The following is a 58,075-nucleotide window of genomic DNA, read 5'->3' on the forward strand; positions in this document are numbered from 1 at the left end:
CGTATTGCTTCAGATGGAGGGAACACCAGTTTCTCCCCACTTCCAGTTCTATACGTGAGCAGCCTGTAGGTCAGCCCACTAAGAACGAGAAAAGCTAAGTATGTTTTTAAAGGATGTCTGAAGGCGTCAGAGGTACTGAGGCGTCCGCAACCGAAGTGTCCAAGATTCCAAACGAAAGGGAAACCCAGTGAGGGAGCGGGAGACTGAGAGGGCCGCTCCTTCCCTCGGGGCATCTGACTCTGGGAAGAAAATGCAGTAAAAAGTCAAGCAGAGAGCACCGGCTAACAGAGCTCTGGACAGTTCCATGGGGCTGGGAAGACAAAAATTTGAGTGCAGGCCTGACAAGTCAGCCAGGATTTTAGGGACCAAGCTTCCCAAGGAAAGGAATGCACAGAAAATGAGCCCAACACTCTGTAGAAACTGGCTGAGCAGCTGAACTGCAATAACCTCATGGTGCTCAGGAGACAAAAACTGGGCTTCAGGACCTGCCAAGAAGGAGGGGCCCTGGGAAGCACCCCAGGCTTCCAGATGGAGGCCCTGGAAGGCTCCACCCGGGGTGTGGGGTGGGGGGGGAAGGTGGGTGAAGGCAGCTGAGACTGAGGCTTACAAGGACTCCCAGCCTCCAGTCACTCATTCCCCGACTGAACTGAGAGCCTGTCCGTACTCTGGGTCTATGTCACAGGAAACTCTGAAGGAAGACAGCATCAGCCAGAACCTCTACGGTTTTTCATATATAATACCCAGCACTCAACTAAAATAACAAAAACGATGTCACAACAAATAGGACCAAGAGATAAAAAGAGCAGAAATAGAAACAGATGCAGAGGGGATCCATATACTCCAGTTATCAGATGCAAACTTCACTTGTTCAAAAATATATACCAGACGTTTATGCATATGAATACGTGACTTCCATGTGCAGATTCATTTCTCCTGGTTTACAAAGGGTGACAGAGGGCGTTGTTGAAACTTAGGATCTGTAGCGTATTCATGAGAAGCACGGGTGATAACCTCAATTTGTGCCTGCCATCTGAAGTGTGTTGAGAGGGATGTCAGTCCTGTGAGATCTATATGACCTCATGCAATCTCAGTGCAGACACTGTCTCAGCTGAGTTGAATTGTGGGATACCCAGCTGGTGTCCCAGGAATTACTTGCGAGAAAAATACCCACACATTGGTGACCAAGTGTCAAAAGCATTCCACATGAGGGTGTTGTGGTGAGCATTTTTAAGTATGAAGTATTTGGTGATCCCTGAGTTTAAGGCACAACCAAGAAGCTTTGCTAAATTCAGTACATCTGTAATGCTCTGACGGGTGTGGAGTTCCTGATTATTGGTGAGACGTGATCCACGAGGATAGGTTTTTCACATTCATGGCATTTGTGAGGATTCTTTCCAGAATGAATTCATCTTCTAAAGGCCTGACTATACTAAATACATTTATCTGGCTTCTATCCAGCATACATTTTCTCATGAAGCCTAAGCTATCAAGCCATGCTAAAAGCATCACCAACTTCATTATATTTTCAAGGGCTCTCACTAGTATGGATCCTCTGATGCTAAGTTAGGCTAGAAGGCGCACTGAAGAATCTGCCACACTCATTACATTTGTACGGTTTCTGTCCGGTATGAACGCCCCGTTGATCGGCAAGGTATGAATTTCGGCTAAAGGCTCTGCCACATACATTTATATAATTTCTTTCCTGTCTGAATTTTCTGATGTCTACTGACGTTTGAGCTGTCATTAAATTTGTAACTCCTCTTTCCAGCATGAATATTCCAAGCTGGGAGTTTTGACCAAAGATTTTACCACAGGCGCTATCATTAAAGGTTTGCCACACGTTACATTTGTACCATGACTCTGTGAATTTTCTGATGATGTACAAGCTGTGAATTTCGAACAAAGAATTTATCACATACATCACATTTATACAATTTCTCTCTTGTACGGATTATCTGATGTCCAGTGAGGAGTGAGTCCTTAAGAAAGGTTTTCCTACACTCATTACATTTGTAAGGTCTTTCGATGTGGTCTTGTGTCATCACTGAAGGAGGCATGAAATCATTGCCATACGTATTTGAAACGTTGGTTTGGACACTAGGAGGAATTCTTTGAAGTGCAGTAAATGAGGAACTACTGCTGATAGACCTCTCAACTTCATTACATTCAGATATTATCCCATCAGTAAGAAATATCTGCAGTTTATCCAACATGTTAAATCCAAGCCTATTTCCAATGGGCTTGATTCCTGCATCCCTTCTACCATGTTGATCTCTTCCATCAGTGAGATTTCCATTATGGGTCACAGGCATTCCTTTGTAATTTCTTTCATCATCTATCTAATGACACTCAAAATCATGCATATTTTCCTGGATTTCCTTGAGGTGAAAATGATTATAGGAACAGTTCTGTCATTATTACCAGTTTAAAGAGTTGGGAGGAAGATTAACATGATTTTTCTGTCAGTGCCCTTCCAACCTGCAGCTTTATCAAGCTGAACGTTCCATCGCTGACTTGCACCTAGTTATGGAAACGCGTTCTTCGCAGAATCCCAGTTCAGGGAGTTCAAGCTGGCCCATCATAGATGCCTCTCCATCTCTACAGGCAGAGGGTTAAAAGCAGGAGAACTGGAAGGTTTCCACAGGACGGAAGTCCAAGGAAAAGAGTGAAAATTGGGGAGTGAGGAGAGAAAACCCACAGTGTCCTCTGCAAGGCTGTGAGCGGTGGCCTGTGAACACGGGCAGCCCACGCTGGTCACCTGTCCTGTCATCAAGGAAGGCTGCCCTCGTAGTGAGCAGCTATTGGATGCCTGCTGTGTGCCTGGAGCTCTGTTCCCCTTGCAGAACAGCTAAACCCACGGAAGGTGTCCTTAGGGGTGGATGGTGGAGCGGGCACTTGTGTCCGGTGGGGCACTGACCCCCGAGGCTGGGCACCCCTCTCCTGGGGGGAGCAGCAGCAGGCTGGCCTCTGCTGACCACGTGGGCTGGGAGTCCCGAGCCTGCTCTCCTGAGGATGTGGTGGGCTGAGTGCTGGGAGGGATGGGTCTCCAGGTTCCCGAGCCAGTGACCATGGGCTTTGGCTGCACATGTCCACACCAGGTACCAGGGCCCCATCAGCGCACACTCATGAGGCCCTCACCTCTGGGGATTCGACCTCTTTTCCACCCTGCTTCATTATCCAGGACACTCACTATTTGATTGCATGTCTTTTGAATGAATGTGACCTACAGTTGAGAAACACTGTGATGACATTTTGATCACTGGGAACATGAATTAAAAGAATGATATTTACATACCAATTAACACTAAACAGACTATTGTCTCATAATTGAGAAGAAAAAAATATATTATACTATAGGTGTATTCTGAATACTTACTGTAAATAAATAAATGCAAAAGAACAGATGGCATGGGATAAAGAAGATGTGGCACATATATACAATGGAATATTACTCAGCCATAAAAAGAAACGAAACTGAGTTATCTGTAGTGAGGTGGATGAACCTAGAGTCTGTCATACAGAGTGAAGTCAGTCAGGAAGAGAAAAGCAAATACCATATGCTAACACATGTATATGGAATCTAAAAAAGCGGTACTGATGACCCTAGTGGCAGGGCAGGAATAAAGATGCAGACGTAGAGAATGGCCCTGAGGACACGGGGGGGAAGGGGAAGCTGGGGCGAAGTGAGAGTGGCATTGCCTTATATCCACTCCCAGTGTAAAATGGGTGGCTAGTGGGCAGCAGCCGCACGGCACAGGGAGATCCGCTCGGTGCGTTGTGACCGCCTGGAGGGCTGGGATAGGGAGCGTGGGAGGGAGACGCAAGAGGGAGGGGACATATATATATACGTATAGCTGATTCACTTTGTTATACAGCAGAAACTACACAACACTGTAAAGCAGTTATACTCCAATAAAGATGTTAAAGAAAAAAAAGAACAGATGACATAAATTGTAATGCTAAATAAGCCAAAACAAGCTTATCCAATCCAACTAATTGGCTGTTTAGAATTGTAAAACAAATATAGAGAAATAAAGAATTTGATAAAACAATTTTTTTTTTTTTTTTTTTTTGCGGTACGCGGGCCTCTCACTGTTGTGGCCTCTTCCGTTGCGGAGCACAGGCTCGGGACGCGCAGGCTCAGCGGCCATGGCTCACGGGCCCAGCCGCTCCGCGGCATGTGGGATCTTCCCGGACCGGGGCATGAACCCATGTCCCCTGCATCGGCAGGCGGACTCTCAACCACTGCGCCACCAGGGAAGCCCTGATAAAACAATTTTTAAGAAAACAATATAGTTTTCTAAGTATCTGCCGTAAAACTACGTACCCATAAAGAAAAGGCATTTTATAACTTTTAACAAGTAGTATGTGTCAGTTGTTTTGCATAAGACACGCTGAAAGACCATCATCTGTAAACTCCACTTATAAATTAATACATAAAATATTAACTTTCTCCAGTTCTCTAACAGCCAGTAAGTACAGCAATCCCTACCTATGCAGTACCCTTAATTATCTAGCTTAATGGTTACCAAAATATATGGAATAAACAGCACATTCTATATTCATTAACTGGGATCAGATACAATGTTGTTGAGAACGAAGTACAAATGAAAAGCAAACACGATATAATATAGACAGAGGTGTATCATGAAAACCATGACAGAATACTAACAAACCTTTTTTCTAAAAAAGTAACTTTTGAGTATTTACTACAAAACATGCAATATTCTAAGCCATCTAACAGCACTAAATTGTTTTAAAAGGCTTGAGGTAAATTAACACAATTTTTCAAATCAGGGTAGGAGATGCACAGGTTTATTATGTACATTAACCCAACTGACACACAAAGTGGTGCAAGAACCAGTACCTACAGACTGAGAAAACTTCAATGTGACCGGCCATCAGCCAAAACTTAAACAGGACAGATTACAAAATAATACAACGAGTACCAGGAGTTTAGACAGAAAACATCAAGGGAGATGCAAGAAGTGAGCTGTGTAACTAAGCTATTCAGCCATCTCTCCTGGAAGTGGTTTCTGAGTCATCACAGCTGCCCGGCTGTCTGGATAAAGAGGGGTCATTTCTATAATGTGAGTAACGTGGAAGGTGAAGGCATGGGTGAAAAAGTGCTCTGGAAATGGGGGTGACCAACAGAAATTAAATATGCACATAAATAACTTTCCATTCACATCGAGGTTCCATTTGAGGAGTGATCAGGAATGAAAAAGGACCTGAGCAGAGCACAGGGTGTGACTGCATATCTGTGTGAAAATAAGTGTACGATGGCAACTAAAATACTAATTTTAAAAGAAAAGAAGAATTGGTTTAGGAATTAACATAATACCATCCCATTTTTAACTATGGAAATTATACTGTGGATATGAAACAGAAACGAAAAAGATCTAAAAAGGGAGACAGTGTGATGTTGTAGGGAGAAAGCAGGATTACAAATGTGCTCTATAATGTGTCCTACTGATTATACCACAAGTTCCACTGTCATGTTTATATCCAAGAAAAACATACAGGGCTTCCCTGGTGGCGCAGTGGTTGAGAGTCCGCCTGGCGATGAAGGGGACACAGGTTCGTGCCCCGGTCCGGGAAGATCCCACATGCCGCGGAGCGGCTGGGCCCGTGAGCCATGGCCGCTGAGCCTGCACGTCCGGAGCCTAAGCTCCGCAACGGGAGAGGCCACAACAGTGAGAGGCCTGCGTACCACAAAAAAAAAACCATACAGGATTTTGGCACAGTGGTTAAGAATACGCCTGCCAATGCAGAGGGCACGGGTTCCATCCCTGGTCCAGAAAGATCCCACATGCCGCGGAGCCACAACTACTGAGCCCGCGTGCCTAGAGCCCATGCTCCGCAACAAGAGAAGCCACCGCAATGAGAAGCCCACGCACCGCAACGAACAATAACCCCCGCTTGCCGCAACTGGAGAAAACCCGTGTGCAGCAACAAAGACCCAATGAAGCAAAACAAAACAAAAAAAACCCATTAATATTCCAGGAGATTGTGCAAGAATGTTCTTGGCAGAAACCAGAAGAAAAAACCAAAAACGGGTGATCATAGGCGATGGATAAGTTTCTTCTGTATCCAAACAGAGATACAAAAAAGTCAAATCAATAGTAAAGAAGAGTAAGAGACCATGATTTTGAAACTGAGTCCCCCTAAATCTGAGTTCTTCTGTCGAGTTTGATTAACCTGTCTGTCCAACATTTTCCCATTCTTATCCAATATCTGTTCCCCTCAAGATTGATGAATGTCAAAGAAAAGGCAGGACTGATATCAAAGGGAACCTGGGGGGCCTTCCAGGTTACAAAACCTTTCTGTGTCCCCAGTTTCCTGTTTATAGAAGAAGGCTTTAGTTTCCTAGACCTTCCCTGAGATCCAAAGAGCAGATTCAAGCAGTTATCAATTAGGGGAAGGAGGGAATGCAGAAACAAAGGAAAAGCAAGCCAAACACGTATCTTTTCCACGATTGGTAGCTTAAACTAATACCTTGACTTATAACCCCAAACTGTGGCTTCAACAAGTTGCCCCAAGAAGCCTTAAAAATTGATGACACCCAGAGGGTCAACTGAGAACTGGAATTCTTAACGCATCACATTTGGCTCTAGGTAAATAATAAAACGTCACAACTATTGCTTTTACTCTCTTCCTGAAAGAAGTTAAAGAACCACAAGACCGTGATTTAGAAACTTGTTTTGCAGGCACGTACAGAATAATCACAAAGTCACAATGTGTGCCAAAGAGTCTCCACAGTTGAGATCTTATAGGAAAGCTGGGATCACAGACACTCCCCTCCCCTCCCTCCTTTTGCCTTTAAAATCTTATACACAGGTATAAGAGTATGCTGAAAACTGTCCTTCCATACAGTCTTTCTTCAGAGCTTTCACCAGCCTCAATGGTGAAAGAATGGAAGCTTTTCCTCGAAGATCAGGAACAAGACAAGCATACCTGCTATTTCTAAAAACATATAATTGGAAGTCCTACCAAGAACACATAGGCATAAAATGTGATAATAGATATCCCAATAGCAACAGGAAGCAAAATCATCTCTGTACACAGGTAACATGATCTAATAGGGAGAAAACCCTGAAGATTCTGAAATTAAAAAAAAAAAAACCCTTCTAGAAATAATGAAAGAGTCCAAAAACCTTATAAGATTTAAAATCATCATGCAAAATTCAATTGGGTTTCTAAAAATTAAAAATGATCAAAACAGAAATTGAGAAAACAATTCCATTTATAAGAGAATCAAAAAATATTTAGACATGACATTATAAAAGAAGGGAGGGCTTCCCTGGTGGCACAGTGGTTGAGAGTCCGCCTGCCGATGCAGGGGACACGGGTTTGTGCCCCGGTCCGGGAGGATCCCATATGCCGCGGAGCGGCTGGGCCCGTGAGCCGTGGTCGCTGAGCCTGCGCGTCCGGAGCGTGTGCTCCCCAACGGGAGAGGCCACAACAGTGAGAGGCCCGCGTACAGCAAAAAAAAAAAAAAAAAAAAAAAGAAGGGAAAGGTTTGTACACTGCAAACTATAGACTGCTGAAAATTTTACAGAAGACAAAAATAAATGGAGATATAACCCATGTTCATGGATTGAAAGTCAATATTGTCAAGATGTCAATACTACCCAAAGTGATGAACAGATTCAAATCATTCATTCCCTAGTGAAATCCCAATAGGGTTTTCCTGAAAAAACAAATAAATTCATTCTGTGATTCCTATGGAATGTCAAGAGACAATGAATAGTAAAAACAAGTTTGAAAAGGTCAGAGGTCTCACACTTCCTTGTTTCGAAATTTATTCCAAACCTACACTAATCGAAACAGTGTGGTACTGTCATAAAGGCAGACAGAGACTTTAGGAAAAAACTCTTCTGGGATAGCAGCCAAGATGGCGAAGTAGAAGGATCCTAAACTCACCCCTTCTCACGAGCACACCAAGATCACAACTAACTGCAGTACAACCATTGATGAAAGACTGGAACCTACCAGGAAAGCTCTTTAACAAGTAAAGACATAAAGAAGGAACCACAATGAGATGGATAGGAAGGGCGGACTTATGATATACTCAAACCCCGTATCCCCTGCGTGCGTGACCCAAAAACTAGAGAATAATTATATTACAGAGGTTCTCACACAGGAGTGAGAGCTGTGAGCCCCCACATCACACCCCCTAGCCCAGAGGTCCAGCACTGGGATGAGAAGCCCCCAGAACATTTACCTTTGAAGGCCGGTGGGGCTTGACTGCAGGAGCTCAGAGTAATGGGGAAAATAGAGATTTCACTCTTAACAGACACACACAATATCTCACATACACAGAGATGAAGGCCAAAAGCAATAATCTGATCGAAGCCTGGGCAAGAACTGCCCCTGCCTGCTGATCCCGGAGGATCTCCTGGGAAGGTGGGGGGAGGCGTCTGCTCACCCTGGGGACATAGACAAGGACGGCAGTAACATCGGTGAGCATTCATCTGCATGAGCTCTCCTGGAGGCTGACTTCTTGGCACCAAGACCTCGCCCCACCCAAGAACATATAGGTCTGGCGCTGGGGCGCCTCAGGCAAAACAACAAACTGGCAGTGGATACAGCCCCACCAATCAGCCAATGGGCAGCCTAAAGGCTTCCTGAGCCCACTGCCCCCTCTCTACATGCCCTCAGACATACCCTGGCCTGCCAAAGGGCCAAGACCCAGGTCCAACCAACAGTGGGCAGGGAGAAGCCTCTAGACCAGCCTCACCCACCAGGGTGCAGACACCAGAAGCAAGAAAACGACAGTCCCACAGCCTGCAAACTGAATCCACAAATACAGGCCAGACACTACCCCGGGACCAGCTGGCCTCTGACCTTGGGTGATGAGAAGGAGGCATAAGACACCTCCTACAGAGGGCCACTTTTCCAACGCTGAGAAATGTGACTAACCTACCACATACATAAAAATATACAGAGCAATTTAGACAAAATGAGGTACCCGAGGAATATGTTTCAGGCGGAGGAATAAGACAAAAACCCCAGAAGAAGTAAGTGACGTGGAGATAGGAAATCTGGCCGAAAAAATGTTCAGAGTGATGATCAAAAAGAACTCGGGAGAATGGATGCACAGCCTGAGAAATGAGAAGTATTTAACAAAGACTTTGAAAATATAAACAACAACTGAACAGAATTGGAGAATACAGTAACTGAAATGAAAAATACACTAGAAAACATCAATAACAGACTAAATGAGGCAGAAGAATGGATCAGTGAGCTGGAAGACAGAGTAGTGGAAATCACCACTGCTGAAGAGAAAAAAATAAAAGAAGAAGGACATTTGAAGAGACTTCTGGGACAATAAGTGCACTAATATTTGTATTACACAAGTCCCAGAAGGAAGAAGAGAGGAAGGGCCTTAGAAAATATTTGCAGAGATAATAGCTGAAAACCACCCTAAGCTGGGAAAGGAAACAGTCACCCAAGTTCAGGAAGTGCTGAGAGTCCCATATCCATATAAAGACTCATAGAAAGCACAAACCAAAAATCTATCATAGATACAAATTCAAAATGCACATGAAAATATGCTCAGCATCATGTGCTTTCCCACGTTGTACAGCTCCCTGGAGCACCTCCTTATTTCCCAGGTGGAATGCTGCCCAATGTAGCAATCATTCAATAAAGCCAATTAGATCTTTACATTTATTTAAATTTGATTCAATTTTTGCACATTAATGGAAGTCAGTCTGAAATGCACTGCTATGGGATTTGCATTATAGCCATCTGAATATTCTGGAATAGAGTGTAGAGAGTACAAATTATGAGTATGTAACCCCCCAAATTGTATGTTGTTTCATTCCATATTGGAAAGAAATTGTTATAGATTCTTTCAAACCTGAGAGCTTAAAGGTGCGTTCTTACCTGCTGTCATAAAGCACTGAGACGAGATAAAACTGTGTTGATGGAATAAACATGATTCATCCAGGGTTATGACAAAAGTGATTATATTTTATTAATTAGAACAGGAGACCCATGATACATTCAGAATGTCATTCTATGAATACAACAGTAGCAAATGATAATGGCAGCAGTTAAATGTGAATCATACACAAACACATATTATTCTGGTTCTGATTAAATCTGATGCTCAAAATAATTGCTCTCTCTTCCATTTTTCTTTAATCATACATACAACAGTTATTGCCATCCAATGGAGAAAGTGACCAACTTTTCCTGTGCACTGTTCCTACCACATAGTCAGGCCCTAATAACCTGTCACTCTCCTGCCATGAAAAGCCCAGTGCCTTAATGTCTTGCCTGCTCTTGTCCAAGTCAGTTGGTGGAGCACTGTGTCCTGCAACCCACTGTGAACAGAAGGGCGCCCTGGACATAACGAGCATGACGATTCATGTCCTAGTTTTACACTGTTCTCTGCCCCTCCCTGACACTAATTCACACACTATTGAATTTGATAATTCAGGATTCATGTTTTTCCAGGGAACGTGGATGTGCATGAACCACACCTAATGAAGTTGGGCCCCTCATGTCATTGATTCTTCCCAGAGACCATCAACAAAGGCCTGTAATGAAGAGATAAGATTATCTACCAAGGCCAAGCTCTTATGGCTCACCACACAACAGGCCAGTAAACTGAGAGACTAGTTGTTGGGGCAAGCAACAGTGGCTTTATTCAGAAAGCTAGCAGACCCAGAAGGTGGTGGACTACTGTCCCAAAGAATCGTCTTCCCTGAGTTAGAATTCGGGCTTCTTTCATACTAAAAGAGGAGGGAGTAAAGTCCTGGTTCCAATCAGATTCTTGAGGGGATGTTTTAATTTCTTCTTTCTTGAAGCCATTCACAGGGGAGCCTGGACAGGAGGTTTCCCATGAGGTAAACAAAGGTATTTTAGTTTAATGCACATTACACGGGAATCAGGTTTCCCAAAGATAGCCCATTATGTATAATTTAAGCTTATGGGCAACATCCCTTTAGTGATTCACTTGTAGCAAAAGCAATAGAATACAAATGTTAAAGTAAAAGGAAAAGGTCCAATACAGAGACAGACTTGTTCTTCCCTGTTACTTCAAACTTTAGGTTGAAAAGCATAAATAGTAAGTAGCCTTTTCAAGAAAACTCAAATAATTAAATTTTAATATACTAAAGATAATCGGTTATTTTCACATGTCCTTTTCCTCTCATATACACACCATGCCAGAAGTTTTAACGTGTTGTGACTTGTAACGATTCTGCAGTATGTAATATCTCAGGTTAACCTCAGAGAACTAAAGATTTATTCCTAGTATGCCTTCTCTGATGGTCTGTTGTAAGAATGGCTCAAAAAATTCACCAAATTCATTATATTTGTAAGGACTGTCCCAAATATTAGTTCTTTGGTAAACCCCAAGGATGTACTGTTTCATGAAGTTTTTCCGTATATACTTTGTAACCTGTAAGAATTCTGTCATTACACTAAAGGTGTAGATACTTGTTGTAAAAATTTACAACATTCATTACATCGGAAAGCTTGCTCGCCAGCATAAATCCTCTGTATTTCAGTTTTGATCTTCAAGTACAGTCCTCAGGACACATATTGCTTTGTGTGGTTTCTCTCAAAAATGTGTACTCTGAAGCTTAGTGCACTGTGAGGCCTGGAGAAAGCCTCTATTCATACATTTCCATAGCTTCTCTTCAATATGGACTTTCTGCAATTGCCAAGTACTTAAATTCAAGGTAAAGGTTTTGCCTCAACCAGTGCATTTGGGAGGTATGGTGCCAGTATGTTCTTATCTTGTGACTTCTGGGTAAGATCCTTGCCACATACATTACATTTCTGTGGGGTTTACTCAGGATAAATATTCTGATATCTAGCGATGAGTGAGCAATAGTTTAACTTTTGACATATTTGTTGCATTTTAAAACATGAAGTATTTGGTGATCACTGAGTTTAAGGCACAATCTAAAAGCATTCAAAATTTAGTACATTTGTAATGTTCTGAAAAGTGCGGACTACCTGAATATTGGTGAGATGTGAGCTGTGAGAATAGGTTTTTCACATTCATGGCACTGGTGAGGAATCTTCCTAGACTGAATTCATTTTCTAAAGGCCTGAATATACTAAATACATTTATCTGGTTTCTATCCAGTATGAATTTTCTCATGAAGCCTAAGATGTGAGGGCCTCCTAAAGCACTGCCACCTTCGTTGTATTTTTTTTTAAGATTTATTTATTATTTATTTATTTTTGGTATGTTGGGTCTTAGTTGCAGCACGCAGGATCCTCGTTGAGGCATGCAGGATCTTTCACTGTAGTGCACAGGCTTCTCTCTAGTTGTGGCGTGTGGGTTTTCTCTTCTCTAGTTGTAGCGCACAGGCTCCAGGGTGCATGGGCTCTGTAGTTGTGGCGTGTGGGTTCCAGAGCGCATGGGCTCTGTAGTTTGCGGCACGTGGGCTCTAGTTGAGACACGCAAGCTCAGTAGCTGTGGCGCGCAGGCTTAGTAGTGCCGCGGCACGTGGGATCTTAGTTCTCCAACCAGGGATCGAACCCATGTCCCCTGCCTTGTAAGGCAGATTCTTTACCACTGGACCACCAAGGAAGTCCCCTTCATTATATTTTTAAGTGCTCTAACCAGTATGGATCCTCTGATGGTAAGTTTGGCTTGAAAGCACACTGAAGGCTTTGCCACACTCACTATATTTGTAAGGTTTCTCTCTAGTATGAATTCTCTGATGGTAAGTGAGGCTCAATGCACAAAAGCTTTGCCACACTGATATTTGTATGATTTCTCCATAGTATAAATTCTCTGAACAACGGTTAGGTGTGAATTTTGAAGGCCTTCACACATATATCACACTTACATAGTTTCTCTCAGGTATGGGTTTTCTGATGTGTAGCGAGGGTTGAGACCTGAGTAAAGGCTTTCCCACACTCAAAACATTTGAAAGGTTTCTCTATATGTACTCTACGATGACTTGTAAGGTGTGAATTTCGACTGAAGAACTTGCCACACTCATTACATTTGAAAGGTTTCTCTCCGGTATGAATTCTCCAATGAAGTCGAAGATGTGATTTTTGACTAAAGACCTTTCCACACTCATCACATTTGTAAGGTTTCTCACCAGTATGAATTCTCTGATGACTTAAAAGGACTGCCTTCTCACTAAAGGCCTTGCCACACTCACTGCATTTGTAAGGTTTCTCTCCAGTATGAAATCTCTTATGACTTATGAAATGTGAATGGTGACTAAAGAGCTTCCCACACTCATTACATTTATAAGGTTTCTCTCCAGTATGAATCCTCCGATGACCAGCAAGATGTGCATTTCGGCTAAAGACTTTGCCACAAATATCACATCTATATAATTTCTTTCCTGTATGAATTCTCTGATGTCTACTGAGGTTTGAGCTGTCAGTAAAGGTTTTACCACACTCATTACACTGGTAACTTCTCTTTCCAGCATGAATATTCCGATGACGTACAAGATATGAATTTTGACCAAAGATTTTACCACATACATCACATTTATATAAGTTTGCTCCTGGGTGGATTATCTGATGTCTGGCAAGGGTGGAGCCATTGTTAAAGGTTTTGCCACACTCATTACATTTGTAACATTTCTCTCCAGGATGAGTTTTCCGATGACATGCAAGCTGTGAACTTCGACCAAAGAATTTGTCACATATGTCACATTTATGTAATTTCTCTCCTGTGTGGATGGTCTGATGTTTAATGAGGTGTGAGCCCTTAAGAAAGGCTTTCCCACACTCATTACATTTGCAAGGTCTTTCCCTGTGTGCTTTAAGGTTTTGTGTCATCACTGAAGGATGCACAGAATCATTCCCATATATGTTAGAAACATTGGTTTGGACACTAGGAGGGATTTTCTGAAGTGGTGAAAATGAGAAACTATTGTTGATAGACCTCTCAACTACATCACATTCAGAAATTATCCCATCAGTCTGAAATATCTGCAGTTTATCCTGAAAGTTTAATCCAAGCCTATTTCCACAGGGCTTGATTCCTACACCCCCTCTACCATGTTGATCTCTTCCCTCAGTGAGATTTTTGTTGCAGATTACAGGCATCCCTTTGTAATTTCTTTCATCATCTCTCCACTGACACTCAAAGTCATACATATTTTTCTGAATTTCCCAGAGGTGAAAATGTTTGATTTTACAGCTTTCAGGTCTTCCCAACATCGGTGTTTGGAATACTCCTCCTTTATCACTGTTCATTTTGGGTTGTAATTGCTTGATCACATGTATAGGGGAGATATCTACAAGATATAAAGAACCATAGGTATCCCATTCACAATAATTCAAAGATATATGTCTCATGTTGAATATATGATATTACAACAAATGTAATACTTATACCAAAGGTAGGTATGAAATGCCCCAACCATGACCTTAAATTTTTGGACACACTAAAGGAATAGAATTCTTTACTTAAGAAAGCGTGATAACATAATTCCAAATATACTTTAAGGTAGCCTGGTTTTAAACACCATATGACAAAAACACTCACACTGGACAAACTTAGGTCGGCTCTTTCTATTATCAACTCTAAGAACAGACCAACCAACAGCAAACATCCTGCTGTCTCATGACTGAGGAGAAAAATATACTATTGATGTATTCTGCATGCTTACTGTACATAAATAAATTTTTAAAAATAGGCAATGTAGGGCTTCCCTGGTGGTGCAGTGGTTGAGAGTCCGCCTGCCGATGCAGGAGACGCGGGTTCGTGCCCCGGTCCGGGAAGATCCCACATGCCGCGGAGCGGCTGGGCCCGTGAGCCATGGTCACTGAGCCTGCGCATCCAGAGCCTGTGCTCCGCAACGGGAGAGACCACAACAGTGACAGGCCCGTGTACCACAAAAAAAAAAAAAAAGAAAAGAAGACAATGTATTGTACCGGGAAATAATCCAAAACAAAACTTATCCAATTAATAAGATAATTGGCTGTTTAGAACTGTAAAACAAATATAACAGAGAAAATGAAGAATTTGATAAAACAATTTTTAAGAAACAATATATTTTTCTAAATCTTTGCTATAGAAATGTGTACCCAAAAAGAAAAGGCATTTTACATTAACAAGTAGTACCTGTCAGTTGTATTGCATAATACATGCTAAAAGACCATCATCTGTAAATGACATTTATAAATTAAGACATAAAATATTCTCCAGTTATCTAATGGCCAGTAACAGAACAATCCCTACCTATGCAGTATCCTTAATTATCTGGTTTAATGGCTCCAAAATACTAGAAACAAAAAGTGAGCACTTTGTATATTTACTGCCTAGGGTCAGACACGATGCTGTTGGAAAAAAATGCAAATGAAAACTATATAAGATATAATGCAGATGAAGTCATATCATAAAGAACATGAATTTTATTAGCAGAAATCAGAAGGAAAAACCAGGAAAAAGCCACCTAAAGACGAATGACTTTCTTCTGTACATACATGCAGTTACAAAGAAACTGAATCAACCCTCCAGTAGAATAGGGGACCATAATTTTCAAAAGTTAAGTTGCCTTAAATCTGAGTTCTCCTGCTAAGTCTGATTAACCTCTCTATCGAAAATTTTATTCTGTTTCTTCTTCCACACATGTTCATCTCAAGATTGAGGAGTACCAAAGAAAAGGGGGGATTGAAACTGAACAGGAATCTGCAGGGCCTTCCTGGTTACAAAAGCCTTTCTGAGTCTCCCATTTCCTGTTTGTAAAAAAAAAAAAAAAAAAGGCTTTAGTCTCCTAGACCATTCCTGAGTTCAAAAAGTCAGATTCAAGCAGTTTCTAATTAGGGGATTGAGAGAATACAGAAACAAAGGAAAAGCAAGTCCAATTTAATCACTTCCATGATTGGTAGCTTAAATTGGTACTTTGATTTATGAACCCAAACTGTGGCTTCAACCAGTTACCCCAAGAGGACTTAAAAATTGATGACACCACAGGGTCAACTGAGAATTGAAATTCTTAACCAGTCAAATTTGGCTCTAAGTAAATAATAAAATGCCTGAACTATTGCTTTTCCTGTCTCCTAGAAGGAAGTTATGGGATCACAAGACTCTGATTTAGGAACTGTTTTGCTGGAACATACAGAATAATCAGAAAGGAAGCCACAACTTGATTCTCAAAAGTCTGCAGCTGAGATCTTATGGGAAAGCTGGGATTACAGACACTCCCCTCCCCTCTCTCCCTTACCCTTTAAAAATCTTACACCCTGGCCAGCCAGGAAGATGGATGTGAGACAAGGCCAGGTCTCCCAAGTTTCTGGCTGGCACCTCCTCAACTAATACACATTTCTCTGCTTCTAACTCCAATGAGGAATGGGCATATGAATTTGGATTCAACATCATGTGTGATGTATGTTCTTTATTAGGAAAAGGTAGAAGACTATGCTGAAAAATATCCTGCAATGGAGCAGTTACACAGAGCTCTCATCATACTCCATGGTGAAAGAATGACAGCTTTTCCTTTAAGATCAGGAACAAGACAAGGATACCTGCTCGCAATATTTCTAAAAGCATATTACTGGAAGTCCCGGGAAGAACACAGAGGCAGAAAATTGGGTAACAGATATCCCAATAGCAAAAGGGAGTGAAATCATCTCTGTATACAACTGACATGATCTAATATGTAGAAAACCATGAATATTCTGCAGAAAAAAGCTGCTAAAATTTTCAGAGCTCTAAAAAATGAGAAGCTATAAAATCAACATGCAAAATTCAGTTGGGTTCATAAACATTAAAAATGAACAACCAAAAAAGAAAATGAGAAAAATATTCCAGTTACAAGACAATGAAAAAAAAAAAAGTTAGATGCAACGTTATACAAGAAGGTAAAGATATATATATTATATTGCAAACTAAAGACTGCTGAAAATTTTAGAGAAGACAAAAATAAATGCAAAGACACCCCAAATTCATAGATTGGAAGTCAATATTGTCATGATGTCAATACTACCCGAAGTGATCATTATATTCAAATCATTCCCTAGTGAAATCCCAGTAGTGTTCTCCTGAAGAAAGAGATAAATCCATCCTGTGATTCATATGGAGTCTCAGGAGAAAGCAAATAGCAAAAACGATCTTGAAAAGAACAAACTTGTTGTATCACACTTCTTTATTTCAAAACTTATCCCACAGATAAACTAATCAAAACAGTGTGGTACTGGCATACAGACAGACTGCTGGAATAGAACAGAGACTTCCAAAAAAACCTCTTGTGGGATAGCGGCTAAGATGGCAGAGAAGGACCCTAAGTTCCCCCACCTTTCACAAGCACACCAAAATCACAACTGACTGAAGAGCAACCACTGAACTAGAACCTACCAGAAAAGATCTTCAACAGCTAATGAAGGAACCACAACTGGATAGATGAAGTGGCGATTGGCCATATAATCACATCGCACGCCCCCTGGGTGGGCAGCCCACCGACTGGAGAATAATTATAGTACAGAGGGTCTCCCACAGAAGTGAGAGTTCTGAGCTCCACGTGAGGCAGCTCCGCCCAGGGGTCCAGCCCAGGAAGCAGAGTCCTCAGAGCAACTGGCTTAGAAGGCCAGCGGGACTTGAGTGTAGCTCCACAGGACTGGGGGAAATGGAGGCTTCACTCTTAAAGGGCGCACAAAAGAACTCACATGCACCGGGACGAAGGGCCAAAGCAGTAATATCACAGGAGCATGGACCAGAGCTACCTGCTGGTCTTAGAGGATCTCCAGGGGAGGCGGGAGGCAACTGTAGCATGGTCAGGAGACATAGACACTGGTGGTGGACGTATCAGGGAGCATTCATCTGCATGAGCTCTCCTGGAGGCTGACGTCTTGGCACCAAGACCTGGCCCCATCCAAAACCCTGCAGGCTCCAGTGCTGTGACCCCCTCCCCAGACCAAACAACACAATGGGCAGGGGCACAGTCCCACCCATTAGCAGACAGGCTGTCTAAAGACTTCTTGAGCCCCCAGCTACTTCCCATGCCCCTAGACACCAGAGGGCCCTACCCACCAGAGGCAAAGACCCAGCCACACCCACCAGTGAGCAGGCACCTGCCCCTCCCACAGGGAAGTCTGCACAAGCCTCTACACCAGCTTCACTCACCAGGGGGCAGACACTAGAAGCAAGAAAACTATAGTCTCTGCAGCCTATAGACCAAGTCTGCAAACGCAGGCCACATACTACCTGGGGACCAGACAGCCCCTGGTCCATAGGTGACGAAAGGGGAGTGCACTGCCTGAAGGCATAGGATGTCTCCTACAGAGGGCCACTTCTCCAAGGTTGAGAAATGTAACTAACCTACCACATACATAAAATACAAATGCAATTTAGACAAAACGAGGTGATACAGGAATATGTTTCAGACAAAGGAACAGAACAGAAGCCCAGAAGGAGAACCAAGTGTCATGGAGACAGGCAAACGACTCAAGAGGGAGCTCAGAGTAATAATCGTAAAGATGATCAAAGAATTCGGTAGGAGAACGGATGCACAATGCGAGAAATGATAAGTGTTTAACAAAGACTGAGAATGTCTAAATAACAATGAAACAGAATTGAAGAAGAAAATAACTGAAATGAAAAATACGAGGAATTAATAATAGACGAAATGAGGCAGAGTAATGGACCAGTGAGCTGGAAAACAGAGTAGGGGAAACCACTGCCACCCAAGGGACAAAAAGAAAAGAATAAAAAGAAATGAGACCAGTTTAAGACACCTCTGGGACAAGAGCAAGTATGCTAATATTTGCAATACAGGGTTCCCAGAAGAAGAGAGAAAGGGCTGAGAAAATATTTGAAGAGATATTAGCTGAAAACTTCTCTAACCTGGGAAAGGAAACACCAAGACACATTCTGATTAAAACAGCAAAAATTAAAGGTAAAGAGAGAAAATTACAAGCAACAAGGGAAGCAATAAAAAACATACAAGAGAACTCCCATAAGGCTATCACATGATTTTTCGTCAGAAACTGCAAGCCAGAAGGCACTGGTACAATATACTTAAAGTGATCAAAGAGAAAAACCTGCAACCAAGAGTAGTCAACCCAGCAAAGTTCTCCTTCAGATCGATGGAGAAATCAAAAGATTTATAGACAAGAAAAAGCTAAAAGAATTCAACACCACCAAACCAAATTTACAACAAATGCTAAAGGAACTTCTCTAGTGGGAAAAGACCACAAGACTTTCTTGACTACAAATAAGAAAATCACAAAATGGAAAAGCTCACTGGTAAAGGCAAACATACAATAAAGGTAGAAAATCATCCACACACAAAGCTAGTAGGTAGGTTAAAAAACAAAAGTAGTAAAACCATCTGTATCCACAATGAGCAGTTAAGGGATATACAAAACAACTGGATGTAAAATATAATACCCAAAACAGTAATCATGCGGAGAGGAGAGTACAAATGCAGGGTATCTAAAATGCATTTGAGATTAGCAACTTAAAACAAGCACATAAACATACGTACTAGTATACAAAAACCTCATGGTAAATGAGAAACAAAAATCTCTAATATATATACGTACAAAAAAGAAAAAGAAATCCAACCATAACACTAATGATACTCATCAAACCACAAGAAAAGAGAACAAAAGAAAGGGGGACAAAAAGACCTACAAAAACAAATCCAAAACAATTAACGAAATGGCAATAGAAACATACATGTCAATAATTATCTTAAATGTAAATGAACTAAATGCTGCAGCCAAAAGATACAGACTGGATGAATGGATACAAACATAGGACCTGTACATACGCTGCCTTCAGGAGACTCACTTCAGATGCAGAGACATATACAGACTGAAAGTGAAGGGATGGTAAAAAGTATTCCATGCAAGTGTAAATAAAAAGGAAGATTGAGAAGCAACACTTATATCAGACAAAATAGACTTGAAAAAGAAAAAAGACTGTTAAAAGAGACAAAGGCGACCACAAGAAAATGATCACAGGATCAATCTATAAAGAAGACATAACAATTCGAAATATATATCCACCCCAGCTAAGGAGCACCTCAATATATAAGGCAAATGTTAACAGACATAAAAGGAGAAATGGACAGCAACACAATAATAGTGGGGGACTTTAACACCCACTTATATCAATGGGCAGATCATCCAGACAGAAAATCCATCAGGAAACACAGGCCTTAAATGACACATTAGAGCAGATGGACTTAATTGATATAGAGCATTCCACCTGAAAGCAGCAGAATACACATTCTTTTCAAGTGCATATCGGTCATTCTACAAGACAGACTACATGCTGGGTCACAAAGCAATCCTTGGTAAATGTAAGAAAACTGGAATCATATCAAGCATCTTTTCCGACCACAATGCTATTAGGCTAGAAATCAACTAAAAAAAAAAAAAAAACTGACAAAACAAAAAAAATAAAATCTGCAGAAAACACAAAGATGTGGAAGCTAAAGAATATGCTACTACACAACCAGTGGATCACTGAAGAAATCAAAGAGGAAATTAAAAAAAAAACAAAACCCTAGAGACAAATGAAAATAAAAACAGTATGACCCAAAACCTATCGGACACAGTAAAAACAGTTCTAAGAGTGAAGTTTATAGCAAAACAAGCTAAACTTAGGATTCAAGAACAATCTCAAATAAACAATCTCAAATAAACAACCTAACTTTATGCCTAAAGGAACTAGAAAAAGAACAAAACCCCAAAGAAAGATATAAAGATCAGAGCAGAAATAAATGAAATAGAGAACAAAAACAAAAAAAGAAAAGATCTATGAAACTAAAACCTGGTTCTTTGAAAAGATAAAGAGCACTGATAGAGAAGTCTCGGAAAATAGCAGAGGAATAAGATGTGGAGATCACCCTCTTCCCCACAGATGCATCAAAAACACATCTACATGTGGAACAACTCCTACAGAACACCTACTGAACACTGGCAGAAGACCTCAGACTTCCAAAAAAGGCAAGAAAATCTCCATGTAACTGGGTAGGGCAAAAGAAAAAAGGAAGAAAAACAAATAGACAAAGGAATCAGGACAGGACTGACGCCTCTGCAAGGGCACTGTGAAGGAGGAAATGTTTCTGCACACTAGGAGGCACCCTCACTGGCAGAGACAAGGGGGAGCTTTGGAGACTCAGAGGAGAACGCAGCAACATGGGTGCGGAGAGCAAAGCAGAGAAAATCCCGCACAGAGGATTGGTGTCAACCAGCACTCCCCAGCCTGAGATGCTTGCCTGCCTGCTGGGGCGAGTGGGGGCTGGGTTCTGAGGCTCTGGCTTCAGAGGTCAGACCCCAGGGAGAGAGGATTGGGGGTTAGCTGTGAGAAGACAGCCTGAGGGAGTCCGGAAAGAAACCTGGGCCTGCCAGATAGACAAGGGACCATTGCTGCAGGGTGCACGAGGAGAGGGGCACACCCGCCCTAGGAGCTTCTTTCTCCACGCTCTCACAGACAGCAGGGCACAGCCTACACAAGCTCTAGGGCCGGGTGAGAGCTGTGCCTGCTACTTGGACCCCAGAGGTGGGCGTGACGGCCACTGTTGCCACCGCTGCCACCATGGGTCCTGTGAGCAAGCTCGGGTCACTGCCCACACCTTCCCGGGAGCCAGTGCAGCCTGCCACTGCCAACGGCACAGCGATCTGAGGCCAACTTCCTGGGGAGAGCGAACGGCACACCTCAGGCTGTTGCAAATTCCCACTGGTCTCTGCCACCAAAGGCACTGCCCACACATCCTAATTGTGAATGCTGTGTCCCTCCCCGTCCCTGACCCGGGTGAGCAAGTGAGCCCTAGTCAGCCACTGCTTTGGTTCCCTCTTGCCTGGGTGGGGAAGAGACTCCTGAGGGTGGCCCCAGTGCAGAGGCAGAGCCACAACTAAAGCTGAACTCGTGGGGCCAGTGCAACCACAGAAGAGAAGGGGAAGTTCTCCATGCAGCCACGGGAGCAGGAGATCAAATCCCTCAATCGGCTCGATAAACCCCCCATCTGTGCAGTGTCTGAAGAGACAACGAGTGTTCCCACAGTTGAGGCCGTGGACTTTGGGGGCAAGTACTCGTAGGAGTTGGGTCAGGTCAGAGCATAAGCTGGCCCCACAGTGCCCACAGCAGGTGCAGAGACCGACCGAGAGTTCAATTTCTGCTTTTGATTTGTTTTTAGTTTTTTGTTTTGGTAGTTTAGTTTTTAGTGTTTGTTTTCATTTTGGGGTTCGTTTATTTGTTTGGTTGCTCTCTTCTTTTTTGTTATCTCTCTCTCTCTTTTGTGTGTGTGTGTGTGTGTGTGTTTCTTTGTTTTTGTTTGGTTTGTTTTTAACATTTGTCTTGGGGTTTTGTTTGTTCATTTTCTTTTTTGTTTGTTTTCGTTTGTGTGTTTCTTTGTGTGTGTCTGTTTTCTTTCTTTCTTTTTTTTTTTCCTTTTCTTCCACACTGTGCAGCTTGCAGGGTCCTGGTGCTCCGGACAGGGGTCGGGCCTGACCCTCTGAGGTGGGACAGCCTAGTCCAGGATGCTGGATGACCGGAGAACTCTCAGCCTCAGGGAATATAATTGGCAAAAGCTCTTCCACAGGTCTCCATCTCAACACCAAGACCTGGCTCCACCCAACGGCAAGCAAACTCCAGTGCTGGACGCCTCATGCCAAACAACTAGCAAGACAGAAACACAACCCCACCCATTAGCAGACAGGCTGCCGAAAGTCATACTAAGCTCAGAAACACCACAAAAAGAGCCACCAGATGTGGCCCTACCCATCAGAGGGACAAGATCCAGCTGCACCCACCAGAACGGAGGCACCAGTCCCCCCCACCAGGAAGCCTACACAAGCCACTGGACCAACCTCACCCACTGCGGGCAGACACCAGAAGTAAGAGGAACTACGACCCTGCAGCCTGCGGATAGGAGACCCCAAACACAGTAAATTAAACAAAATGAGAAGACAGAGAAATATACTGCAGATGAAGGAGCAAGGTAAAACCCCACAAGACCAAACAAATGAAGAGGAAAGAGGCAGTCTACCTGAAAAAGAATTCAGAGTAATGATAGTAAAGATGATATAAAATCTCAGCAACAGGGTGTCCCTGGTGGCACAAGTGGTTGGGAGTCCGCCTGTCAATGCAGGGGACATGGGTTCGAGGCCTGGTCCCGGAGGATCCCACATGCCACAGAGCAACTGAGCCCACGCGCCACAACTACTGAGCCTGTGCTCTAGAGCCCACGAGCCACAACTACTGAGCCCACACGCCGCATCTACTGAAGCCCACGCGCTCTAGAGCCCGTGCTCTGCAACAAGAGAAGCCACCACAGTGAGAAGCCCATGCACCACAACGAAGAGTAGCCCCACTCACTGCAACTAGAGAAAAGCCTGGGCACAGCAACAAAGACACAACACAGCCAAAACTAACAAATATAAATAAATTTATATAAAAAAATAAAATCTCAGAAATAGAATAAAACACAAGAAATGTTTAACAAGGAAATAGAAGAACTAAAGAACAAACCAATAGTGATGAGCAACACAACAACTGAAATTAAAAATACTCTAGAAGGAATCAACAGCAGAATAACTGAGGCAGAAGAACGGATAAGTGACCTGGAAGACAGAATGGTGGAAATAACTGCCAGGGAGCAGAATAAAGAAAAAAGAATGAAAAGAATTGAGGACAGTCTCAGAAATCTCTGGGACAATATTAAACACACCAACATTCGAATTATAGGTGTCTCAGGAGAAAAAGAGCAAGAGGAAGGGTCTGAGAAAATATTTGAAGAGATTATAGGCGAAAACTTCCCTGAACATGGGAAAGGAGATCGCCAATCAAGTCCAGGAAGTGCAGAGAGTCCCATACAGAATAAACCAAAGGATAAACACGCCAAAACACATATTAATCAAAGTAACAAAAATTAAAAACAAAGAAAAAATATTAAAAGCAACAAGGGAAAAGCAACAAATAACATACAAGGGAATCCCCATAAGATTATCAGATGATCTTTCAGCAGAAACTGCAGGCCAGAAGGGAGTGGCAGGATATATTTAAAGTGATGAAAGGGAAAGACCTACAACCAAGATTATCCTACTCAGCAAGGATCTCATTCAGATTTAACGGAGAAATCAAAAGCTTTACAGATAAGCAAAGGCTAAGAGAATTCAGCACCACCAAACCAGCTCTACAGCAAATGCTAAAGGAACTTCTCTAAGCAGAAAACACAAAAGAAGAAAAAGACCTACAAAAACAAACCCAAAACAATTAAGAAAATGGTAATAGGAACATACATATCAATAATTACCCTAAATGTGAATGGGTTAAATGCTCCAACCAAAAGACAGACTGGCTGAATGGATACAAAAACAAAACCTGTATATATGCTGTCTACAAAAGACCCACTTCAGACCTAGGGACACATACAGGCTGAAAGTGAGGGGATGGAAAAAGATGTTCCATACAAATGGGAATCAAAAGAAAGCTGGAGTAACAATACTGATATCAGATAAAATAGACTTTAAAATAAAGACTGTTACAAGAGATAAGGACACTACATAATGATCAAGGGATCAATCCAAGGAAACATACAATTGTAAATATTTATGCACCCAACATAAGAGCACCTCAATACATAAGGCAAATGCTAACAGCCACAAAAGGGGAAATCGACAGTAACACAATAGTGGGGGACTTTAACACCCCACTTACACCAATGGACAGATCATCCAGACAGATCATCCAGACAAGGAAACACAAACTTTAAATGGCACAATAGACCAGATAGATTTAACTGATATTTATAGAACATTCCACCTGACAGCAGAAGGATACACTTTCTTCTCAAGTGCATATGGAACATTCTCCAGGATAGATCACATCTTGGGTAACAAATCAAGCCCTGGTAAATTTAAGAAAACTGAAATCAAATCAAACATCTTTTCCAACCACAACACTATGAGATTAGAAATCAATTACAGGGGAAAAAAACTATAGTATAAAACACATGAAGGCTAAACATTACGCTACTAAATAACCAAGAGATCAGTAAAGAAATCAAAGAGAAAATAAAAAAATACCTAGAGACAAATAACAATGAAAACATGATGATCCAAAACATATGGGATGCAGCAAAAGCAGTTCTAAGAGGGAAGTTTACAGCAATACAATCCTACCTGAAGAAACAAGAAAAATCTCAAATAAACAATCTAAACTAACAGCTAAAGGAACCAGAGAAAGATGAACAAAAAAACCCCAAAGTTAGTAGAAAGAAATCAATCATAAAGATAAAAGAAATAAATGAAACAGAAGCAACAGCAAAGATCAATAAAACTAAAAGCTGGTTCTTTGAGACAATAAACAAAATTGATGAACCTTTAACCAGGCTCATCAAGAAAAAGAGGGAGAGGACTCAAATCAATAAAATTAGAAATGAAAAAGGAAAAGTTACAAAGGACACTGCAGAAATACAAAGGATCATAAGAGACTACTATAAGCAACTACAGGCCAATAAAATGGACAACCTGGAAGAAATGGACAAATTCATAAAAAGGTATAACCTTCCAAGACTGAACCAGGAAGAAACAGAGAATATGAACAGACCAATCACAAGTAATGAAATTGATACTGTGATTAAAAATCTTCCAACAAACAAAAGTCCAGGACCAGATGGCTTCACAGGTGAAGTCTACCAAACACTTAGAGAAGAGCTAACACCCATCCTCAAACTCTTCCAAAAAACTGAAGAGAAAGGAACTCTTCCAAACTCATTCTATGAGGCCACCATCACCCTGATACCCACATCAGACAAAGATATCACGAAAAAAGAAAATTACAGACCAATATTAGTGATGAATATAGACACAAAAATCTTCAACAAGCTACTAGCAAACAGAATCCAACAACACATTAAAAGAATCATACACCACAATCAAGTGGGATTTACCCCAGGGATGCAAGGATTCTTCAATGTACACAAATCAACCAATGAGATACACCATATTAACAAATTAAATGAAAACCATATGATCATTTGAATAGATGCAGAAAAAGCTTTTAACGAAATTCCACACCCATTTATGATAAAAAACTCTCCAGAAAGTGGGCACAGAGGGAACCTACCTCAACATAATAAAGGCCATGTATGACAAACACACAGCTAACATCATTCTCAATGGTGAAAAACTGAAAGCATTTCCTCGAAGATCAGGAACAAGACAAGGAGGTCCACTCTCACAACTACTATTCAACACAGTTTTGGAATTCCTAGCCACAGAAATCAGAAAAGAAAAAGAAACAAAAGGAATATAAAATTGGAAAAGAAGAAGTAAAATTGTTTGCAGATGAGACGATACTATACATAGAAAATCCTAAAGATGACACCAGAAAACTACTAGAGCTAATCAGTGAATCTGGTAAAGTTGTAGGTTACAAAATTAATGCACAGGGCTTCCCTGGTGGCGCAGTGGTTGAGAGTCTGCCTGCCGATGCAGGGGACACGGGTTTGTGCCCCGGTCCGGGAAGATCCCACATGCCGTGGAGTGGCTAGGCCCATGAGCCATGGCCACTGAGCCTAGGCGTCCGGAGCCTGTGCTCCGCAACGGGAGAGGCCACAACAGTGAGAGGCCCACGAACCGGAAAAAAAAAAAAAAAATTAATGCACAGAATTCTCTTGCACTCCTATACATGAACGAGAGACCAGAAAGAGAAATTAAGGAAACAATACCATTCACCACTGCAACAAAAAAAGAATAAAATACCTAAGAATAAACCTACCTAAGGAGGTAAAAGACCTGTACTCAGAAAACTATAAAACACAGATGAATGAAATCAAAGACGACACAAACAGATGGAGAGATATACCATGTTCTTGGATTTGAAGAATCAATACTGTGAAAATGACTATACTACCCAAAGCAATCTACAGATTCAATGCAATTCTTATCAAATTACCATTGGCATTTTTCATAGAACTAGAACAAAAATATCTTAAAATCTGTATAGAGACACAAAAGACCCCAAGTAGCCAAAGCAATCTTGAGAAAAAAAAAAGAGCTGGAGGAATCAGGCTCCCTGACTTCAGACTATACTACAAAGTCACAGGCATCAGAACAGTTTGGTACTGGCCCAAAAGCACACACATACATCTATGAAACAGAATAGAGAGTCCCACAATAAACCCATGTACATATGGGCAATTAATCTACAACAGAAGCAAGAATATACAATGGTGACAGTACCTTCAGTAAGTGGTGCTGGGAAAACTGGCAGCTACATGTAGAAGAATGAAATTAGAAAACTCCCTAACACCATACACACAAAAAAACTTAAAATGGATTAAAGACCTAAATGTAAGACCACACACTATAAAACTCTTAGAGGAAAACATAGAAAGAACACTCTTTGACATAAATCACAGCAAGATCTTTTCTGACCCACCTTCTAGAGTAATGGAAATAAAAACAAAAATAAACAAATGGGACCTAATGAAACTGAAAAGCTTCAGCACAACAAAGGAAACCATAAGCAACAAAGGAAACCATAAACAAGACAAAAAACAACCCTCAGAATGGGAGAAAATAATTGCAAACAAATTACTGGACAAAAGATTAATCTCCAAAATATACAAACAGTTCATGCAGCTCAATATCAAAAAAACAAACAACCCAATCAAAATATGGGCAGAAGACCTAGACAGACATTTCTCCAAAGAAGACAAACAGATGGCCAAGAGGCACATGAAAACATGCTCAACATCACTAATTATTAGAGAAATGCAAATCAAGACTACAATGAGGTATGACCTCACACAAGTCAGAATGGCCATCATCAAAAAATTTACAAACAACAAATGCTAGAGAGGGTGTGGAGACAAGGGAACCCTCCTTCACTGTTGGTGGGAGTGTGAATTGGTACAGCAACTATGGAGAACAGTATGTAGGTTCCTTAAAAAACTAAAAGTAGAACTACCATATGACCCAGCAATCCCACTACTGGGCATATACCCAGAGAAAACCATAACTCAAAGACACATTCACCCCAATGTTCACTGCAGCACTATTTAGAATAGACAGGTCCTGGAAGCAACCTAAATGCCTATCAGCAGACCAACAGATAAAGAAGACATAGTACATATACACAGTGGAATATTACTCAGCCATAAAAAGAATGAAATTGGGTCATTTGTAGAGACGTGGCTGGCCTAGACACTGTCATACAGAGTGAAGTCAGAGAAAAACAAACATCGTGTATTAACACATATAGGTGGAATCTAGAAAAATGGTACAGATCAACCTGTTTGCAAGGCAGAAATAGAGACAAAGACGTAGAGAACAAACGTATGGATACCAAGGGGCGGGGTCGGGTGGGATGAATTGGGAGATTGGGATTGTCATATCTACACTATTGATACTATGTATAAAATAGATAACTAATGAGAACCTACTGTATAGCACAGGGAACTCTACTCAATGCTCTGTGGTGACCTAAATGGGAAGGAAATCTGAAAAAGAGGGGATATATGTATACGTAGAGTTGATTCACTTTGCTGTACAGTAGAAACTAACACAACATTGTAAAGCAACTATACTCCAATAAAAATTAATTTAAAAAAATAAGTGAAATGGTAATTACAGGGAAATTTGCTGCTTTAAATGCTTATATTGGGAAAGAAGAAAGTTATCTTTTAACATGCTATTTTATACTAATATATATAAAATAGATAACTAATGAGAACCTGATGTACAGCACAGGGAACTCCACTTCACTTAGCTGTACAGTAGAAACTAACACATTGTAAAACAACTATACCCCCCCAAAAAAAAAAGAATATTGAAAAACCTTTAGACAGAGTCATCAATAAAAAAGGGAGAGGGCCCAAATCAATAAAATCAGAAATCAAAATGGAGAAGTTACAATGGACACCACAGAAATACAAAGAATCAAGAGACTACTCTAAGAAACTATACTCCAATAAAATGGACAACCTAGAAGAAATGGGTTAGAAAGGTACAATCTCCTAAGAATGAACCAGGAAGAAATGGAAAATATGAACAGACCAATCACAAGTACTGAAATTGAAACTGTGATTAAAAATCTTCCAAGAAACAAAGGTCCAGGACCAGATGGCTTCACAGGTGAATTCTCCCATTCTAATATTTAGACAAGAGCTAACACTCATTCTTCTGAAACTATTACAAAAAATACTTTTGGAGAGGAAGGAACACTTCCAATGAACTCATTCTGTGAGGCCATAATAACTCTGACACCAAAGCCAGAAAAAGATATTCCAAAAAAAGAAAATTACAAGTCAGTATCACATATATGCAAAAACCCACAACAAAATACTAGCAAACCAAATCCAACAATACATTAAAAGAAGCATAAGCCATGATCAAGTGGGATTTATTCCAGGGATGCAAGATTTTCAATATCTGCAAGTCAATTAGTATGATATACCACATTAACAAATTGAAGACTAAAAACCATATGATTATCTCAATAGTTGCAGAAAAAGCCTCTCACAAAAGTCAGCACTGATTTATGATAAAAACGCTTCAGAAAGTAAGCACAGATGGAACCTACCTCAACATAATAAAGACCATATATGACAAACACACAACTAACATCATACTCAACAATGAAAAGCTGAAAGAATTTCCTCTAAGATCAGGAACAAGACAAGGATGTCCACTCTCGCCACTTTTATTCAACATACATTTGGAAGTCCTAGCCACTGCAATCAGAAAACAAAAAGAAATAAAAGGAATCCAGATAGGAAAAGAAGTAAAACTATCACTGTATGTAGATGACATGATGCTACACGTAGAAAATCCTGAAGATGCCACCAGATAACTACTAGACCTCATCAATGAACAGGGTAAAGTTGTTGGATAAATATAAAAAATAATAAATATACAAAAATCTGTTGCATTTCTATATACTAACAACGAAATATCAGAAAGTGAAATTAAGGAAACAATCCCATTTACCATCTCATCACAAAGAATAACATTCCAAGGAATAAGCCTACCTAAGGAGGCAAAACAACTGTACTTGTAAAACTATATGATGCTAATGAAAGATATCAAAGATGACACTAACAGATGAAAATATATACTATGTTCTTGCATTCGAATAAGCAACATTGTTAAAATGACCATATTACCCAAGGCAATCTACATATTCAACGCAATCCTTATCAAATTAACAATGGCATTTTTCACAGAATGAGAACAAAACATTTTTAAAATTTGTATGAAAACACAAAAGACACCGAATATCTAAAACAAGCTCGAGAAAGAAGAACGGAGCTGGAGGAATCACAGTCCCTGACTTCAGACGATAATACAAACCTACAGTCATCAAAACGGTATAGTACTGCCAAAAAACAGAAACACAGATCAGTGGAACAGAATAGAAAGCCCAGAAATAAACCCACTCACTTATAGTCAATTATTCTATGACAAAGAAGGAAAGAATATACAATGGAGAAAAGACAGTCTTTTTAATAAGTGGTGCTGGGATAACTGGACAGCTACATGGAAAAGAATGAAATTAGAACATTCTCTAATACCACATACAAAAATAAACTCAAAATGGATTAAACACCTAAATGTAAGACCAGATACTATACAACTCCTAGAGGAAAACAAAGGCAGAATACTCTTTGATATAAATCACAGCAATATTTTTTTGGATCTGTCTCCTAGAGACATGGAAATAAAAGCAAAAATAAACAAATGGGACCTAATTAAACTTAAAAGCTACTGCAAAGCAAAGGAAACCATAAAAAGAATGAAAATACAACCTATGGACTAGAAGAGTATATTTGCAAATGATGCTACCAAAAAGGGATTAATTTCCAAAATATACAAAATTCATATAGCTTAATATCAAAAAAACCCATACAACCCAATCAAAAAATTAGCAGAAGACCTAAACAGATATTTCTCCAAAGAAGACATAAAGATGGCCAACAGCCACATGAAAAGATGCTCAACATCACTGATTATTAGATAAATGCAAATCAAAACCACAAAATGGTATCACCTCACACTGGTCAGAATGACCACCATCAAAAAGTCTACAAATAGGGGACTTCCCTGGTGGTCCAGGCGGTAAGGCTCCACGCTGCCAGTGCAGGGGACCCGGGTTCAATCCCTGGTTGGGGAACTAGATCCCATACACATGTCACAACTGAGAGTCCACATACAGCAACTAAGAAGTCCGCATGCGCCAACTAAATATTTTGCGTGCCACAACTAAGATCCGGCGTGGCCAAAAAAACAAAAAGTCTACAAACAATAAATACTTGAGAGGGTGTGGAGAAAACAGAACACTCCTACATTGTTGGAAGGAATGTAAACTGGTGTAGCCATTTTGGAGAACAGTATGGAGGTTCCTTAAAGAACTAAAAATAAAGTTACCACATGAACAAGCAATTCCAATTCTGGGCATATATCCGGAAAAGATGAAAACTCTAATTTGAAAAGATATATGCACCCCAATGTTTATAGCATCACTATCTACACTAGCCAGGACATGGAAGCAACCTAAATTTTCATTGACAGATGAAGGGATAAAGAAGATGTGGCACATATATACAATGGAATATTACTCAGTCATAAAAAAACAATGAAATAATGCCTTTTGCAGCAACATGGATGGACCTGTGAAGTCAGACAAAGAAAGACATACATGATACTAGTTATACATGGAACCTAAAAAAGTGATACAAATGAACTTATTTACAAAACAGAAATAGACTCACAGCCATAGAAAACAAACTTATGATTACCAAAGGGGAAGGTGCAGGATGCGGGGGGTTAGAGGGGCGAGGAGAGAGATAAATTAGGAGTTTGGGATTAATATATACAAACTACTATATGTAAAATAGTTAAACAACAAGTACCTACTGTATAGCTCAGGAACTATATTAAATATCTTGTAAATTGCTGTACACCTGAAATTAACACATTATAAATTAACTATACTTTAAAAAAAACCCTCTTGTGTAGATGTTTAAACAATGTTTCACAAAGGTGTAAAGACCACTTAATGGGGGAATGCAGTCTATGGAACAAAAGGTGTTGACAGGACTTCCCTGGTGGTGCAGTGGTTAAGAATCCACCTGCCAATGCAGGGGACATGGGTTCCAGCCCTGGTCCGGAAAGATCCCACATGTCATGGAGCAACTAAGCCCGTGTGCCACAACTACTGGGCCAGCACTCTAGAGCCCACGAGCCACAACTACTGAGCCCATGTGTCACAACTACTGAAGTCCGGGTGTCACAACTACTAAGTACATGTGCTGCAACTACTGAGCACACGCGCCTAGAGCTGGTGCTCCTCAACAAGAGAAGCCACCACAACGAAAAGCCTGTGCAACACAACAAAGAGTAGACCCCGGGGCTTCCCTGGTGGCGCAGTGGTTGAGAGTCCGCCTGCCGATGCAGGGGACACGGGTTCGTGCCCCAGTCCGGGAAGATCCCACATGCCGCGGAGCGGCTGGGCCCGTGAGCCATGGCCGCTGAGCCTGAGCGTCCAGAGCCTGTGCTCCGCAACAGGAGAGGCCACAACAGTGAGAGGCCCGCGTACCGCAAAAAAAAAAAAAAAAAAAGAGTAGACCCCGCTCACCACAACTAGAGAAAGCACAAGTGCAGCAAGACCCAACGCAGCCAAAAAAAATTAATTAAAAATAAATAAATTTTTTTAAAAAGGTGTTGCCAAAACTGGATGCCTACTAACAAAAGTATTTACTTGGCCCATTATCTTACACTACAGACAAAAATTAACTCAAAATCGTTAAAAGACCTAAACCTAAGTCCCAAGTGTATACAACTCCTAGAAGGAAACATACAGAAAAAGTTTCTTGACATTGGACTCACAAATGATTTATCAGGTATAACACCAAAAGCACAGGCTACAAAATAAAAACAGATAAATTGGACTATATCAAAAATATAAACTACTCTGCATTAAAGCACAGCGAAAAGACAACCAACAGTAAAAGAAAACATTTCTAAATCATATATCTGATAATAGATGAGTATGAAGAATATATAAAGATTCTAAGAGGGACTGATTCACCAATTCCACCACAGGGACCCTTCCCCAATCAACCATCCCACACGTTGCAAATATAAAGCAAAAACCCCAAGAGTAACATAGAAATTTGAACCTAATGATAAAATAAAAAATCATTTATAATGCATAGAAATGTACAAAATGAAAGTACCAGTGTCTTAAACACATTGTCGTTCATCACTGAAGGTATCCCTCCACTTCATAAGCTCTCATTAAGACGCTTCAAAATTTGCTGTTGGGGTAGAATGAACAATGGCACAGGCAATGAAGAATGTGGCCTCAGGGCTTCCCTGGTGGCACAGTGGTTGAGAGTCCGCCTGCCGATGCAGGGGACGCGGGTTCGTGCCCCGGTCAGGGAAGATCCCACATGCCGTGGAGCGGCTGGGCCCATGAGCCATGGCCGCTGAGCCTGCGCGTCCGGAGCCTGTGCTCCGCAACGGGAGAGGCCACAGCAGTGAGAGGCCCGTGTACCGCAAAAAAAAAAAAAAAAAAAAAAAAGGCATCAACAACAGTTTAGCCAACAGCCTCACAGATATGAGAATGTGAGCTTTGACAAAGTTGTCCTGGGATAAATTCCTATACCAATTTAAAGAGGCTAAAATGTATGGTCATTGAGACACATGAATAACACAGTCACAGTGCCCTTGAGACAGGCTTTTGTGACAGTCCCCAAAGCCAGAAAAAAAACCAGTAAGACTTATCAGTCAGACTCCTGTGATACTTTCTATCTCGTATCCTAGAACATGCTGACCACTCTACTGAGTAGCTTCGAGTGGTGATTTTGTACAGAGCAAGAAAATATTACAACATACGAGGAATAGTGTCTCTATCAAAATTTTCTGTTACCCAGTAAACACTCTCCATAGAGAATCCACAAGAGGTTGCCAGATAAACATAGGTGGATTATCACAGCAAGGAAACCAGGTAAAATTTCAGACCTTAGGAATATACTTCAAAGAAATTTAAGAGGTAAAATCATACAAAGTAAGGAGAAGGTAAAATTAGGAACAGTCGACATTCCCAGACTATGTAGAGCAGTACAAGAGTAAAAATAATACAACGTCTAAGGGTCAGACATTATAGGATCTTGAGACGGGACCATGTACTCGACCCACAGATGCCAAGCTAAGAGCGTGAAAGATTCACATATGCTCCCCTTGTAGGATTTGGGATCAAAAACAGTATCTCTCCATCCACTGTCCTTATACTTTTCCTAAGTAACAATCACAGAAGATCCAATCCACCTGCCTGTCCCACACACCCCTAAACAAAAGAAACAGCCCTTCTGAGATACCCATCTTTGTTTACACTTTTGATATACTCCCACACAATGTATTCTTGGCTATTTTTCACATTTCTCCCCACTGTCCACGGCTCTTTCTCTTGCTCCAATGTGGAGAGAATATTCAGACCAGAAAAAGAAATTCTGGGACTTCCCTGGCAGCCCACCAGTTAAGACTCCATGCTTCCAATGCAGAGGGCATGGGTTCAATCCCTACTCGGGGAACTGAGATCCCACAAGCCAGGAGGTGTGGCCAAAATTTTTTTAAAAAAAGAAATAGAAATTCTGGTTTATCAGGACAAAGAAATGTGAAGTGCTGCGGTTTTCCTAAAATCCCAGTTCTTTGCTCAGCTGAGGAGTGAGGACATTACAGATGGGTCAGGAAAAATATTTCACAAATTCATCCACCGCCTGCCTTCTACACAGTGAACGGTGTAATATGCAGACATCGAGCTCTCTTCCTGCAAAAACTGAGTCAAAAGCCAAAAGGCAGAAAATGGGAAATTTGGTATTTTTTAAAGTTTGCCATTGAGCTTTGTACATAATTAAGCTCTGGGACAACCCCTAATGTAACATGAAATGCACAGAGCATCTGAAGAAAGGATCAGTTTAAACTCATGATGCCACATCATGGGTGAGTCAACAGGGCTTTCAAAGATTATCAGGGCCTCCCAAGAGGCACACAAGGGAAAATGCAAAGATACCCAAGGGCAGATCCCAGCTCTGGAGGGAAGTTATCCTCACCCAGGGAGATCAGGTTCCTGTAGGTCTCCACCATCACGTCCCTGTACAAGGCCCTCTGAGCAGGGTCCAGGCATTCCCACTCCTCCTGAGTGAACTCGATGGCCACATCCTCAAAGGTCAACCGTTCCTGAAATGAAACCACATTTCACCAATGGGCCATGAAGAGTTCTCACCTTCATACAAATGGAAAAGAGGAGTAAGGGGTAAGGACTGATTCAATTAAAGTATGTGTTCTACCAGATCCATTTAGAGGTATTGGGGAAAATTATGTATCTCTAATCTTAATTTCTTATGCTTTTCCATAAGACCTTATGAGATCCTCCAATTAATATGGATTTTTCATCACTGTCAAAAATCTATGAAACACCTATAAGTAAAACTCAACACCGTGTTGTCTATGCAGAAGTGTTAGGTATTACGTTCTACACACTGAGTGAGATCCAGTATGTAGATGAGATGACAAAGTTCGCACTGCTTTTAATGAAAGGTCAAAATCTTCAACTATGATGATGATAACAACGACTAGAAGTGTTTGAACACTTCCTATTGCTCTAAGTTACAGTAATGTTACTCTAAACATTACTCTAAATAAGTACTTGTACAGGCAAGACCTTGTTATCCACATAACAGCTCATTAAAGAAAGATCTGTCCCCATCTTACAGAGGATAAAAACTGTCACAGACACTCTGAGAAACTCAACTCAGATCAAGAAGGTAAGAAATGTTACAGCAAGCACTTGAACTCAGAGGGTTGTGCTCAGCAACTGAAGCTTAAGAATCAAATAGTTAAGTAATACAGAAAGCATTAAAAGTACATTGAAAGAGGGTTCCCTGAGAAAACTTGAAAGAAGTCCAAGGTGAACAACATGGAATGACATGAAAGGTCATTATAGATGTGGACACACAAGCACATACACATAAATTGTTAGCAATCTTACTACTACTTAAACCATTAACAGGACTGCATAGAAAAATTCTAGGCAATGGAATATACTGAAGACAATTTCAACTGAAAAGATATATAGTTTTTTTTTTGTTTTTTTTTTTTCTTTTTGTGGTATGCGGGCCTCTCACTGTTGTGGCCTCTCCCGTTGCGGAGCACAGGCTCCGGACGCGCAGGCCCAGCGGCCACGGCTCACGGGCCCAGCCGCTCCGCGGCATATGGGATCCTCCCAGACCGGGGCACGAACCCGTATCCCCTGCATCGGCAGGCGGACTCTCAACCACTGCGCCACCAGGGAGGCCCAGATATATAGTTTTAAAATCATGATGTCTTTTATCTAAACCACAGACTTGCACATCCATGCACTCATGCACATACATATCTGTAAAAAATAACTGAAATGAGAGGAAAATCTCTTGGCAGATTTTTGGACTTTTTTTTTTTTTTTTTGCAGTACACAGGCCTCTCACCCTTGTGGCCTCTCCCGCTGTGGAACACAGGCTCCTAATGCGCAGGCTCAGCGGCCATGGCTTATGGGCCCAGCCGCTCCGCGGGAGGTGGGATCCTCCCGGACCAGGGCACGAACCTGTGTCCCCTGCATCGGCAGGCAGACTCTCAACCACTGCGCCACCAGGGAAGCCCTGGACAATTTTTTTTTTTTTTTTTTTTTTTTTTTTTTGCTGTATGCGGGCCTCTCACTGTTGTGGCCTCTCCCGTTGCGGAGCACAGGCTCCGGACGCGCAGGCCCAACGGCCATGGCTCACGGGCCCAACCGCTCCGCGGCATGTGGGATCTTCCCAGACCGGGGCACGAACCCGTGTCCCCTGCATCGGCAGGCGGACTCTCAACCACTGCGCCACCAGGGAAGCCCCCTGGACAATTTTTTATCACCCTTTTATTCACGTGTATTTCAGCATCTTTCAGACAATGAAAATGTATGACTGTACTCAATTTAGTTTGTCAACATGATTCTGTAGTAGGCTACTAAAAAAAAATGGTACGAACATTTAAAAAAAATAGAATACTTGAACTCAAATCTCAATAAGATAACCATACTCAAAAATATAAATATGGGCTGGTGTACCTCAAAAAATAAATAAAAATACCTAGAGACAAATGACAATGAAAACACGACGATCCAAAACCTATGGGATGCACAAATCTTAACAATTTTAAGAGACTGATATCATAAAAGTAAACAACAATGAAATAAACAGCAGAAGAAAAAAAAAGAAAATTCCCCCAAATGCAGAAATTAAACAACTCACTCTTAAACCACTAATGGGTCTAAGAAGAAATCACAAGGGAATTTTTAAATATATGGATGAAAAGGAAAATACAACCTACCAAAATTTATAACACACAATGAAGGCTGTACTAAAAGGAAATTCTAAACTGCTAAATGCTTACAGTAAAAAAAGAGAAGAGATCTCAAATCAGAACTTTATTTTTACACCTCTAGAAAATAGAAAAACAAAAACAAACTAAACCCAAGCTTAGCAGAAGGAAAGAGGTAAATAAGAAAAATGAAACCAGGGACTTCTCTGGTGGGGCAATGGTTAAGAATCTGCCTGCCAATGCAGGGGACATGGGTTTGAGCCCTGGTCTGGGAAGATCCTACATGCTGCAGAGCAACTAAGCCCGTGTGCCACAACTACTGAAGCCCGCAGGCCTAGAGCCCAAGCTGTGCAACAAGAAAAGCCACCACAATGAGAAGCCTGCGCTCCGCAACAAACACCCAACAACGAAGACCCAATGCAGCCAAAAATTAATAAATTAACATATTAAAAAAAGAAAGATTAGACCAGAGATAAATAAAACAGCAAGTAGAAAAATATAAAAATGAACAAACCAAGAGTTGGTGTTTTGAAAAAACTGAATGGGAAAACCCTTAGCTAGACTAAGGAAAAAAGAAAAAAGATTCAGGGGCTTCCCTGGTGGCGCAATGGTTGAGAGTCCGCCTGCCCATGCAGGGGACATGGGTTCGTTCTCCAGTCCAGGAAGATCCCACATGCTGCAGGGCGGCTGGGCCCGTGAGCCATGGCCTCTAGTGTGTCTGGAGCCTGTGCTCCACAACGGGAGAGACCACAGAAGTGAGAGGCCGGTGTACCTCAAAAAATAAAAATAAAAATACCTAGAGACAAATGACAATGAAAACACGACGATCCAAAACCTATGGGATGCAGCAAAAGCAGTTTAAGAGGGAAGTCTACAGCAATACAATCCTACCTCAGGAAACAACAAACATCTCAAATAAACAATCTAACTTTACACCTATAGGAACTAGAGAAAGAACAAACAAAACCCAAAGTTACTAGAAGGAAAGAAATCATAAAGATCAGAACAGAAATAAAAGAAACAGAAACAAAGAAAACAATAGCAAAGATCAATAAAACTAAAAGCTGGTTCTTTGAGACAATAAACAAAATTGATAAACCATTAGCCAGACTCATCAAGAAAAAGAGGGAGAGGACTCAAATCAATAAAATTAGAAATAAAAAAGGAGAAGTTACAACAGACTCCGCAGAAATACAAAGCATCCTAAGAGACTACTACAAGCAACTCTATGCCAATAAAATGGACAACCTGGAAGAAATGGACAAATTCATAAAAAGGTATAACCTTCCAAGACTGAACCAAAAAGAAATAGGAAATATGAACAGACCAATGACAAGTAATGAAATTGAAACTCTGATTAAAAATCTTCCAACAGGGCTTCCCTGGTGGCGCAGTGGTTGAGAGTCTGCCTGCCGATGCAGGGGACACGGGTTCGTGCCCTGGTCCGGGAAGATCCCACATGCCACGGAGCGGCTGGGCCCGTGAGCCATGGCCGCTGAGCCTGCGCGTCTGGAGCCTGTGCTCGCAACGGGAAAGGCCACAACGGTGAGAGGCCCGCATACCGCAAAAAAAAAAAAAAAAAAAAAAAAAAAAATCTTCCAACAAACAAAAGTCCAGGACCAGATGGCTTCACAGGTGAATTCTATCAAACATATAGAGAAGACCTAACACCCATCCTTCTCAAACTCTTCCAAAAAACTACAGAGGAAGGAACACTCCCAAACTCATTCCATGAGGCCACCATCACCCTAGTACCCAAACCAGACAAAGATACTACAAAAAAAGAAAATTACAGACCAATATCACTGATGAATATACATGCAAAAATCCTCAACAAAATACTAGCAAACAGAATCCAGCAACACATTAAAAGGATCATACACCATGATCAAGTGGGATTTATCCCAGGGTTGCAAGGATTCTTCAATACACGCAAATCAATCAATGTGATACACCATATTAACAAATTGAAGAATAAAAACCATATGAAAATCTCAATAGATGCAGAAAAAGCTTTTGACAAAATTCAACACCCATTTATGATGAAAACTCTCCAGAAAGTGGGCAGCGGGAACCTACCTCAACATAATAAAGGCCATATACGACAAACCCACAGCAAACATAATTCTCAATGGTGAAAAACAGAAAGCATTTCCTCTAAGATCAGGAAAAAGACAAGGATGTCCACTCTCACTGCTACTATTCAACATAGTTTTGGAACTCCCAGCCTCAGCAATTAGAGAAGAAAAAGAAATAAAAGGAATACAAATTGGAAGAGAAAAAGTAAAACTGTCACTGTTTGCAGATGACATGATACTATACATAGAGAATCCTAAAGATGCCACCAGAAAACTACTAGAGCTAATCAATGAATTTGGTAAAGTTGCATGATACAAAATTAATGCACAGAAATCTCTTGCATTCCTATACACTAATGATGAAAAATCTGAAAGAGAAATTAAGGAAACACTCCCATTTACCATTGCAACAAAAAGAATAAAGTACCTAGGAATAACCCTACCTAGGGAGACAAAAGACCTGTATGCAGAAAACTATAAGACACTGATGAAAGAAATTAAAGATGATACCAACAGATGGAGAGATATACCATGTTCTTGGATTGGAAAACTCAATACTGTGAAAATGACTATACTACCCAAAGCAATCTACAGATTGCAGATATCAAATTACCAATGGCATTTTTTACAGAACTAGAACAAATCATCTTAAAATTTGTATGGAGACACAAAAGACCCCAAATAGCCAAAGCAGTCTGGACGGAAAAAATCAGAGCTGGAGGAATCAGATTCCCTGACTTCAGACTATACTAACAAAGCTACAGTAATCAAGACAATATGGTACAAAAACAAAAACATAGATCAATGGAACAAGCTAGAAAGCCCAGAGGTAAACCCACGCACCTATGGTCAACTAAATCTATGACAAAGGAGGCAAGGATATACAATGGAGAAAAGACAGTCTCTTCAATAAGTGGTGCTGGGAAAACTGGATAGCTACATGTAAAATAATGAAATTAGAACACCCTCTAACACCATACACAAAAATAAACTCAAAATGTATTCAAGACCTAAATGTAAGACCAGACACTATAAAACTCTTACAGGAAAACATAGGAAGAACACTCTTTGACAGAAATCACAGCAAGATCTGTTTTGATCCACCTCCTAGAATAATGGAAATAAAAACAAAAATAAACAAATGGGACCTAATGAAACTTAAAAGCTTTTGCACAGAAAAGGAAACCATAAACAAGACAAAAAGACAACCCTCAGAATGGGAGAAAATATTTGCAAATGAATCAACGGACAAAGGATTAATCTACAAGATATATAAACAGATCATGCAGCTCAATATTCAAAAAACAAACAACCCAATCCAAAAGTGGGCAAAAGACCTAAATAGACATTTCTCCAAAGAAGACATACAGATGGCCAAGAAGCACAAGAAAAGCTGCTCAATATCACTAATTATTAGAGAAATGCAAATCAAAACTACAATGAGGTATCACCTCACACCAGTTAGAATGGGCATCATTAGAAAATCTACAAACAACAAATTCTGGAAATGGTGTGGAGAAAAGGGAACCCTCTTGCACTATTGGTGGGAATGTAAACTGACACAGCCACTATGGAGAACAGTATGGAGGTTCCTTAAAAAACTAAAACTAGAATTACCATATGATCCAGCAATCCCACTACTGGGCATATACCCAGAGAAAACCACAATTCAAAAAAACACATGCACCACAATGTTCACTGCCGCACTATTTACAATAGCCAGGTAATGGAAGCAACCTAAATGCGCATTGACAGATGAATGGATAAAGAAGATGTGGTACATATATACAACGGAATATTACTCAGCCATAAAAAGGAACGAAATGGAGTAATTTGTAGAGACGTGGATGGATCTGGAGACTGTCCTACAGAGTGAAGTAAGTCAGAAAGAGAAAAATATTGTATATTAACGCATATATGTGGAACCTAGAAAAATGGTACAGATGAACTGGTTTGCAGGACAGAAATTGAGACACAGATATAGAGAACAAACGTATGGACACCAAGGGAGGAAAGTGGCATGGGGGATGGTGGTGGTGTGATGAATTGGGAGATTGAGATTGACATATATACACTAATATGTATAAAGCAGATAACTAATAAGAACCTGCTGTATAAAAAAATAAAATTCAAAAAGAAAAAAGAAATAAAAAATTTGAACCAAATTATAACTAGAGAAATTTAAAAAGTCATAAAAAACCTCAAACAAAGAAAAACCCAGGGCTTCCCTGGTGGTGCAGTGGTTAAGAATCCACCTGCCAATGCAGGAGACACAGGTTCGAACCCTGGTCTGGGAAGATCCCACATGCTGTGGAGCAACTAAGCCCATGTGTCACAACTACTGAGCCTGCGCCCTAGAGCCCACAAGCCACAACTACTGAGCCTGCACTCTAGAGCCTGCAAGCCACAACTACTGAGCTCACGTGCCACAACTACTGAAGCCTGTGGGCCTAGATCTCTAGGAGCTTGTTGCTCCACAACAAGAGAAGCCACCACAATGAGAAGCCCGTGCACTGCAACAAAGAGTAGCCCCCACTCGCCACAACTAGAGAAAGCCCACGCCCAGCAATGAAAACCCAACACAGCCAAAAATAAATAAATAAATAATACTTAAAAAAAAAAAGAAAAACCCAGGACCAAATTCTATGAATATTTACAAAAGAATTACCACTAGGGCTTCCCTGGTGGCGCAGTGGTTGAGAATCTGCCTTCTAATGCAGGGGATGCAGGTTCGAGCCCTGGTCTGGGAAGATCCCACATGCTGCGGAGCGGCTAGGCCCATGAGCCACAACTACTGAGCCTGCGCGTCTGGAGCCTGTGCTCCGCAACAAGAGAGGCCGCGATAGTGAGAGGCCTGTGCACCGCAATGAAGAGTGGCCCCCGCTTGCCACAACTAGAGAAATCCCTCGCACAGAAATGAAGACCCAACACAGCCAAAAATAAAATAAATAAATAAATATTTAAAAAAAAAGAAAAGAAAAAGAATTACCACTAATCCTGCTAAAAATGTTACAGAGTTGAAGAGGGAACTCTTGCAAATTCATTCTATGGAGCCAGCATGATTCTGATACCAATCCCAGACAAAAACACAACAAGAAAGGAAAACTAGAACCAATACCGCTGATGAATATTGATGCAAAATCCTTAACAACGGGGGCTTCCCTGGTGGTGCAGTGGTTAAGAATCCACCTGCCAATGCAGGGGACACGGGTTCGAGCCCTGGTCCGGGAGGATCCCACATGCCGCGGAGTGACTGGGCCCGTGCGCCACAACTGCTGAGCCTGCACTCTAGAGCCTGTGAGCTGCAGCTACTGAAGCCCGTGTGCCACAACTACTGAAGCCCACGCGCCTAGAGCCCGTGCTCCACAACAAGCGAGGCCACCGCAATGAGAGGCCCGTGCACTGCAACGAAGAGTGGACCCCGCTCGCTGCAACTAGAGAAAGCCCACGTGCAGCAACGAAGACCCAATGCAGCCAAAAATAAATAAACAAAATAAATAAATTTATTTTTAAAAAAATCCTTAACAACGTACTAGCAAAATAACTTAACACCACATTAAAAAGATCTGACATCTTGATATCCAAGTGATTTTATTCATATAAGGCAAAGAGGAGTCAACATACAAAAATCAATTAATGGGACACACCATATTACAGATTAAAGGAAAAACACACACAGGACCATCTCAATTGATGCAGAGAAAAGCAATTGACAAAATTCAACAACCTTTCAGGATAAAACACTCAACAAACCAGAAAGGGTAAATTCTCTCAACGTAATAAATGCCATTTATGAGAAAAGCCCAGCTAACAACATTCTCAGTGGGGACAGACTGAAAGCTTGTCCTCTGAGGTCAGGAAGAAGGCAAGGATGCACACTCTCTGCACTGCTGCTCAACAGAGAACTGAAACTCCTAGCCAGAGCAATTAGATAAGGAAAAGAAATCTACGTTATCCAAATTGAAAACATACTTACCTTCTTTCTTAGATGACAAGGTTTTATATGTAAAATCATGAAGATTCCACAAGAAACCTGCTATATCAAGAGTGTTAGAAAAGTTGTTGTATACAAACTCCAAATGCAAGAATCGGTTGCATTTCTATACACAATGAACAATGTCAAAAGAAAACAAGGAAACAATCTTATTTACTATAGCATTAAAAAGGGATGAAATATTTAGGAGTAAATCAGCCAACATGGTGAAAGACTTGTACAGTGAAAACTAATAACCATTGCTAAAAGAAATCCAAACAGATACAAATAAATAGAAAGACAACCTGTACTCATGGGTTGGAAGACTTAATACTCTTAAAATATCCAAGCTACACAAAGTGTTATACAGATTCAATGGACCCATTATCAAAATTTCCATAGCAATGTTCGCAGAAATAGAGAAAAAAAAAATGCTAAAAGTCATACGGCAGTTCTAGAGACCACAAATAGCCAAAAGTCTCTTGAACAAGAAGAAGGTGGAGGCCTGCCTCCCTTTTTATTTCAAAACATATTAAGAAGTAATCAAGATGGTGTGGTACCAGTATAAACACAGATACATAAACCAAATGAACAGAACACACTACTCAGAAATAATCCTTTGCATATATGTAAAATGTATTCACAAGGGTGCCAAGATACACATAGGGGAAAGGAGAGTATCAATAACAATGGTGCTGAGAAAACAGACCGACTAGGAAAAGAATGAAGCTGGAATCTTGCCCGTATCAGAAGTAAAAACTTCTGTCTGTCAAAGGATACAATCCACAGAGTGAAAAGACAACCTCTGAGGAATGGAGATGATGAAAGTAATTTAAAGAATTTCCAACTGCCAGAGATTTAGGTTGATTTCATAGTTTAAATTTGATGATAAACTAAAACACCCTCTACCACTGATGTCTATTTTTGAACTTTCCGTTCTATTACCAATCGTTAAGATTTAAGGAGAGTGACTCACATTTTTAGCTTGAATTGCTTTAGAGAAAGTCAGAACAAACTGCTCCAATTGGTCTGATTTTCGGATTTTATCAGGTATTGTGCATGTTAATACCTGACTTCCAAGTGCAACTTCTGTACCCTGGTTGACAGAGAGCAGACAGTGCATCCGGATGGGGCCCCTCAACAATCCCTGTTGCCCAAGAGCACTGACACCACGTCTCCAATGCATGGGTGTGAAATCTAAGTGGGGACAACAGACCCTGAGGGAGGGCCCCAGGTGAGTGTGATGTACAGGGGTCAGGCAGGATACTTCAGAGTCAGAGAAGATTAGCAAGTCCAAAAAAGGGCATTTCAGAAAAAACAGATTGAGAATCAACCAAAAATATGACTTTACCTGAGAAAGAGCCATTTCTGACTCCTCCTTCTTTCCTCTCCCTCCTCTTCTGAGTTTCTTCCTCAGACAACGTGAGTCTTTAGAGGTCGATCCTGAAAGTGGAAAAGATGTTGTTTAATGCTTAGAATCGACACACCCCCTTCCTGAGTCACCACCACACACACAGGGAAGCCCTCAGCATGTGGAACAGACAGTCCTCTGCTGCCCACTGTCCCAGGAGGGGCTCAGGACAGTAACTCCCACACAGAGACCAACAGGTGAGTTTCCCACCCTTTCCTTCAGATCACGCTCCCCTCCTGGTGAGGCCCTCACGTACCCAGCAGCAGTGGGCACTTCAGCTGGACCCGACCATCCCCTTCAGGTCACAGACCAGCCCTGATCCATCCCCACGCAAAGCAGAGCCCTCAGCCTCAGCCCAGATCTCAGCCCTCGGGAATGGGGGGACCCAGAGTCCTGATGCTCAGTGACGGATCCAGATTGGACTCACCTGGGGCAACATAAATATTACCGAGCTTTGGTCCCACACTGACTACATGAAGAGGAATCCCTGGTCAGAGGGTACAAGACATGTGTATGCATAAAGCCTCGTCGATCAATGGGAAGCCTGGGTGGAGCACCACGCACAGGAGGCAAGCCCAGCACGGCCCCCACTTGCTTATTCTTTCCCAGCTTTACTGAGGTGTAATTGACAAAATGGTGTAAATGTAAGGTGTACAAAGTGATCCTCTGACAGATGTGTATACTGTGAATAATTATCACTATCAAGTAAGTCACACTTCCATCAACAATTACCATTTTGTGTGTGTGTTGTGAGGACACTTAATTGTTTCTCTGTGAGCAAATTTCAAGTATATAGAAACAGTACATCAGATCCCCAGAACTTATTCATTTTACAACTGAAAATCTGTATGCTTTGACAGACATCGCCCCATTTTCCCTACCACCCAGCTCCTGGTAACAGCCCTTCTACTCTATGGCTCTATGAGTTTGATAATTCTAGTTTCCATGTACAATATCTGTCCTTTGTCAGGCTTATTCCACTTAGCATAATGTTCTCTAGGTTCATTCATTTTGTCATAAATGCAGGATCCTTGATTTTTCATATTTATATACAGTGAATAACATTTCATTATACATATTCTATACATACTATACAATATACAGTATATGTTTAGATACCACGATTTTGTTACCCATTCTTTTGTCAGCAGACATTGTGGTTGTTTCTGTTCCTTGGCTACTGCAAATACCGTAATACTCATGAGACTGCAGATGTGTCCCTGAAAACACTGATTTCCTTTCCTCTGGATATCTGCCAGAAGAGGGTTTAATAGACTGTGTGCCTGTTCTATGTTTAATTTATTGCGGAATCTCCATATTGTTTCCCAATTTAGCAGTACCATTTACACACCCACCAACAGCACCCAAAGGTTCCCTGTTCTCTGTATTATGCCTCTGTGTGTGCATATTTCGGGAGGGACAGGAGTGGATGACGGAGCACCCAGCACTGGCTTGGCAGCAAGAAAGCTGCAGCTGCATCTTCCCACGGATGAGCCCCCGGACTGCAGATCACTGCAGTGTGGCTGTCCTCTGATTCTTGCAATAATCTTTCCCAACAACACGAGACTTGATGACTCTTCTCAAGTTGGGCCCACAGACCCATCCCTAGCAGGACCTCCTTCCTAAAAACATTCTGCAGTGTTAAGCTTAGTACTCATAATTTCCAGTCTGGACTCAAACAAACTTACAAACTCTCATGGGGTCCAACACAGTGTCCATAGAGCCCATAATGATTCCCTCATCCTGTTACACAAGGACAGAAAACATTTCAAGCCCTAATAACTCATGCATGAGGGATAATACATAAGAGGACAACACCCAAGGACACACTAGACACAAGGTGCCGTATTTTCATTTACAGTGACCCAGGCAAAACACTGAAATCTCCAAAAAAACTACTAAAAAGAGAGATATTTCTAATGATGCACATGCCCCAGTGAGACGCCAACATCTTCCAAGGCAACACTCCAGATTCTCTTTGCATCTTTCCAAATGCATATGAAACTTTCTTCACTGGCAACACCAAATACTCAAAGATACCAAAGTTAACGCAAAAAATGATCTCTGAGATTTTTCCTATATTACTCTATTGGTGGCATGATGATGCTTGCCCTCCTAAAAGAGCCAACAAAAGCCAGTGTGTGGAGTGGATGCTGGGGGGCAGGCTCTAGATCCAGCCCCTTAAGACCAAGGCACCCATTCTCCTGCACCCAGAGCCCCCTGTGGGCTCTGCTCAGGCCATAGTTCTAACAGTGGAGGATAACATTTCTCTCAGCCAAACTCCACTTTCTTCACTGCTGCTCACATGTGATCATGAGTTATCAAATCAAACCCATGCAGGCAAATGTCAGCCTCAGCACTGATGTCCCAGGGAACCTGAGCTAAGACAACAGGGCACCTCAAACCACTCCATGCACGTTCAACAAACCCACTTCCAGGTTCTCCAGCCTGAACTGAGACATTCCTTTCCAACAGATCCACACAGCCCTCGATCCCATAACTACACTTGGGACAGGTGCACACACCATTCACTGGGCTCATCTTGATGCTCCCACTTGCTGCCATATCCCTCCTGCGGTCCCTAGAGGCTCCCCTCCACTTTCCCCATTTTTCTACCTCTCCTCCATGCATGATTGACTAAAGGAGACTAAAAGGCACAGGGACTTCTTGGCAAAGGGATCAAAACAGGAATGCACACAAGCTGCCACCCAAAGGATATTGGGCATTCAGTATGAAAATCAAGAAACGCCCTCTGGGCTTCCCTGGTGGCGCAGTGGCTGGGGTCCGCCTGCCAATGCAGGGGACACAGGTTCAAGCCCTGGTCCAGGAAGATCCCATATGCCGTGGAGCAACTGGGCCCGTGCGCTACAACTACTGAGCCTGCGTGCCACAACTACCAAAGCCCGCGTGCCTAGAGCCTGTGGTCTGCAACAGGAGAGGCCACTGCAGTGAGAAGCCCGCGCACCACAATGAAGGGTAGCCCCTGCTTGCCGCAATTAGAGAAAAAGCCCACGCACAGCAACAAAGACCCAGTGCAGCCAAAAATAAATAAATAAAATAAATAAATTTATGTAAAAAAGCAGAAAAAAGAAAAAAAAAAAAGAAACTGGTCCTCCTGGGAAAGTCTGCCACCACCTGGGGACATTATGGAGTCTGGGTACAAAGGCATTTGAGATCAGGGAGGACATCTCAAAGAGAGGGTCCCTAGGTCTCAGTTTCCTGTTGTCCCCACTCACACCGACTTGGAAGATGTTCTGGCTCTTTGAGGGAGGCCTCCTTCATGCCCCATTAGGTTTCCCTTCCGCCTACCCTTAGCGCAGTGAAACCACTACCGCTGATTCTGAGCAGATGAACTGTCGGAAGGCAAAGCTCCTGTCCAAGGTGGCGACTGGTCCCTGGATGTGCACAGCCTGGAACACCTGGGGGCTACAGCGGAGCAGTCACACAGGAGACTAAACACAGGGACAACTCAGCACACTGCATGAGGACATCCATGGGCTTTTTAGGACTTCCTATATTTTGGGGTTCTTCTTTTCAGTAATTTAGTAGCCACATGGGGTAAAGATCAATTACAGCTGAGCTGTCCAGAATGCAGGAAACAGCCTCATCACCTGCCCTGTTCTCTTGGTCTCCCTTGAGGATTATCCAGCCCAACCCACAGTCTTAACATCTAAAGACATCTGCAATATCAGGTACAGCAGCCATCCTGGGAAGGAGAGGAACACTGTGAGCCCTTAAATAAAGGGTAACCAGGAAAGACTCAAAAGAATAAATGGAGAAAGGCTTTCAGGTGAGGGTGATTGACTTTAAAGGCAATAAAACCTGGTTAAAATGATAGAGATTGTCAAGGCAGGATGGGGAGCCCTGAGTATAGACCTGAAGGGGACAAAGGGCCTGAGCCATGGTGATTTAATAACAAAAGGTAAGAGCGGAAACTAACATCTGAGACAGATGGTGTCTGGAAACAGAGAAAAGGTGAATGTGACCAGAGCCGAGTGAACCATGAGAAAAGCTCCCAGGATGAGGCTGGGGATACTGGCAGGGCCCTGAGGATGACACAGGGCTGAGCAGCCACAGGGAGGAGTCGGGATTTTCTCCTGAGGACAAATGGAAGCCAGTGGAGGTCTGAGTGTCAGCAAGTGACAAAATCTCCCTTGAGATTTATCCTTAGTCATGGAAGACACCTGATGATGGTCTCGCTGACTTGGAGCCTAGCTTCCTGCCTCCATCCTACTGTTTTGTTTTTTAGTTTTTCATTTTGGGAGGTCTGAGATCCACTTAAAATTCTAATTACCAGGGCTTCCCTGGTGGTGCAGTGGTTCAGAGTCCGCCTGCCGATGCAGGGGACACGGGTTCATGCCCCAGTCCGGGAAGATCTCACATGCCGCAGAGCGGCTGGGCCCATGAGCCATGGCTGCTGAGCCTGCGCGTCCAGAGCCTGTGCTCCGCAACGGGAGAGGCCACAGCAGTGAGAGGCCCGTGTACCACAAAAAAAATAATAATAATAAAATAAAATAAAATAAAATTCTAATTACCAGTGGACACTCCCTCCAAACCAGAACCGCCACACACAGACACACGCCCAATCTGGCCAATCATTTCAGGGGTCAGTGTTGCTCACACTCAGAGTTTCTGGTCTAGTCTCTCATCTCCATGTTACAAGTGGGCTCCCTGAGGCCCAGAGGAGAGACATTTATGACAAGGTCTGAGCTGAGTGAATAGAACCGGGTGTGACTGAATTCTGAAAAGGTCACCTGATGGGCAAGTGGGCACAGTTTGTCTTTATCAACCGTCCCATTTAACACCAGGACCACCTTTCATGGGCCTGAACAAAGGAAACTTCTCTTTCAAGGTTCGATCACACCGATACCAAGCAGGTAATTCTTCTTTATCAGAAAATTGCAGTGAAATATTTAAAAAACACAGAATTGCAAATATATATCCCTGGTGCAGAAAACATTGTAAGGGATCAGCTTAGAAATAAGATCTGAGCAATCCTTTTCATCGTGAGTAGAGGGATGCTGTTGGAAGAAGGTTCCAAGTCAATCCCACCCATCCTTCCTCATTTGCACAGAAGAGTCAAAAGGGACCTGAGGGAAACATCTTCATATCACCTCATAGCTCACTATTTTCACCGACCACAGAAAACGGAAAAAAAGGAACATCAGACTAACTGTTTAAACTAGGTTTTGACTGTTACTATAAAAGATCATTGACATCTTTGCCAAGTACTCCTCAAAATAATCTAAAGTTATTTCTACTTACCAAAGAAAACTTCAAATATATTAGATGAAGAGCAGAAAACACTCAGGCCAGGAATGAATCTGAAACAAATTTGAAAAAGAAATAATGTGTGTATTATTTTTAATCTAAAAATCTGGTATCAAAGTTTTAAAACAAAAACTGAGGGTAGGGCTTCCCTGGTGGCGCACCGGTTGAGAGTCCGCCTGCCGATGCAGGGGACACGGGTTCGTGCCCGGTCTGGGAGGGTCCCACATGCCGCGGAGCGGCTGGGCCCGTGAGCCATGGCTGCTGAGCCTGCGCGTCCGGAGCCTGTGCTCCACAACGGGAGAGGCCACAATACTGAGAGGCCCGCGTACCGCAAAAAAAAAAAACCTGAGGGTATATCACATTTGGAAAAGAATGACATGACTAGAATATTGGAGACTAAAAAAGCTTATTTCAGAAGTTAAAAATGATTTATAGGAAAGAATAAATTGAATGAACTAAGATTTATTCCAAGCTACAAAAAGAACCATATGTAAAGCAAGAAAAAAGAAAAATGTAAATCCATTAAAAAAAACAATGTTGCCTTAAAAAGCCACCACCACATAGTGACAGAGTCAGTCATTTCTTGCCCCACTTCTCCTCTCCCCTGACTTCTACCCCATGTCAGGAAAAGGTCCGGGGGTGACAACTGAGTGAGTCAAGTCACTGCCTGCTGGCTCAACAGGGTTTGCAAATGGAAGTTATCTTCTGATACAAATAATAACAAAAGGCACAAGCCTTATTGACAGGAGTTTTGCAATTCTCATCCTCACCTGTATAATTTCAAGCAATTTTAAATGTATTAGATTCTAAAGATGAATCAATATCATCACAACTAATCATCTATATCCAAACAACTCACCATCCACCTGAATCCAATTTACCCTCTCCACTTTAACTACTAGGTGTTTCCATTTCATTCTGTTCACCTGTCTCCCTATTTCATCTTGGTCTGTGTGTCTCTTTTTATTCCCCTCTACACTCCTGCAGTTTCTCCCCTCTTATTTCTTCCCTCACACCTGTCCTGCCCCACTCTGCAACCTATTTCCCTTCGAGATGCTCTTTCTCTCCAACCTTTCTGATTCTGTCAAAAATCTGTAGGTATTTCTGCCTCTTGTTTGCCTCATCTCTGCCCTCCGGGTTACACTCCTTCTCTCCCTGTTACTCTCCCTTCCTCCCCACTCTCTGGCACCCCAGGCGGCTGTGCTTCCTTCCTGCTCTCGTCACCCTTTGGCTTCTTTCTCTGCCAGCACCATGATGCACTGAAGTCCATGGTTCCACGTTTTATCCTCTCCACGTCTGACGTACCTCACCACCGTTCGCCTCCCCCTCCTCCAGGGCAGCTCTCCCTATGTGGTTTTCCAATCCCTGGAGATCTGGCTTTTTCATTTACTTCTCTATTTTAATCACCTGCTACTTTCAAGGCTTAATCTCTTTCATTTTATTACCTCTCTGAAAGTCCCTCAGCCACCCTCTACGTTCCCACCGGTTCTCCCTCATGCTTTTCTCCTTCGCAGTTTTAATCTTTCTCTCTCAGTCGCTCAGTCTCTGCTTCTCCTGATGCCCCTCGCCCATTTACGGGGCTGGAGACTGAATGAGATGCCCGCGGACCGGAAGAGCACATTTTTTAATAGAGCTGAATATGACACGGAACACTAGGTGTCACAAGGCTGACCCAGGTCACCTCCCCCAACGCGGGGTGAGGGGAAGGGCTGACCAGGAAGGGGAGGCCAGAGGAGCAGAAGGACCGGCCTGAGGAGACGCGAGGACAGGGGGGCTGGGAGGGAGGGAGGGAGGGAGGGGGTCTCAGGAGAGGGGCGGGCTCTGCAGAATCCCAGGACCGGGGGGAGGACGCGGCCTGTCCGGGAGCGGGGTGGCCGGCGCTGCCCTCCGGGGGCCGAGAGGGCGAGGCTGCGGGGCGCGAATCCACCTCGCGGAAGAGGACTTTACAGGCGGAGGTAGTAAAGGGTTTTAAACAGGAATATGTCGCCAAAGACGGTTTCTACGTGGACCGAAGGCTGAAAAAGCCAAGGGAACGGACCAGCCTCAGAAAAAATTAAAACCCAAACGAAGATACCCGACCTGCAACTGCAACGTCTGGATTTACTCTGGGACGGGTGCGGCGCAGGGTGAGGTGAGGGGCGGGGGGGCTGCACAAATTAACACTGGAAAGAAACTTACGCTCCGCTCTGCAACCTTGGCTCAGCACTCTCCACTCTCCGCGTCCTTAGGAAAGGGCTCCCGGCGTTCGAGGCAGGGCTTCCGGGGCGGGGCCTGGGCGGAGCGCCAGCGGCGAGGGGCCGGGCGAGGAGAGCGCCCAGGTCTGCGCACTGAGCGCGGGAGGAACGGGAAGGGAGCAGGGCGGGGTAGGTACGCCTGTTACCTTGACTGCATTCCTTTAAGTTACTGGCTGTAACAGTTTTCACGTAAAAGCTTACGGCTGTGTGGGCCAGTTATGTCGGAAGCCAAGATATTTCCTCTTAAGACTAAAAGGGTTTAATAAAAACCTATTTCTCACAGCAAGTTATTCTGACGTCCTGCTAGTGAGGCTGAAGCAATTCACTGGTCTGGGAACTTGGGTCTCCAGGAGCGGAGAGGGAGGGGTTGACGTGGGCCATTAGTTGGATCCAGGAACACTTCCTAGATTGGAATTAGTTTAAGCAGCTTTAAGAAATAAGAATGGGGCTACTCTCTGTATTACATATACAAATAACAAATACAAAGCTCCCCCTGGGTAGAAATGGGCTATTTCATACTGACACCCTACAAAACTGCTTTTCTTTTTCTATTCCCCATTCACGCAGAAGGGCAAACTCAACATAATGCTGAGTTCCGCAAACTCAGGGACAGTACCTGGAGGTCTGAGATGGAAGACTAAGACATGTGATCATTTAGGTCACTAAAAATTGCCTTAAAAACAGCAATATATATTTTTTAAATTGTTATAAACTGCATTATTCTTTCTTTTATCCAATGTGTTTTAATTATCTGCCTTTCTAAAACTAACTGTAAACAGTAACATATGAGAGTTGTATAAGCAATACTTTATACAGTGACAAACATCACAGTATAAGTTTAAGCTGTAGAGCATAAGTAACTGACTGACATATACTGTGTAATGATTATCACAATAAGTCTAGTTAGCATCCAGAATTTCATATAGATAACATAAAAAGAGAAAGCAAAATAGAATAAAAAACTTTTTTTTTCTTTTGATGAGAACTGCATTATTGTTTAAAAAACTTACTCTAGGGCTTCCCTGGTGGCGCAGTGGTTGAGAGTCCGCCTGCCGATGCAGGGGACACGGGTTCGTGCCCCAGTCTGGGAGGATCCCACATGCCGCGGAGCGGCTACGCCCGTGAGCCATGGCCGCTGAGCCTGCGCGTCCGGAGCCTGTGCGCCGCAACGGGAGAGGCCACAACAGTGAGAAGCCCGCGTACCGCAAAAAAATAAAAATAAAAATAAAAAACTTACTCTATTCCACACTTGGGAGAATTACTTTTAAGTATCTTTCCCCAAAACTTTTAATGAAATTCTACTTAAATACATAATAACACAATGTAATTTCAAATTGATTATATGTTCATTATGAACATAATTAGAATTTTTCACTTTTTATTTCCAAATATATTTTAGTTTTTTTTTTTTTTTTCCTGTACGCGGGCCTTTCACTGTTGTGGCCTCTCCCTTTGCGGAGCACAGGCTCCGGATGCGCAGGCTCATCGGCCACGGGGCCAGCCGCTCTGCGGCATGTGGGATTCTCCCAGACCGGGGCACGAACCCGCGTCCCCTGCATCGGCAGGCGGACTCCCAACCACTGCGCCACCAGGGAAGCCCTATTTTAGTTTTTTATTTTCTATTTCTTAAAGTTTTGTCAAGGGTGGGTAACAAAGCCTGAAAAATAAGTCTACAGAAGACACTGGGATTTATTTCCATTTAAAGAATAATTAAGTTGCAATATTTCTAACCGCATTTAGTAGGGAGGTATATTCTCTTTAATTTGAACCCTAAAGAAAGTAAAACTAGATTACCAAATATACAGTAACTTCATTTGGACCCCCAATATTTTTAAGGCAGTATCTGTTAGATAACATCTACTACAAACTATGCTTTAATCACATCTCTACATGTGAAACATTTCAACCAGAGAGACATGGGAATCCATTGAAACAGGATGATGTTTATATAGGGAAATTAGCATACTTAAAGTATTTTCAGGTAAAATGAGCAGACTGTCCTGGTGTATAACTCACAATAAGTTTAATTATCATGCATCATCTCATATAGATAAAGAGAAATCAAAATAGGAGAAAAAAACTTTTCTTTGATGAGAACTGCATTATTCATTTTTTAAAGTTTTTTTTTTAATGTGGACCGTTTTTAAAGTCTTTATTCAATTTGTTACAATACTGCTTCTGTTTTATGTTTTGGTTTTTTGGCCCCAAGGCATGTGGGATCATAGCTCCCCATCGAACCTTCAAGCCCCTTCACTGGAAGGCAAAGTCTTAACCACTGGACCACCAGGGAAGTCCCCATTATTCTTTAAAATACTTACTCTATGCCACACCTGTGATGAATTACCTTGTGAACATATATGGTGACTAAAAAATTCCTTTTAAAAAAAAAGCAAAATAAAAAGATCTTAGAAGAACAAAATATGCTTAAGCTAGCAGAAGGTAGGAAAAAGGATTAGAGATAAATGAAATGTAGAATAAAACCAGAGAAAATGACAACAGTACAACACCGTTATTTGAAAAGGATAACAAAACTGACAAATCCTTATCCAGATTAACAACAAAGGGAGGACTCAAATGACTGAATCAGAAATCAAAGAGGGGACATTATAGCAGGTTACAACTGATTCTTCAGAAATTTTTTTTAATTTAGAAGAAAATATTTAGACAATTCTATGCCTAAATATCAGATAACCTAATAGAAATGGATAAATCCATACAGCACACAACCTACCAAGACAGAATTATAAAGAAATTAAAAATCTGAACAAGCCTATAACTTTTAAGGAAATTGAACCAGCATTCAAAAACCATTCAGCAAAGGAAAGCAAGATAGCTTCACTGCAAAATTCAACCCAACATTTATAAACAATTAAGACCAACTTTCCAAGGACTTCCCTAGTGGTGCAATGGTTAAGAATCTGCCTGCCAATGGAGACATGGTTCAATCCCTGGTCCAGGAAGATCCCACAAGCCACAGAGTGAGTAAGCCCGTGCACCACAACTACTGAAGCCTGGATGCCGCAACTACTGAGCCCACAAGCTCTAGGGCCCATGTACCACAACTATTGAGCCACATGCTGCAACTACTGATGCCCGCACGCCTAGAGTCCATGCTCCGCAACAAGAGAAGCCACAGCAATGAGAAGCCCTCGCACCGCAACAAAGAGTAGCCCCCGCTCGCCACAACTAGAGAAAACCTGCACGCAGCAATGAAGACCCAACCCAGCCCTCCAAAAAAAAAGACCAACCTTCCTTAAAGTCTTCCTGAAAATATTGAAGAAAAGGGAACCGTTCTAAATTCCCTCTATGAATCTAGAATTACTCTAATACCACAGTCAAAGACACTACAAGAAAACCAAAGAATAAAATTTCTAATGAATAATGATGCAAAAATAAATAATAGTAAGCAAAAATCAACACATTTAGGTCTTCCCTGGTGGCGCAGTGGTTGAGAATCCGCCTTCCAAGGCAGGGGACATGGGTTCAAGCCCTGGTCCGGGAAGATCCCACATGTGGCGGAGCAACTAAGCCCATGCACCACAGCTACTGAGCCTGCACTCCAGAGCCCACGAGCCACAACTACAGAGCCCACGTGCCACAACTACTGAAGTCCATGCACCTAGAGCCCATGCTCCGCAACAAGAGAAGCCACTGCAATGAGAAGCCCACGCACTGCAAGGAAGAGTAGCCCCCGTTCACCACAACTAGAGAAAGTCCACGCACAGCAACGAAGACCCAATGCAGCCAAAAATAAATAAATAAATATTTTTTAAAAATCAACACATTTAAAAAGACCATCATGACTAAGGGGAATATATTCTTTTTTTTCTGTATTTTTAAAAAATTTATTTGAAGTATACTTGATTTACAATATTCCGTTAATTTCTGTTGTATAGCAAAGTGAATCACTTATACTTACAATACATATATTCTTTTCATATTCTTTTCCATATGGTTATTAAGGATATTGAATATTGTTCCGTGCTATATAATAAACCAATGGAACAGAACAGAATGCCGCAAAATAATCATTCCCATTGTGTAAAGTGTTTTGACAAGGGTACCAAGACTACACAAAGAGGAAAGGACAGTCTCACTAACAAATGGTGCTGGGAAACCAGGTATCTACCAGCAAAAGAAGGAAGCTGGAACCTTACCTGCATCAAACGCAGAAATTCGGTGTGCCAAATGATACCATCAACAGAGTGAAAAGATAACCTCTGAGGGATGGAGGTGACGAAAGTCATTTAAAGAACACCCACGTGTCAGAGATTTAGGTTGACTTCATAGGTGAAGACCAAGGATGGAATAAAATACCTTCTAGCCCTGAGGTCTCTTCCTGAACTTTCCATTCCACTCCCGACCACTGAGATTTTGAAGTCAGTGACTCACTCATTTAGCTTCATTACATTATACTAAGTCTGAACATATTCCCTCTAATATGTCTTTTCCAGAATTTACCAGGCATTCTTACAAATGAATATGTAACTTCCAAATGCAGATTCTTTATTCCTGGTTTACAGAGGGTGACAGAGGGGGTTGTTGAAACTTATGATCTTACAGCCTATTGGTCAGAAGCACAGGTGATAACGTACATTCGTGATGCCATCTGAAGTGTGTTGAGAGGGGTGGCAGTCCTGTGAGATCTGTAGGATCTCATGCGATCTCAGTACAGCCAGTGTCAGAACTGAGCTGAATTGTAGGATACACAGCTGGTGTCCCAGGAATTGCTTGTTGTGCAGAAAACTCCTCACACATCGGTGACCAAAAGTGTCGGAAGTGTTCTATGTGAGTGTGTTGTGGTGTGAGACATAGGAGACACAGAGGAAAGACACACAGTAGCAAGAAATGGATTTTTCCCTCCACGGGAGGAAGAAAATCAAGTTTTTCCTTTGTAAGCACACCCAACATAATGAGATAATTTTTCAAGATCTTCCAAGTACTTTACCAAGACAAACCATATTTTTGGCCATCAAACAAGTCTTGATAAATTGTAAGAATTCAAGTTATACAAAATATTTCTATGACCACAATGGAAAAAACAGAAATCAATAACCAAAAAATATCTGGAAAAAGTATAATGGAAAATAATGACCACAAATATATGGAAAATAATGACCTACTAATGAACAAGGCTGGAACAAGGAAGAAATTACAAAGGCAATTAGCATGTATTCTCAACTGAGTGAAAATGAAAACAGAACATATGAAATTTACAACTGACCAGTACTTCAGGAGAAATTAAAAACTTGAAAATGGATAGCAATTTATTAAAACATCTGAAAAGCTAAGGGCTCTTTCTTTTTTGTTTGTTTGTTTGCTAGGGTTTTGGTTATTTTGGTTATTAATGTGAACTTCCTGCTTGGCATGGGACTTACGTCCATAACTGAGTTCATCCAGTTCTGAGGCTTACATAGGCAGAGGAAGGCAGGACCAGGTAAAGGGGCAAGTCTTGAGGTTATTTACAAACATTTGATTATGATACACCACTTCAAAATGTTATAACTGAGAACACATAGGTCACTGAGGGTAGCTGGACTACAAAAAGTAACATATTTCTAGATAAAATAAAAATGAATGGCTATTCTAAAGGAAAGAGAAAACAGAAATTGGGAGTAATGAGGGTAATTATTTAGGAAAAGAATTCTTGACATCAAGACGTCAAAGGTGAAACAATTCCTGGAGATAATACGTTCTTACCTGTAACCTTGACTTTGGGAGGTTAAGGTGGGGATGAAAAAACAAAAGGTCACTGAAAGTGTACCAGTCAGTTTTCTAAAAGTTTTGCTGTGGTGACAAATATTCC

The 58,075-nt window shown here is 41.8% G+C and overlaps 1 protein-coding gene across 1 annotated transcript; it reads right to left on the reverse strand.

The window, feature by feature from the left end:
- Positions 1-10,646: 10,646 nt before the first annotated feature.
- Positions 10,647-52,268, reverse strand: LOC308605934 (uncharacterized protein). The gene is made up of 5 exons (XM_081216321.1): positions 52,214-52,268; positions 50,030-50,088; positions 44,705-44,796; positions 35,022-35,148; positions 10,647-14,246 (listed from the first exon to the last, which is right to left on the reverse strand). The coding sequence occupies exons 3-5, from the start codon at positions 44,717-44,719 to the stop codon at positions 12,838-12,840; spliced, it is 1,551 nt and encodes a 516-aa protein (XP_081072447.1). The 5' UTR covers positions 44,720-44,796; positions 50,030-50,088; positions 52,214-52,268; the 3' UTR covers positions 10,647-12,837.
- Between the last annotated feature and the right edge of the window lie 5,807 nt (positions 52,269-58,075).

The sequence above is a fragment of the Mesoplodon bidens genome, assembly GCF_964165515.1.
Source record: "Mesoplodon bidens genome assembly, chromosome: 18".
NCBI classification, from domain to species: Eukaryota; Metazoa; Chordata; class Mammalia; order Artiodactyla; family Ziphiidae; genus Mesoplodon; species Mesoplodon bidens.

What these genes read in the sequence shown, in the direction of transcription:
- LOC308605934 (XM_081216321.1), bottom strand. An exon ending in CAGGAACCTGATCTCCCTGG is followed by an intron (nt 14,247 to 35,021) that starts GTGAGGATAACT and finishes TATATCTTGTAG; the next exon opens with ATATCTCCCCTATACATGTG.